The sequence below is a fragment of the Lolium rigidum genome, chromosome 4, assembly GCF_022539505.1.
Source record: "Lolium rigidum isolate FL_2022 chromosome 4, APGP_CSIRO_Lrig_0.1, whole genome shotgun sequence".
In the NCBI taxonomy this organism is placed as follows: domain Eukaryota; kingdom Viridiplantae; phylum Streptophyta; class Magnoliopsida; order Poales; family Poaceae; genus Lolium; species Lolium rigidum.
This window is the reverse complement of record NC_061511.1, coordinates 174,508,799-174,580,739: the sequence shown is the minus strand read 5'-3', so window position 1 is coordinate 174,580,739 and position 71,941 is coordinate 174,508,799. Positions and strand designations below refer to the sequence as shown.

Genomic DNA, 71,941 nt, shown 5'->3' with positions numbered 1-71,941 from the left:
ACTTGCAGTATGTCCACCCGGCGGCGTCCCCGACACGCTTCGCTTCACCGTCCTGCCACAGTCGGGGCACTTGATCAGTGGAATGTGTGGAGCACGGCGGCGGAGCGCGCTGCTGCACGAGCTGCCGGAGTTCATCGCTCCGACGACTCCGCTCCAGTGGCTAGGGTTTCTACGGCAAAGGAAAGGGGATTTTCGATTTTGGAGAGACGATGCGGATTTAGCTCGGCCCGCTCCTTAAGTCATTGATCATTTTGCACTTAACACCCCCCTCTTCCTGCCAATGTTAACTTGCCCATTCGATTTACCCGTGCGACACCACGTGGACAGATATGGGCTCGCTCGTCCTCGCGGTGACGATCTCTGCTGGTAAGTAACGTCTTTAATCACCGTAATTGCATACAATTAAGGCTGGCAATGGGTCCGGTTTGGTCGGGTCAACCTAAACTAGACCCATGCCCATCACCCTTATCGGGCACACCTGTGACCCACGACCCTACCTATGGGTAAGGAATGAGACCCATGCCCAAACCCATCGGGCAACCCATCGGGTACAAAAAATGGAGAGTTTGACTCAACCAAATATTTTTGGGCTGCCAGGACGAAGAGTGGTGTGTTTCCATTCATGGCTTTGTGACTGCAAGTAGTACTAATATGCACATGCTTGGTGTCTGGACACAAGAGCTTTGTGTGTAAACGATGTATACTGTCTACATGTATAATGTATGTGTATCATAGCCCACGTACCATACAAAAAAATCAATTGTTTTAATTAGTAATATTAATCGGGTGACCCATCGGCAACCCGTGGGCATAGACTGATATCCATGCCCGATCCATGACTAATCGGGTTGCCCATGGATCATTCCATGAGCGAACATCGAGACCCATACCCTATCCATTCGGGCCGGGTGCCCATGGGCACACGTACCCATTGGTCTAAATGCCGGCTAGACATACAGTCGATGTACAGTGATCACTTCGAACCCCGCCGGCAAATTTAAGGATGCCCCATGCATTTTACTCTTTCTCAACAGTTCTGTCTTCGAACAAAATAATCGTCACCAGTCTACAAAACCCTCAAATACAAAGAAAGAGCAGAAACCAACCGCCGCTATGTCGTCCTCCAACGACGCCCCCGTCAGCCCTCGATCCCAGGTACAGCCCCAAATTTCCCAAATCCCCTCTCGCGATTTTGACTGACGAATTCCCTCCCACTCTCCTTCCCCTGGTGCGTGCGCGCGCGCAGCTCGCTCTGAGCTGCTTCGAGGAGCTCCTCGACCTCGCGGTGGCGGACGTCGCGTCGGAGTGCCACCGCATCGCGCGCCTCGGCCTGGACCGCAGCGTCGACGCAGAGGAGGAGGAGCTCCGTGCCTGGGCCGCGCGCGCCGCCGCCGACCACCCCGGCGCCGAGGACGGAGGCGCCACCCGCGGGGCCGGGGGAGGAGGGGGGAACAAGGGCGCGCCCGACGTCTTCGGCCAGATGCACCCCGCCATCGCCGCCGATGTCGTCGACTGCATGAACTGCGGCCGCCCCGTCGTCGCCGGCCGCTTCGCCCCGCACCTCGAGAAGTGCATGGGCAAGGTACAACGCGCCATCTATTTTCAGGCATCTGCTATCAGAACTGCTGTCTCAAATCTCAAAATTGCCTGTTCCCCTTTACTGGATCTCAGTCTCAGTGCTTCCATTTGTGTGGCATCACAAGTGGTGGTTCTTGGCTTCTTTCATACAACTGCCTATGCCGTTTAATTGGTGTGGATAGGCTAGCGGGTATTGTTGATGTGAGTGGAGTGACACCTTCTTGAGGAAGTGTCCTCGTGAAGCCTCACTAGAAGTTACCAGTTAAATAACCTACTGTACTTTTGATGTATCTAGGTAATTAATTACTTCTATATACAGGTATCTTCATCTGCTAATTATGTATGGTGTACTAGCTAGTAGATGAATAACTCTAAAATTTGTTTGTTTTTGCATCATTAAAGCAACTTCAGTGGCACATTAGTTTCACAGAAGAAGAAATTAATGCTATATCTCAAACCAGGCACTTCAACTTTATATTCATTATTTACTAAATAATGTGAAGAATTTATGCACTAAAATATTTGATAGCTCTGTTAATCATTAATAACTTGTGGTAGTCTTCAGCACATGATGCTTACAATTTACAATAATTGTCTTTTGCGGAATTTCCACTATGAAAAAACCATTAGTCCCGCTGGATGAAATTTGGCAATGCCTTACTGTCTAGGACTAGGACTCAAGGCAGAGCTGGTTCCAGAATACTCAATATGTGTGGTAGAGGTAAAATCTAAAACGGTATGATTATGTTTCTCTTACATTGGTATGTATATTCAGTTGTTAAGAAGCATCTACCAATTAAGCCTTGTTTGCAAATGCACGTGTGATGTCAACTCGTCCACATCTATTATTCATGTTAGCTTAGGAACTTATTAGGTTTTGCACTCGGTTCGGCTCTTTGTGATTGTTCAGAGATTTGATTCATCAGGAAGTTCATATACACAATATAATGTTCTTCACTATAGTTCTGGCATTCTGGGGCGTCATCATGTTTTGCTGATGCAAAGTTAATTATTCTGAGATCTTTCATTTTTTGGTGCAAATGTAGAATTATTGATTTTTTACATCATGATGTTGTCTGAAACGACATTACGCATGTGATAAATTAGTCTCATGCTTAGTGAGTTGTCTCTGAAATCTGCACTCGCTGAATGTCCTGCTGGTCTTCAGGCCATATAAATTGCCAAATGATGTCAGCTCTGTGGGAGGATGCTGAATTTATGCTTGCACTAACAAACCTTGATTTCAGTAAGAACTGGAGCTGGGGCTTAGGTTTTATGACGCCATATGAATCTAAAGAAAATGCTACTCCCTCCCTCCATAAAAGGATGTCGAAGGTTTGTCCAAATTTGGATGTATCTATACACTAAAAGATGTCTAGATCCATCCGAATTTAGACAAACTTTTGACATTCTTTTATGGACAGAGGTAGTACTAGTTTAGAACAGCAGGCTAATTGAATTTGTGATGTTGGAAATGCTATGGCTGATTGGATGAAAGAGTTCATGAATCAGTGTTAACTGTAAACTGGTTGTATACTGAGGGGTCCTTTATCTTCCAACTTGTCCACCGGTGCATGACAAACGTCATATGGTGATATTTGTGATGTTCTTTACACTAACTGGATGCAAGTGATATGTGTTCTTCTCCTTTTAAATTTCTTCTCTACCTTTATATTGAATATAATCTGCGTCTTGACCATATCCAGCTCTTGACATTCTATAAAAACTTGATTGAAGTGTTGATTATTTTGCGAGAGATTCCTGGATAAATAGTATTTCTGTCACATTTGCTGGCTATCGTTATGTGTTTTCTACATGTAGTCGCTGGCTGGACTGAATATTTGTTGCATGAAGGGCAAATAATTTCTAAGATTTCCCTTCAGAGAATACAAAGTAGTAATACTCTGCAACATAGTACCACAAAAGGATGTGATTCACCTGACGCTTTCTGGTCATTTTCTCTTTCAGGGTCGCAAAGCTCGTCCAAAGACCACGAGGAGCACTACAGCCGGACGAAACAGAAGTAGTAATGGTAACAGAGCTTCTTCCTATTCCCCATACTCTTAACCTAGTAGCCAGAAACAGCGCCAGCTTTCCGAAAGGTGTAACTGATGGTGGCAGTGGTGCTGCAGGGGAGGAGCACAGTAACCATACATTCCAGGAGTCCTGACAGCAGCGCTATACTACTGCCATGTTTTCGGTGCTTGAACTCCATATGAAGGCTGGAACACACAGCCTTGTTTAATGTGGTTTGCATGGTAGCATCTGTTACATTGAGTCCCCTATATGTATATTAAGGCATAGATTGGATTTTTCGTTTTGCCGTCTAGCTCTCCTCCCAGTACAGTTCGATCCATCAAGTCCTTTGTTCTAGTGTGCTGCCTTGTGCCTGATGTGTGCCATGCCGCTATTTAAAAACTGGACGCCCTTTCCAGCTTACCACATTCTACATCTGCAATCGGCTAATGCGAGAGCGGCTCATGGAGGTCTCATCGGCCAACGGACTGCATCAACACGAGCAGAACTGGCTGATGTGATTCTTCCAATTGCTATATTTAGATTGTTAGTTAACTAGACGGAACATGATGATTTCTACACGGGTCAGAATGTTTATGGTGCACTTAATAAATTGTGGACGCGTATATGCATCGTTTGGTTATGTAGCCAGTAGGTGCAAATGTGTCCTTGTGTGCTCGATGAGTTGCGATTCTAATATACTCACTGCCCACTAAACCTATTAATCCGAACTGACAGATGCAACTCTGTCCCGAATGCAAATGTTGAACAATTGTATCTTTATGAGAAAAAAGGCAACTTTATTAAGTTGCAGTTATCTTGCTGACAAACAGAATCCCTCCATTCGGTTTTGTAGGTCATACTTCTATTTAAAAAGTCTGGGAAGTAGACTTTGGCCTTTAGTTTTTCTTGCAATGAACGAATTTTGCTTTGCCATAGCCAAAGCCAACCACGTTAGACTGACATGTGGGAGTAGCTACTGCAATAGGAAAGTATGAAGGGGAATTTGAAAAGAAGAGGTATATGTTATTCCAAGTTTATAAATACGTACAGCTTGTGAAATAAACTCATGTGACCATGGCATGCTGTGGCCAACTGCTCCAGCCTCCACACTCGCTGCAGCTTCCCTTGCCGCCCACAAGTCCGGCAAGGCTGTTCGTGGTCAGTTGTCCGTGAAGCGCCCGGTCCTCTCTGAGGCGGTCTTCTAGGCCCCACCACCAGCCGTTGAGGCTCCCCTCGTCGGCACCACGTGTGGCCTGCTGCCGACGGCCGCGGCGCCTCTCCTCGCTGGTGCGTGCTCCAAGCCCAAGCTGGCTGCGTCGGCGGCCACCTCGCCTCCCCAGTGCACGGGGTGCGTCGACGAGCTCGTCCCCGTGACGGCCATCCCGGTGCATATGGTGCAAGCAGCGCTCAACCACGATGCTCCGGCACTTGTGGTGCCTCCGCTTACTGTAGGCTCATCCCGGCCCCTGCCGGTAGAACCTCCGTCGTCACTTCTGTGCTTGGGCACTGTCGTTGAGCACGTTCCCGAGATGCCCACCTAGGAGCCTCCGGAGGGTTGCTACCATGTGTCTGCGTGTGCAGGCAAGGCTTCTTCTTCCAGCTGGCACGATGCGGATTTGTTGTGGGTTGCTTCCTTGAGCTCTGATGAGGAGGACGATGAAGAACTTGCGCCGTGGACGCCATTGACCATCGCTCCTGGCACCGATTTCGACGTTGGTCTTTGCAGCAAGGTTGGCTTGCCGCCTCCTGTCGGAGGGCCGCTGGCTGCCATGTCCAGCGCTGCTACTGTGCCGGCGAGGTCAGGGGTTGTGCGTTGAACACATGTGTTGCAGCTGCCACTGTTGGAGATGAGGAGGCCTGGGTGCAGGTGGGTCGGGGCGGCCGCCCCGGCCGCGTGCCAACGTCTTTGCTTCGAGAGGAAGGTCTCGCGTGTAGTCTCGCATTCAAGTGTTGGGCTCTGATACGTCCAATTTGCATCACTATTTTATATCATAATTTGCTGTTATTCATTGATATATTTCATATTGGGACACAATACTTATGTTATTTCATCTATTTTGCATGTTTCATGATTATTTGGAGATTGAGCACCGGAGCCGAGATTCTGCTGGAAAAAGCACCGTCGAGGATGCGATATTTCGGAAGATCGACCGTGGAAGGAAGTTTTACGAGAAAATCCTATTTTTCCGGATGACGGAGGAAGCCGGAAGGGGGAGCCGGCTGGACCCGGGGTGGGCCCACACCATAGGGTGGCGCGGCCCATGGCACAGCCGCGCCACCATGTGGTGTGGGGCCCCCTCGGCCTCTTTCGCCTCCTTTTCTTCGCGAAACCCTTCATCCCGAAGACCGAAGCCACGGAGGAATCCTCACGAAGGGTTACGGCCGCCTCGCGGGGTGGAGAACACCGAGAGAGAAAGAACTCTCCGGCGGGCGGGAATCCGCCGGGGAAATTCCCTCCGGAGGGGAAATCGACGCCATCGTCACCGCCATCGAGCTGGACATCATCTCCATCACCATCATCATCATCTCCACCATCACCACCGCCATCTCCACCGCTGGACATCGTCACCGCTGTAGCAATTTGGGTTTGATCTTGATTGTTTGATAGGGGAAACTCTCCCGATGCTGATTTCTACTTGTTGTTTATGCTATTGAGTGAAACCATTGAACCAAGGTCTATGTTCAGATTGTTATTCATCATCATATCACCTCTGATCATGTTCCATATGATGTCTCGTGAGTAGTTCGTTTAGTTCTTGAGGACATGGGTGAAGTCTAATTGTTAGTAGTGAACTATGGTTGAGTAATATTCAATGTTATGATATTTAAGTTGTGGTGTTATTCTTCTAGTGGTGTCGTGTGAACGTCGACTACACGACACTTCACCATTTATGGGCCTAGGGGAATGCATCTTGTACTCGCTTGCCAATTGCGGGGTTGCCGGAGTGACGAAACCTAAACCCCGTTGGTATATCGATGCATGAGGGATCGCAGGATCTCGAGTTTAAGGTCGTGGTTAGATTTATCTTAATTACTTTCTTGTAGTTGCGGATGCTTGCAAGGGGTATAATCACAAGTATGTATTAGTCCTAGGAAGGGCGGTACATTAGCACAGAGTTCACCCACACAACACTTATCAAAACAATGAAGATTAATCAGCTGTATGTAGCGAAAGCACTAGACTAAAATCCCGTGTGTCCTCGAGAACGTTTGGTCATTATAAGTAAACAAACCGGCTTGTCCTTTGTGCTAAAAAGGATTGGGCCACTCGCTGCAATTATTTCTCTCGCATTTTACTTACTCGTACTTTATTTATTTGTTACATCAAAACCCCCCGAATATTTGTCTGTGAGCATTTACAGTGAAACCTTCATCGAAACTGCTTGTCAACACCTTCTGCTCCTCGTTGGGATCGACATTCTTACTTATCGAAGATACTACGATACACCCCCTATACTTGTGGGTCATCAAGACTATTTTACGGCGCCGTTGCCGGGGAGTGAAGCGCTATTGGTAAGTGGAATTGGTAAGGAAAACCTTTCTTGTTTGTGCTGATTTTATTTCTGCCTCTCTGCTATAAGTCATTATGGAGAGATCTTCTCTTCAATTTCTATTTGGGAAATCTACTACTACGCAACGGTAGTGGATGAGGCGCCGAGTGAGGAAGTAATACCATATAAAATACCGACGAAAATTATTGAACATGTTATGGATAACCGCTATGAAGGGGATGGAAGCTGTCCATCCTGGTGATCATTTACTTGTTTTTGCATGAATTATGCGGGTTATTCAAATATGCAGGTATTGCTATGAATGAAGTTAGGAAGAAACTATTCTCTATATCGCTGTGCGGTAAGCGGCGCATTGGTATAAATTGCTTGAAGAATGGTGATTCTCTTGATTGGGAGGACATTGTGCCTTTATTCTATTCCAAATTTTATCCTCCAAGTGAAATTCACAAAGATCGGAACCGCATATATAATTTCTGGCCTCATGATGGAGAGAGTATTGCCCAAGCTTGGGGGAGATTGAAGTCTTTAATGCTCAAATGCCCCATTCATGAGCTTCCTGGTAATGTTATTATTGATAATTTCTATGCAAGACTTTCTTTTCAAGACAAGACCTTGCTGGATACCTCTTGTTCTGGATCATTTACACGCAACAAGGAAGAGTTTAAAAGGGACCTTCTTGATCGGATCCAATAAAATACTGAAGGTTGGGAGAACGACAAAGATAGAGAATCAGATATAATTTATGATTATAAATGCATTGAAGCTTTTATGAATACTGATAAATTTCGTAATATGAGTGTTATATATGGTCTTGATTCTCAAGTTGCTGCAAACCTTTATAAAGCTTTTGCCTCTCATTATGAATTGCCTAAGAAGAATTTTGATAAGTATCATGAACCGTACAAAGATAAAATTGATCCATCTATTAATAAATGTGTTGTAGTTGAAGCTGGCGATCGTGTTATTCCCGAAGCTTATATTGAAAAAACTCCTTTTCCTGCTAAAATGAAAGAGTACTCTGTTATAAATAGTGCGGTTCATAAAAGTGAAAAGAAACCTAGAGAACACTGAAGAACAAATAAAAGTTGAACCTGCTTGTTGCAATAGTTAAAGATCTTGTGACTGAAAATGTGGAGGATGGTCATATTATTTTCACGTGAAGATGCTTCTAATATTGTTTCACATCCTAATAAACCCAAACAAGCTAGTGTTCCTATGCTATCCGTTAAAATTGGTGATCATTGCTATTATGGTCTATGTGATATTGGTGCAAGTGTTAGTGCTATACCTTATGAGCTATACACGGAGATTATGCACGAAATTGATTCTTGTGAACTTGAAGATATTGATGTGGTTATTCAGCTGGCTAATAGAGAAACTATTTCTCCAATTGGTATTGTTCGAGATGTGGAAGTTCTATGTGGTAAGATTAAATATCCTGCTGACTTTTTGGTACTTGGTTACTGCTGCTAGTGATTATTGTCCTATCATTTTTGGTAGACCTTTTCTAAATACTTGTGGAGCTATTATAGATTGCAAGAAAGAGAAAATTTTGACTAAATTTGCTGGCGAATCCTATGAGTTTAACTTCTCTAAATTTACTAAAACTCCTTATAAAGCTGATTTGCCTAGTAATGATTTTAAAATGGAGCAGTGTGCATCTATTGTTCTTGTTCCTAACAATCCTTTGCAGCAACATTTGGAGGATAGCGAGAGTGAAGTTTTTAGGAAAGAAAGAGATGAGCTTGAGGAGATTTTTCTTCGCCAACCTATTCTCAAGCATGATTTACCGGTGGAAGACTTGGGTACAACACCGCCACCAAAGGAAGATCCTGTTTTTGATTTAAAGCCTTTGCTCGATAATCTTAAATATGCTCATATTGATGATAAGAAAATATATCCTGTTATTATTAGTTCTAAGCTTAAGAGTTTGAAGAAGAAAGATTATTGCAAATATTGAAGAAACACCGAGGTGCTATTGGCTATACTCTTGATGACTTGAAGGGGATTTCTCCCTCTATTTGCCAACACGCCATTAATATGGAAGATGATGCAAAGCCTATTGTTGAACCTCAGCGTCGTCTAATTCCCAAGATGAAGGATGTGGTAAGAAATGAGGTATTACGACTTCTTGAAGCTGGTATTATATATCCTATTGCTGATAGTAGATGGGTTAGTCATGTGCATTGTGTTCCTAAGAAAGGAGGAATAAGCTCGTTGTGCCTAATGATAATGATGAGCTTATACCTCAAAGAGTAGTTGTAGGTTATAGAATGTGCATTGATTTTCGAAAAGTTAATAAGGTTACTAAGAAAGATCATTATCCTTTACCATTTATTGATCAAATGTTAGAAAGATTGTCTAAAAATACTCATTTTTGTTTTCTTGATGGTTATTACGGGTTTTCACAAATTGCTTGTTAAAGCTAAAGATCAAGAGAAAACCACTTTTACTTGTCCCTATGGAACTTATGCTTATAGGCGTATGCCTTTTGGTTTATGTAATGCTCCTGCTACTTTTCAAAGATGCATGTCTGCTATTTTTCATGGCTTTTGTGAGAGTATTGTGGAAGTATTCATGGATGATTTTTCCGTTTACGGGAATTCTTTTGATAGTTGCTTGCGAAACCTTGATAAAGTCTTGCGGAGATGTGAAGAAACTAACCTTGTTCTTAATTGGGAGAAATGCCACTTTATGGTTAATGAAGGAATTGTATTGGGACATAAAATTTCCGAGAGAGGTATCGAAGTTGATAGAGCTAAAGTTGAAGCTATTGAGAAGATGCCCTATCCAAGGGATGTTAAAGGTATTCGTAGTGTTCTTGGACATGCTGGGTTTTATAGGAGATTTATTAAAGATTTCTCCAAGATTTCAAAGCCTCTTACTAATCTTCTTCAAAAAGATGTGCCTTTTGTTTTTGATTCGATTGTAAGGAAGCTTTTGAAACTCTAAAGAAAGCCTTAACAACTGCTCCTATAGTTGAACCTCCTGATTGGAATTTACCATTTGAAATTATGTGTGATGCTAGTGATTTTCTTTGTAGGTGTCTGTTCTTGGACAACGAGTAGATAAAAAATTAAATGTTATTCATTATGCTAGTAAAACTCTTGATGCTGCTCAAAGAAATTATGCTACTACTGAAAAAAAGAATTGTTAGTCGTAGTCTTTGCTTGTGATAAATTTAGATCTTATATTGTTGATTCAAAAGTTACAATTCATACTGATCATGCTGCAATTAGATACCTTATGACAAAGAAAGATGCTAAGCCGAGGCTTATTAGATGGGTACTTCTTTTGCAAGAATTTGATTTACATATTGTAGATAGGAAAGGAGCTGATAATCTCGTTGTCGATAATTTGTCTAGATTGGAAAATATTGCTTATGATCCTGTTCCTGTTAATGATAGTTTTCCAAATGAACAATTGGCTATAATAAAGGTGAGCTCGCGAGACAAGTCCTTGGTATGCTTGATTATGCTAACTTTATTGTTTCCAAGTACTTGCCTCCAACCTTTTCAGCTCAGCGAGAGGAGGAAATTCTTTTATGACTTGAGGCATTATTTCGGGATGACCCACACTTATATAAAGAAGGAGTGGATGGTATTATGCGAAGGTGTGTTCCCGAATATGAACAACAAGAGATATTGAGTAAATGTCATGGCGAGTGCTTATGGAGGACATCACGCCGGAGATAGAACCGCACAAAAGGTTCTACAATCAGGTTTTTATTGGCCAACTCTCTTCAAAGATGCAAGGAAGTTTATTTTATCTTGTGATGAATGTCAAAGGGTTGGTAATATCTCCAGACGCAATGAAATGCCTATGAACTATACTCTTGTTATTGAACCGTTTGATTGTTGGGGATTTGACTTCATGGGACCTTTTCCCTCTTCAGAAGGTAACACGCATATACTTGTTGCTTGTTGATTATGTTACTAAATGGGTGGAAGCCATACCTACAAAAAGTGCTGATGGTGAGACCTCTTTAAAAATGCTTTTAGATATTATTTTTCCTAGATTTGGAGTACCTAGATATATTATGACTGATGGAGGTTCTCATTTTATTCATGGAGGTTTTAGAAAGACTCTTGCTAGGTATGGTATTAATCATAGAATTGCTTCCGCTTATCACCCTCAAAGTAGTGGTCAAGTAGAATTATCAAATAGAGAAATTAAATCTATCTTGCAGAAAACCGTTAATAAATCTAGAAAGAATTGGGCTAGTAAATTGAAAGACGCACTATGGGCTTATAGAACTGCTTATAAAAACCCCATGGGAATGTCACCCTATAAAATGGTTTACGGAAAAGCTTGTCATTTACCTTTAGAACTAGAACACAAAGCTTATCGAGTCTGTTAGAGAATTAAATAAAGATCCTAAACTTGCTGGTGATAAGAGGTTGCTACAATTAAGTTCTCTAGATGAATGGAGAAGTGAAGCTTATGAAAATGCTAAACTCTTTAAAGAAAAAGTTAAAAAATGGCATGATAGAAGGATCATCAAAAGAGAGTTTAATATTGGGGATAAAGTCCTATTGTATCGGTCTCGTCTCGGATTCTTTGCGGGGAAATTACTCTCGAAATGGGAAGGACCATATGTTGTTGAGGAGGTGTATCGTTCAGGAGCAATTAAAATTAGCTCTCTCCAAGGCAATGCTACGCAAGTGGTGAATGGACAAAGACTCAAGCATTATATCTCGGGTGATTCTTATAATGTTGATGTTGATATTATTCGAGTGGAAACACCGGAGGCTTTCATCAAAGGACAAATTGATAGTCCGCCAGAATTCAACTTTGAATAGGTAACAGTACTGGTAATGAAAAGTTCGCGATTTACTTTCCGAACATTACTTTTGTTGTTTTTGGAAAATATGAAAAACTACGAGTTCGAAACAGAGTGGAAAGGGCGCACGAGGGCGTGCCACCATAGGCCGGCGCGGCCTGACCTGGGCCCGCGCCGACCTATGGTCTGGCCGCCTCGTTTCCCCTTTCCGACTCTGGTTCGACCTGGTACTTTCCGTTTGTTCTGAAAATTTTTATTATAAAATCCCCCGGACCCCTGGAGGTCCGTATATCGTTTTCTCGACGTGTTTTGTTTCGAGCTGTTTCACGTCGGGATCCGTTTTCAGTTTAGAGGCACCATGGTCTCCAAGAACAAGGGCAAGGAGCTTCCGGATGAAGATAATCAGGATCGTGAGTGGAAAGAAGAGGACAAGAGTGTCAAGGAAGAAGCAAAGGAGGATGAAGAGGAAGTCGAAGAAGTTCCGCAAGAGCACTCACGCACCACCATTGCAAGCATCGAAGTGGTGACAAACTCGCTCAACGCCAAGAAGAGCGCACGGATTAGGACCGGAGGAGGACTTCCACGCCATTACCTAGCTCCAAGGACATCTTCTTCAGGCATCCACCATCCTTTCCACAATCTAATCTACAATAATCAAATTGAAAGGACTCCCGAGGCAGCACTGCCTAGCAATTGGGATATAGATCGTTCTAACAATGCGGGAAAGACGGAGCCCGAAGGCGAAGGTTGGGGAAATAGCTCCAAGAGTTGGGACTCGTCGTCGGACGGACTTCTTAACCACGTCGAGCACAATTCGGAGATGATTCGCAACCTCATATACGGGATTGATGAGCTTCAGGAGCTTATTGAGAAGCTTGTCAGGAATTCATCACCACCATCGCCAAAGGAGTAATTCATCATCGGTATTGGCATCCCCTTGGTTTGTTCCAAGCTTGGGGGAGTGCCGCGGTATCACATCATCATTACCTTTTACTTTTTACTATCAAGTAGTGTCATATCATGAGTAGGGAAGTTATCGTATGAGATGGGTTGCAGTGTGGAAGTATCTCTCCTTTAGTTTGTCTATGTATCCCTTGGTGTGAGTTATCGTTATGGAATATTAATGAGAAGTCTTATCATTTACATATTGCACACCTTATTTTAGTTTGCAATTTCTACTATATGATTGATCTTGATTTTAGTATTGGTACCACTTTGGGAGCATTAAGTAAATCTATTTGGTTTTGGCGAACTTAGCAATGGTCAATAGCAACAACACTTTGATTTTAAGAAGAATAGAGGAAGTACATGTAGAAGATATTATTATCTTTCTTATCAGTTCTTAGCTTAGTATTCTAAAGTTAAAACTGTTTGTGCTTACAAGTAAGATGCATGATTGTTTCTATCACATGTATATTTGTTTGTTTCCCTCAACTCTTATGCTTGCTAATTAACCTTGCTAGCCAAAGACCTGTGCTGAGAGGGAATACTTCTCGTGCATCCAAACACTGAACCCAAACCTATGCCATTTGTGTCCACCATACCTACCTACTGCATGGTATTGTTTGCCATTCCAAGTAAATACTTCATGTGCTACCTTTAAACAATTCAAAACTTATTACTTCTTATTTGTGTCAATGTTTTATAGCTCATGAGGAAGTATGTGGTGTTTTATCTTTCGGTCTTGTTAGGCAGCCTCCACTAAAGGACTAGTGGCTTCATCCACTTATCCTATAATTTTGCAATAAGAGGCGGCAACGGGGTTCCCAGCCCCAATTAATCAACCTTCATTAATAATTCTCTTCACATGTTTTGCTTCGATTCATCGGTAAGCAACTTAATTTTGCAATAGACACTCCTCCATGGTATGAGATTGTTGGAAGGCACCCGAGGATTCGGTTAGCCATGGCTTGTGTAAGCAAAGGTTGGGGGAGTGTCATCCTTAAAATAAACTAAAGTACATGTGTAAACAAAAGAGAAGAGGGATGATCTACCTTCGTTGGTAGAGATAACGTCCTTCATGGGAGCCGCTCTTTGGAGGTCTGTTTGGCAAGGGGGTTAGAGTACCCGCTACCGATCGTTGACAACAACAAACACCTCTCAAAACCTTACTTTTATTCTCTTTATATGATTTCAAAACTGAAAAAGCTCTAGCACATGATTTAATCCCTGCTTCCTCTGCGAAGGGCCTGTCTTTTACTTTATGTTGAGTCGGTAAACCTATTTCCCTCCATCTCAAGCAAGCATTTGAGTTGTTGTGATCAAACCATTATATTGTGATTTGCTTCATCATGTTTTTATTCTTTCTTGCTTAGTACAAGTTTTACCTGAATGAATATAGCCTTGAAGTCATCAATGATTAATATGATTGAGTATGCAAGTTTACCATAAGCTTTTAATATGAGAGCGCTGCTCAATAGATGAATATAATCTGTTAAATGTTCTCTGACCAAGAACAAAGTTTGCCATCACCAATTATGATCTCTTATGCACCTTTATTTGTGATTACCTTATACTTGTTTCAAGATTGAGTTATATGAGGAAGTTGTTTACTATAATGTCTTGTGTGAATGAATATGATGCTTCTTGTCCGTATTCTATTTATCGACTCTTCACTCCATAAACATGTGGTCCTGTTTACGAGTTCGGTTTCGCTTGGGGACAAGCGAAGTCTAAGCTTGGGGGAGTTGATACGTCCAATTTGCATCACTATTTTATATCATAATTTGTTGTTATTCATTGATATATTTCATATTGGGACACAATACTTATGTTATTTCATCTATTTTGCATGTTTCATGATTATTTGGAGATTGAGCACCGGAGCCGAGATTCTGCTGGAAAAAGCACCGTCGGGATGCGATATTTCGGAAGATCGAGCTGTGGAAGGAAGTTTTACGGAAAATCCTATTTTTCCGGATGACGGAGGAAGCCGGAAGGGGAGCCAGTTGGACCCGGGGTGGGCCCACACCATAGGGTGGCGCGGCCCATGGCACGGCCGCGCCACCATGTGGTGTGGGGCCCCCTCGGCCTCTTTCGCCTCCTTTTCTTCGCGAAACCCTTCGTCCCGAAGACCGAAGCCACGGAGGAATCCTCACGAAGGGTTACGGCCGCCTCTGCGGGGCGGAGAACACCGGAGAGAAAAGAACTCTCCGGCGGGCGGGAATCCGCCGGGGAAATTCCCTCCCGGAGGGGAAATCGACGCCATCGTCACCGCCATCGAGCTGGACATCATCTCCATCACCATCATCATCATCTCCACCATCATCACCGCCATCTCCACCGCTGGACATCGTCACCGCTGTAGCAATTTGGGTTTGATCTTGATTGTTTGATAGGGGAAACTCTCCCGATGCTGATTTCTACTTGTTGTTTATGCTATTGAGTGAAACCATTGAACCAAGGTCTATGTTCAGATTGTTATTCATCATCATATCACCTCTGATCATGTTCCATATGATGTCTCGTGAGTAGTTCGTTTAGTTCTTGAGGACATGGGTGAAGTCTAATTGTTAGTAGTGAACTATGGTTGAGTAATATTCAATGTTATGATATTTAAGTTGTGGTGTTATTCTTCTAGTGGTGTCGTGTGAACGTCGACTACACGACACTTCACCATTTATGGGCCTAGGGGAATGCATCTTGTACTCGTTTGCCAATTGCGGGGTTGCCGGAGTGACGAAACCTAAACCCCCGTTGGTATATCGATGCGGGAGGGATCGCGGGATCTCGAGTTTAAGGTCTGTGGTTAGATTTATCTTAATTACTTTCTTGTAGTTGCGGATGCTTGCAAGGGGTATAATCACAAGTATGTATTAGTCCTAGGAAGGGCGGTACATTAGCACAGGTTCACCCACACAACACTTATCAAAACAATGAAGATTAATCGAGTCGTATGTAGCGAAAGCACTAGACTAAAATCCCGTGTGTCCTCGAGAACGTTTGGTCATTATAAGTAAACAAACCGGCTTGTCCTTTGTGCTAAAAAGGATTGGGCCACTCGCTGCAATTATTTCTCTCGCATTTTACTTACTCGTACTTTATTTATTTGTTACATCAAAACCCCCCAAATATTTGTCTGTGAGCATTTACAGTGAAACCTTCATCGAAACTTCTTATCAACACCTTCTGCTCCTCGTTGGGATCGACATTCTTACTTATCGAAGATACTACGATACACCCCCTATACTTGTGGGTCATCAGGCTCGAGGGAGGTGTTTTAGGTGCCTCGAACGTGACCACCAAGTCAACACCTGTCGTGGGTTGTTTAGATGCATCCGTTATCATCGTCCGAGGCACCGAGAGCGTTTCTATCGTGCTCGCTTTCCTGCCGCTCCTGGTGAAGAGGTGGTCAGTTGTGTTGGTTCTCCGGTCGCTTCTGCTCCTTGCCAGCGGAGCCGCTCTCCGTCTGCTCAGTTTCTTCGTCCCTCGTCGCCTCGAAGTTGGGCTGAGGTCATGGGCCTCTCGGTTGTGGCGGTGCCACCAAGACCCTCTCCTACGAGTTGCGAGCAGACCAAGGTCAACGCCACTATGGACTCTCTCTTTCAGTCCCAGGTTGCCTTGATGCGCATGGAGCTCCTTCAGTTGGTTGACATTCGTGTCGAGGAGGCGGCTCGCCCTCTTCGTGAAGAGGTGACTGCTCTTAAGCTGTTGTTGGCGCGTGTTAGTGGTTCTTCGGAGCCGGATGAGCTTGACTCCTCTAAGCAGAAGTCGTATGTGGTTGAGGAAGAGCACCTATATGGTTGTTTCTCTCCTCATGGTCCATCGTCGCTGCCTAATGAGTCGGCGGCCCCTGAGCATGAGGGCATGGACTTGGTCGCGACTCAAGTGCTTGACCTTGGGAAGTGCTCTAATGTCGACACGATAGTCTCTGTCTTGCCTGAGTCCGACAGGCAGCTGGTTGCTAAGTTAGGAGTGTTGACACATGTGCCCATATGTTTCTCTCCTGTTGTGTCTGCTGACTTTGAGAGTGAGGACATATGCGAGTTCTTGGCTCCGGTGTTGTAGATCATGCCAGAGCTACAACAGTTGTGTGGGTGATGCTTCCGTCGGTGTTGTGCTCTTTTGGGACCTTGGAGGTGGCCACGACATCCTCACCACCGTAGTTGGAGCCTTGCCAGTCCCTCGCCTCTTTGGACTGTGGAGCAATGTTGGATCCTAGCTGAGAGGCTCTTTTTGCAAAGGAACTTTGTGGCTTGCTTGCTAGTTTGGAGGCGGTTAGCCTGATTATGACAATGAAATTGTCTGTGTCTTGACGGGTAAGGCCTCGGAGGATATGATCAAGAAGGTGGAGAAGTCTCTTAGGAAAGTTTCTATTAGAAGGATAAGAAGGAGCCCTAACAAAAGAAGTTTCAGAAGCTGATTAATTGTTGGACTCTTTTTTGGGTTGTCATGTTCTTTTAGTGGGTCTTCTTTGCAACGTTGTGCTCATGGGTTGTCGGTTTTAGTTGGTTTAGAGGTTACTTTTTTTGGTGTTGTTCTCTCGTAGGTGGGCTCTTGGCAGTGTTGTTGTAAGTTTTTGCTCGATTTTCTCCTAAAAACTAAACACTTTCTTCTTAATTAATAGAATAGTTGAGGCAAAGTTTTTGCCTCCGTTAAAAGAAAAAACTCATAAAACAGCAGTTCTCACTAGTGGAAAACAGGCCTTTTGATCCGGGTGGTTAGGGCCTTTTGTCGCGGGCGGCCAGCCGCGACAAGCAAGGCGCGATAAAAGGGAGGCCTTTTATCCCGGGTCACTTACGACCCGCGACATAAGGTCCACCACGTGGCAGCCGCCGGCGCGCAGGGCACAGAGCCCTTTGTCGCGGGCGGTATTACCACCCGCGACAAAAGGCCCTCTACGTGGCGCGCGCACAACGCTTCGCTTTAGGGTTTGAGGGGTGCAGCACCCCTCCCCCGCCACCGACCGCCTGTTATATCATTTTTTTCGTTCGAAAATAAAAGTTGCATATATTTGTACGCTACTAGAAATTGTACACGTTCATTCAATATATATATATAGATCGATCAAACAAATGTTGGAAGCAAAAGTCGATTCCTCTTTACATGTAGCCCTTACATATATATATACATTTAGCTCACGATCGACAAGCGGTACTAACGACCGTCTATTTGGAGGTAGAGCATCTATTTGGACTAAACAAGCCTTTGTTGTTTAGTACATCTTTAATCAAAAGTCCCGCCAGCTTCCTCCGCGATTCCTAGTGCGTGTTCCTTTGGTTGGAGTCCGTCCCGCATGAAGTCGACCTATATACGAAAATGAGATGAGTATGACTATATCGGTCTTGATAACGAAATATTGATGATAATAAATAAAGTTGTGAATGTTATTGCTTACGTTGAATTTATTATTGTTCCGCTTCTCGATGGTTAACATGCGAATGGACTCGCAAACGTAGTATCCACATAGATTCGTCCCTTGTGGCTGCTGGGGGCACGGTACGGGAGTAAATGTTAGCTTCTCGCCCAGGTTTCGTTCTTACGATGTCTCTTGAAAGCGGTCCAAGCCCTGCCGGGCAAAAGAATGATTGAATGAGTGGATAATTAATTGATATCTCACGAATGATAAAGCGCGGCGATGAAGGAAATTACACTTGGAGCAACTTCGCAAGTCCTGGAACCCGTCCACGCCTCTACTCGGTGGGTCTTTTACCTCAACTATTCCCTTATCGAGGTTGAATGTCTAGTAGAATCCGAGTGGAAGCTGCACATGTTATGCATATACGTCGGGAATTACACTTAACATCGAGTAAGAAAAATTGAATGTGCATAAAGATCATTAAGACTCTCACTCGTAGTTGTAAGGAAACAATATTGAATCACAGAAATATTGCTCCCCCAAAAACCTTAGTAGGTTTCCCCGTTTCTTGGGCATTAAACTTTACCGTTTGAACATGTACTTTATCCGGGTCAATAAACCCAATATTGATAATATTATTACTTTTGCATTCACCGATCTTCGATCGCATAAGAGAACACATAAGATATAATGAGTATATATATGCAATGAAAACGAACATGAACTGAATGAAAATGAACTTATATGTAGTTAACAACTTACAAGCAATAGCAACTCATGAGAGATTTGTCGAGGGCATCTAGATTGAATAACTGCGCGAGTTCATTCATCTCAATATGGATCTCCTCCTTTCGGTAGTAATATTCCCATGGTATACTCGCCACGATGAACCTTATGTTCTCCTTGCATGCATCAAGGTACCACCGATGCAAATTCCGCATATGTGTTGGCGGTTTAGCAGTACCGTTCTGTGCTGACCAAGTCGGCCCCGTAGACAAATTTAGGAGCTATATCAGCGGTGGGTACTGCAGCATCCGCCGCAGACAGCAATTCCTCCACGGTAACGTCACGAGCAGCCGCTAGCTTTGCAGACTTCTTCCATATCGAAACCACCATGTTCCTGGTACAGACTTGGGAACATTAAGCACTTTGAGTGCTTGGGATCGATTGTTTGGGCTGAGCACCGAGGAGGGGAACTTCCTTTCTCTTTTTTGCCTTTTGTCGTTTGCTTGGCCTTGAGGGGTGCACTTGTTGAAGTTGACTTATTCTCGGTTGCACTTCTAGGCGATGATTTGCTCGTGCCGGCAATGTCCTTCTCCTTAGCCTTTTCAGCCTTCTTTGTGTCAATTACCTTCGCAAGAGTGCGTGTATAGTCATCCTTCTTCTCGTGTAAGTCATACTGCGATGGTGTGTTCGGAAAACTAGTAGCATATGCTATTTGCTTCTCTCGTGTATGGCTGCGCGGCTGGAGGTTTTGGCTTATGAAAAAAATCATAATTGATTTTCTTAACAATGGCATCATTTTCCTCCGGGGTACGATCGTAAGGACGAGGGGGAGGAACCTTTGGTACTTTTGGGAGGGGCGACCTCTTGGGGACAGGACTCTTGAAACGCTTCCGGCTGGGTGCATTCCGAGTCTTTTTGGGCGGAGGCGGCGGCACTGGAGATGGAGATGGACTACCGATGTCGTGGTCGACGTCGTACCCACGGGGTGATGGTGGCGACATGTGATCAGTAGGAGGAGGTGATGGTGGCCTGCGATCACCTGGAGGAGGTGATGGTGACCTGCTGGGACGACCGGTACTAGGTGCTACCCAGCCTGGCAGCCTGATGTTCTTCTTTTCCCAGAGAATGATTTCTCCCAGCACCTCTCTGAGTGTAAGCCCCCATCACCTCCGAGGGATATCGAGCTCCAATGTCTCCCACGACGGGACAACCGAATCCACCCCGACACGAGCATAGCCAGCTGGAATCGGATTGCCATGCCATGTTGCCGGCTCACCTTCGAGTCCAAATGCCGGTAAGACATAGCCGACCGCCACCTTAACGAAACCTTCCCGAACACCTCATGGAGATCACAAGGTGTTTGCTCCTTGATTCCATCCAAGGGGTCGCCGGGACCGGCATCTATCATCATCCGTGTAGGAGGGGCCTCCGAGTCGGCCATGCTGTCTGTCTCGTCGCTGAGATATTTCAGCGGTATTATCCGCGGGCGCTGTCCTTTTAGTTCATTTATCTCCCGCTGCCGTCGCTGAAGCTCCCGCTGCTCGCTGGTCAAGTCGGCGTTGGAACTCGGCCATCCGGTCATTCCGCACCTCCGGCTGGCGTTGTTTAGCTCTCGCTCGGCTTCTATAAGTCTCCGCGTCGGCCGGAAACCCAAGCGACCACGGAACACTAGGGCCGAAGCCTCTTGTTCGTCCTCCTTCTCGGGATTACCGAGGACAAGCGTCGGCAAGTCTTTCTCTCTATCGGGAGCAAACTTTAGTTTTCCCGCCTTTATATCTGTCGTCACTTCAATCCATTTTTGCCTGGGTACCCTAACCCCGGTGTCACTTTCAACAATGTTCCCTGTCTTCATGTCATACTCACGGCCATGCGCGAGGAACCAATTTCGAGCCCTTGTGTCCCATCCTTCTCGCGTGGGTTCCGGAGTGATCCCGTTCAGCTCCATCTCAGCCTCTTGTGCATCCCACTTAGGCATGGCTCTTCCGTAGCCCCCTCGCCCCGTATGATGGTGATATTTCTTCTCGCTTGCATTCTTCTTGTTTTTCGTTGACGGAGTTCACAGACCTCCTCTGATTCTTTGTACCTCACAAATTCTTCCCAGTTATGCTCCTGCTTCGCTAGGTAGTTCTCGAATAATGGAGGCTTCTTGTCTTTCTTATAATTTTTCCATAACCGGTTCTTATACGTCCGGAAAAGTTCCCCCATCTTCTTAAGAGCCCATTTCTTCACTAGCGCCCGCCGCTTAGCATTCTCGGACTCCGATCCCAAATCCGGCAAAGTGAAATGTGCCATGAGGTCTCCGAAAAGTGTGTCTTTGTACCTATCGGCAACCTGATTTTCGGACACATTCTTGGTCTTGTTCCATTCTCCGACGATGATCGGGATACGATCTCTAACCACAACTCCGCACTGATTTTTGAACTTCACTCCGACAATCTCGGGTACCACCGGTTGGCCTTCCGGTGATATAGCTTCAATTGTGAAGTGGTCTTTTTGGTCAACTTCTTTGCCGGGCCTCGTTTCTCTATCTTATCTTCGGAGGCCTAAGAGAATACATATATATAGAATTGCATTAATGCCTCTATACTAATGTCTCAATACATATGTACATATAGAATTCCATTAATACCTCGTCATGATCGGAGCCGTCGGCTTCTCCGTCACCGGAGCCGTCGTCGGCTTCTCCGTCACCGGAGCCGTCGGCTTCTCCATGACCGGAGCCGTCGGCTTCTCCATGACCGGAGCCGCGGGCTTCTCCATCACCGGAGCCGCGGTCTTCTCGGTCGGCTTCGTACCATCGCGGATTATGTCCGCGAACATGTCTTCTCGTTCCAAGTCCCGTTCGAATGGATCCATTGTTTCTGCAAAAGAATTAAATCGATAAGTACATGTTCTAACCCTAACCCTAATCAAACACAAACCAAACCCTAACCCTAATCAAACACAAACCAAACCCTAACCCTAATCGGCGACACGTGTTAGCGAGAGGGAGAGGGTGTCGGCGACGCGTGTTTGCGAGAGGGAGAGTGTGTCGGCGACGCGTGTTTGCGAGAGGGAGAGGGTGTCGGCGACGCGTGTTTGCGAGAGGGAGAGTGTGTCGGCGACGCGTGTTTGCGATAGGGAGATGGTGTCGGCGACGCGTGTTTGCGAGAGGGAGAGGAGTGTCGGCGACGCGTGTTTGCGAGAGAGGGAGAGAGGGTGTCGGCGACGCGTGTTTGCGAGAGAGAGAGGGTGTCGGCGACGCGTGTTTGCGAGAGAGAGAGAGAGAGGGTGTCGGTGGACGCGTGTTAGCGAGAGAGAGGGTGTCGGCGACGCTAGCTAGTTTGCGAGAGAGGGTGTCGGTGGAGGAGGGAACGCCGGCGAACAAAATACATATACTAACTAAGTACATACATATACTAAATTACAAACTAAATTACAAACTAAATCCATACATATACTAACTAACTAAATACATAAAAATAAGAATTAACTAAACTAACTAACTAACTTAATACATATAGTAACTAACACTATAACTAATTAAAACTATACTAACTAAACCTAAAACTAATTAACTCAACCTAAAACTAATTAAAACTAAACCTAAAACTAAACCTAAAACTAAACCTAAAACTAATTAACTAAACCTAAAACTAATTAAAACTAAACCTAAAACTAAACCTAAAACTAATTAACTAAACCTAAAACTAATTAAAACTAAACCTAAAACTAAACCTAAAACTAAACCAAAAACTAATTAACTAAACCTAAAACTACTAAAACTAACTAAAATTACATAAAACAAATTAACTAAAAACTAAAAAATTAAAAAAAATGGAACGGGCCGGCGGCGTCTGCAGGCCAATGGCACGGCGGCGGCGGCGTGGCGCGGCGGTGTGCTACCTGAGAGGTCGAGCGGCGCGGCGGCGTCGGAGGAGGTCGACGCGGCGCGGCGGCGCGGCAGAGGAGGAGGTCGAGGCGGCGCGGCGTCGGAAGAGGTCGAGGCGGCGCACAGCAGAGGAGGAGCGCGGCGGCGCGGCAGAGGAGGTCGAGGCGGCGCGTCGGAGGACGAGGGAACGGCGGCGGCGGCGAATTTGGGCAGCCTGGCGGCGCAAATTCGGCTAAGTGTTGGCCTCCAGGAGTCGCGGGTGGCGGCTCCGCCCGCGGCTCCGCGTCTTATACCCACCCCCCTTTTGTCGCGGGTGGGGGCTTGACCCGCGACAAAAGACCCCCCTTTTGTCGCGGGTCAAGTCCCCACCCGCGACAAAAGGCCTTTGGGGCTGATCCGCGGCACAGCCCATCCAACGGCTCGGCCGTTTGAATCCAACGGCCTAGAGCCGTTGGATGGGCTGTGCCACGGATCAGCCCATCCGCAGGCCTTTTCACCCTTTATTTTTTGTATTTTAAATTAAAAAAACTAATATTTCAATAACTTTTGAATGGTAACACAAATACAAATGTTTTATATATGAATATTGATCGGAAAAAGGTAATGAACATGAATATGACATCCATATACCTATTTGCATCTCGCGTCATATGAAACGTTGATAGTCGGGTATGTTTCACCCCCGTGCACCGCCGCCGTGCCACACGTGTCGCGTCCCGTGCCACTCGTGTCGCGTCCCCGTGCCACGTGTCGCCACCTCTTCCACGTGCCTCGCCCCGCCGACGCCGGCGTGCGACGTGTAGCCACCGCCGACACGTGCCTCGCCCCGCCGACGCCGGCGTGCGACGTGTAGCCACCGCCGACACGTGCCTCACCCCGCCGACGCCGGCGTGCGACGTGTAGCCACCGCCGACACGTGCCATGCCCCGCGTGCACTATATAGAGCGACGAGTGCGGGCGCAACCACACGTCGCCACCGCCTCCGCTCATTCATCTCCGGGATGCCTCCATGTCGTCGAGGGGCGTCCGGTTTCCGTGGCGTTCGAGTGCATCCGAGCGGTAGGTTCACCGCCGAGATACGCGCCGGTGGCTTCCGCCTCACCCTCGGCACGTACAACACGCCGGAAGAGGCGGCGCGCGCTTACGACGCGGCGGCGTGGCGCTTTCGGCGGCCGGGGCACGACATGAACTTCCCGGATGTTGAATCGCTAGAGGAGGCGGAGTTCCTCGCGCCACCGCCGTGCCTCGTCACCGACGAGGACCGTCGCCGGCATCGCCGGGTGCAGCGCAGGATCGCCATCGCCGAGCGCGACGAGCGCGTTGATGCGCCGGTGGAGGGCGCGGTCCCCCGACGCGTTCTTTGCTAACCTTAGGGCACAACGCAGGTCCAACAGGGCGGCACCGTCGGGCCGTCGCCGCCTTCGAGCTCGAGAACTCGAATACAACTTGGACCGAAAACGACCCTCGGTGGGATGACCTTTGGACGGAGACAACCTCCGACGACGAGTAGAGACTAGACTAGTAATTTATCTATTTTATTGTAATTTCAATAAAGTCGTTGTCGGTTCTATTAGTTTAAATTTAGTTTATAAAGTCGTTGTCGGTTGTTTTTGTTCAATAAAGTGGTTGACACGAAATTTATTACGATTGAACTGAAATTAAAGTACGAGCTCAACTGAAAAATAAGATACATGGCCGGATTCGAATGTTGGAGCCATTCAATCATAGTCGTGCCTAGTCCTATACACGTCGCCACCGTAGTCATCAAAGTCGCCGACGTCATCGTCGCTAGCATCGGGGTCGCGGTTGTCGAACCTCGGCGGATGACCACGCGTGGGCTGGGATTGAGGGTAGCGCAGGCGGGTGCCACGATAGGCCGGGACGCTCCGGAGAGTCCGGCCGCGCCACCACATCCGACGGCCGGCCTCGTTGAAGTTCGAAGGAGGAGGGCCGTCCTCCTCGTACACGGCAACCGCCCTCTCACGCCGATTGATGAAGAAGCTGTCCCAAGTCGGGCTGTAGTCGGGATGCCACCGGGGATTCCTCCGCTGCTCGGGCGTGAGCTCGAAATAGTAGTGGTTCGTGATGGCCATCTCGCGTGGCACACCTACGAGGGATAGGAGGGACCGGTACGCCTCCGACGCTCGGCAACCGGCCGGTCGGGACGCGGTAGCCGGGCGGGCAGGGGTAGTTCGAGGCGCAAGCGCCTCCGCCTCCCGGGGTGTTAGACATACGATGGAAGCCATGGGAGAGAGTGATGAGGTTTGCGGATATGAGAGTCCAAGCCTACATATATATAGTGGAAAAATGGCGGGAATGCGGGAAGAAAATAGGCGGGAACGAAGTGGCGCGCGAAACTTTCATCCGGGTGGAGGCTCAAACCGCGACAAAAGACGCGGGGAGGCTTATCTAGGAGGGCCTTTTGTCACGGTTGGTGGCTGCAACCGCGACTAAAGATGTCGGCGAGGATAATAAGGATGTGTCGGTAACCTTTTGTCACGGTTGGTGGCTGCAACCGCGACTAAAGGCTGTCGGCGGGATAAGGATGTGTCGGTAACCTTTTGTCACGGTTGGTGGCCGCAACCGCGACTAAAGGTGTCGGCAGGATAAGGACGCGTGGGTGGACGCACCGCTCGATGAGATAAAGCATGTAGCGCACGACGGCTGTCGAAGGAATAAGACAAAGTACAAGCGGTGCCGTGCCTATAAAAGGAGCATCGATACGCCTTGCCAAGCAGATCAACAAGCCAAGCACGGTTTAATCTTCATTATTACATAAATGTAGAGATTGTCTTGGGAACTATATATGAAGAATACATTATTACATCGCCATCTAGTGTTGTGATCTTCTACGCCGTAGCCATGGAGAATCTTCATCATTTAGCAAGATGCTTGGGTCAATTTTCACCGTGAAGGGCGGAATTTCTTTAAACTTATTATAATCTTCCGACATGTCTGTCTTGTCATCCACTCCCACGATGTTTCTTTTCCCCGAAAGAACTATGTGGCGCTTTGGCTCCTCGATTGATGTATTCTTTTGTTGATTTCTTTTTCTTGATTTGCTAGACATGTCCTTCACGTAGAAAACTTGAGCCACCTCGCTGGCTAGGACAAAAGGCTCGTCCGAGTACGCAAGATTGTTGGGATCCACTGTTATCATACCGTACTTATCGTCAATATGTATAGCGCTGAGCTTCACCCATTTGCACCGAAACAAAGGGACCTTAAAAGTGGGACCATAGTCAAGTTCCCATATCTCCTCTATGTATCCATAATATGTGGTGGTCTGCCCATTCTCGTCTCGTTGCATCGAAGCGGACACCGCTGTTTTGGTTGGTGCTCTTTTTATCTTGGTCGATCGTGTAAAATGTATTCCCATTTATCTCGTACCCTTGGAATGTACATATGTTTGAACATGGTAACCTGGCCAACAAGTACAGTCTGCTCCACCGCAGATGGGTCATTAATGAGATGTCTTTGCAACCAACTGCCGAAGGTATTCATGTGTTGACGTGTAATCAAGGACTCGGGCTGGCCCGGGTTTATTTCTCGTAAAACATTCTTATGTTTCTCGATGTACGGAGCCACCAAGCTGGAATTGTATAGAACTGTGTAGTGCGCTTGATTGAAAGAAATCTTGTCCCTCCACACCGTTGTTTTCCTTCCTAGTGTGCCTTTTCCGGTCAGCCTCCCCTCATACCGAGATTCGAGAACACCAATCGGCTTAAGGTCGGGAAGAAAGTCAACACAAAACTCAATGACCTCCTCGGTTCCGTAGCCCTTTGAGATACTTCCTTCCGGCCTAGCTCGGTTATGAACATATTTCTTTAAGACTCCCATGAACCTCTCGAAGGGGAACATATTGTGTAGAAATACAGGACCGAGAATTCTAATCTCTTCAACTAGGTGAACGAGGAGGTGCGTCATAATATTGAAGAAGGATGGTGGGAACAACAACTCGAAGCCGACAAGACATTGGACCACATCTTCCTGTAATCTCGACAAAGTTTCGGATCCATTACCTTCGAGAAATTGCGTTCAGGAATGCACATATCTTCACAATGGCTAGTCGAACATTTTCTCGGTAGAAGTCCCCTCAATGCAATCGGAAGCAATTGTGTCATAAGCACGTGACGAGTCATGGGACTTCGGGTTCTGGAATTTTTTCTCCTTCATATTTACTATCCCCTTTATATTCGACGAGAAACCGGACGGAACCTTGATACTCGAATAGGGCTTCAAAAAGATCTCCTTCTCTTGTTTGGTAAGAGCATAGGCGGCGGGCCCTACAAACCGCCCTGGATGATTGCCGTTTCGTCCTTTATGAAGTTCCTGGTCCTCCCGTGCTTCGTTGTATCTTTTGTCTTTCCATACACGCCCGGAAAACCTAGAATATTCACACAAAGATTCTTGGTCGGGTGCATCACGTCGATTGCGGAGCGGACTTCCGGGACTTTCCAATATTCTAGCTCCCGGAAAATAGATTTCTTCTTCCACATGGGCGCGTGTCCGTCATCGTCTTTCGGAACAGGTCGATCGCCTGGACCCTTTCCAAAGATAACATTTAAATCCTTGACCATGTCAAATATATCAGCACCACTACGGGGACAGAGCTTCGGACGGCGGTCCGCCTCGCCATCGAAATGCTTGCCTTTTTTCCTTAAGGGATGCTTGCGCGGAAGGAAACGACGATTGAACGGGTACACAACTTTTACGCTTTTTCCCAAATATTTACTTTCAGTCTCATCTAAACGAGTGTGTGCATGCATTGTATCCTTTGTTCGTACTGTCCCGAAATGTTACTGAGAGCAGGCCAATCATTGATGGTTACGAATAGCAACGCTCGTAGGTCAAATTCTTGCTCCGTGTGCTCATCCCACACACGTACACCTGGTTTGGCCCACAACTCCAAAAGTTCATCGACTAATGGTCTTAGGTACACATCAATGTCGTTGCTCGGTTGCTTTGGGCCTTGGATAAGCACCGGCATCATAATGAACTTCCGCTTCATGCACAACCAAGGAGGAAGGTTGTAGATACATAGAGTCACGGGCCGGGTGTTGTGACTGCAGCTCTGCTCCCCAAAAGGATTCATGCCATCCGTACTTAGACCAAAGTATAAGTTCCCTGCCTCACACGCAAAATCCGGAAACTCTCTCCCGATGTTTCTCCACCGCCGACCATCGGCGGGGTGCCTCAACATCGCGTCTTTCTTACGTTCTTCCATGTGCCATCGCAACAACTTGGCATGCTCTTTGTTTACGAACAAACGTTTCAACCGTGGTATTATTGGAGCATACCACATCACCTTCGCGAGGAACCCTCTTCCTGGGTGGCTCGCCCTCAACATCACCAGGGTCATCTTTTCCGATCTTATACCGCAATGCACCACATATCGGGCATTTATTCAAATTCTCGTACTTCTCACCGCGGTAGAGGATACAGTCATTAATGCATGCATGTATCTTACGCACATCTAATCCTAGAGGGCGAGACAAGCTTCTTTGCTTCATATGTACTTGACGGGCAATTCATTATTTCTTGGAAACAGACTTCTTTAATATTATCATCAATTTCTCAAATCCCGAGTCAGTCACACCGACCTCTGCCTTCCATTTCAAGCAATTCCAATATGCTACCCAGACTTTCTATGCCCATCTTCACAACCTCGGGTACAACAATTTGTGGTGGTCCTCTAACATCTTGTCGAACCGCAACCTCTCCTTATCCGTGCCACGAGTCTCTTCTTGCATCGAAATGGCCCGACGAAGATCATCATCAACGGGATCATCCGATGCTCGTTCTTCACCTCCTTCTTCTTCATTGTCGTCCATTGCGGTATCAAAGCATTCGGAGAACATAGATCGGTGCTTGGTCATCATTATCTTCTTCCTCATCGCCGTCTTCCATCATAACCCCTTCTTCTCCGTGCTTGGTCCAAACATTATAGCTGGACATGAATCCAAACCGAAGCGGGTGGCTCTTAATGTCTCTTGAGCAAGAGTAATCCTTCTCGTTCTTACATTTTAGACATGGACAGCACATAAAACCTTGCTTCGACTTGTTGGCCTCGGCCACAAGCGAGGAAAGAATTCACGCCCTCTCCGAAAGCGGGGGCACATCGGTTCACGTACATCCATGGATGACTCATCCGCATCATAAGTACAATTATATATGTATCGGATGCAATCACCTTGCTAAAATTAGTATTGTACGGACTATGCATATATATATATAGTCGAGAAAATAGTTGCTAACCTTTTAGGATCAAAAAAAGGAGAAATCTTATCAAATAAAACCAAGTGGCATCCCTCTCACAAGCATTCCATCAAACACCTCTTGTGCACATGTAGAAAAAATGAGCTAGCATACACCTCCACCTTCACCACCAAGGAAAAAATGAGGTGGGGGGGGGGGGGTGGCTGGCTGCTTCTATATATATAGGGGGGGGGACATTTTGTCGCGGGCCGTATTACGACCCGCGACAAAGGGTGAGCCACGTCGCTCCTAACCCTTTTGTCGCGGGTCGTAATACGGCCCGCGACAAAAGGCCGCGACAAAAGCCTCCGCGCGCTCCACATGGTTTCGGGGCGACGTGGCCAGGCCATTTGTCGCGGGTGCAGGCGCGCCCGCGACAAAAGGCTCCCACGGAAGCCCTGTTTTCCACTAGTGTGATCTGTTCCGGCGGCTCTACTCATTGAAATCTGTTCTTTTTGTTTATCGAGTTGCCGACTCAATTTGGATTCGAAATTATCCTTATAAATTCCCTACGATAAATCGAAGTTGTCTGTTTATTATCAAAACTTTGATTTTGACGACTATTTGGTCGTCCTTTTGGGCGTTCGCAAAATCTAATTATTGCGTGGGCACTGTCTTGTCTTACGCGGTGCTCACCTTTCACGTCCGTCCGATCAACGATCACACGGCTCACTCGCTGCGGGGCAGGTAGGACCACGTGACACGCACGCACAATCCCCTTCATCTCTCACGGGCACACACACAGGACACAGGAGACGGGAGGGATGGCTGCCGACGGCCCCCACGCGATCCGCCGTGCCCTGGAGAAGGCATGCGCCAGCCCCGGCCGCCGCGCCCTGCGCCCCTGCCCTCCGCCTTCTTCCCGGCCTCCGACGCCGAGCCCGCCGCCTTGATCAGTGGGTGGTTCTCGCCTCCCTCTGCCTCCATGCCCACCCTTGAAGACATCGACGTCGTCGCCGCCGCCGAAGACCTCCTTCCGCGTTCGGGTCGACCTCGGTCCCTGGCCCGCCCTCGTATGGTGCTGGTGTCTAACCTCCGGCGCGGTATGGTTCGTGCTCCAGAAAGTCGTCGTGGGCGCCATCTTCGCCCTTCCGTCGCGGGCGCAGCCGCAGATTAGACAGTAAGCATTTTTTTTTGCTTCAACAGGATGCATTTTCACGATTAAAATGTGCAAGGGATTGCTCATACGGATGTAGTATTGTACTCATAGGATGTATTTTTGTGCTCTGAAGTTATGGTTAGATTATTAGACAATAGGGATTTCTGATATTTTTTCGCATCAACAAGATGGAGTTTAAAGATTAAAATTTGCGAAATGGATGTAGTCGTTTCTACCAGGATGTAGTTATTGCCCAAATTTTACACCCTGATTATGCTCGCATGAATATAACTTCAAGAATTTTGTACTTGCACATGCACTCATGCGTCTCACGACTCAGTTTTTTGCCCTACCAGTACCAGACTGTTCGCTCTAAGCCTCTAATACATGATGCAGAATCCATGGTTGCTTCGCACGTCTGTGGGGCAACGGTACCGGCGGGTGTGGGAGCCTGGGAAGCAGAGCTGGTTATCGGCTGCAAGGCTTCACAAGGGTTCTGCTAGGTGGATCTCAGTCTGTTGTCCTTATTTTCGTTCAGGTAGGGTTCCCGATTGATTTTCGCAGTTCGGTTTGCTTCGATGGCAGTGAGTCCCCTGCGGCCTCCTATGTGTGTTTTTCGCTGGGAGATTTTGCATCTATAGAACACTAAAATCTCGATATAATCGGATGTTTCTATCATTTGATCTAGGTTGATTTTGGAAGGGAATCTGAAATTGTAGCTTGAGCGATTCGTTAGTACAACTACAGAGGGACAAGTTCGTCCACAGATCAAGGTGAGAGGACTTTCTATTTGGGCCATATTAATATCTGTCTGTGTTTAGGTTACGTTTTGGTCAGTTCAGCGTGTTTGTGTTCATGAGTACAACTATTGAGGGACAGGGATGTAACTAGACTTGTGTGTGTTCTTAAGCATGTATCATGGTATTAATCATCGTGGCTAACTGGCTATGCTTTTATGTACATTTTTTTTGGCACACAAGATGTAGCTTTTTAAATATTTTTTGGAAACTGCAATTTTAAGGATGTAGCTTCTGTAGGATGAAACTTTAATATTCAGGGGTGACTTTGGGATGCACAAAAAATGTTCTATATGAAATTCATTAGGTTATGATGTAACTTATTCTGGAAACTGCAATTTCATGGATGAAACTTTAATATTCAGGGTGTAGTTTACAGCGTTCGGGATCCAAAATAATTTAGTTCATGAAATTCACTAGTTTACGGTGTAACCAACTAACCATTATTAAGTCTTTCCCTCTTATGATGTACTTTTTAATATTCAAGATGTAATAATTTTTATGCAAACTGTATCTTTCATTGCATAATTTATGTTGTAATTCACAACATTGTTTATTGGCATTTTGGATTAAAAATACTATGTAAATAGTATGAAAAATTCTAGTTATTAGGATGTAGTTTTAATATACATACAAACTAATGTGCAAAATTCTACTTTCTAGGATGTAAATAGTTTGCAAAATTCTAATTATTAGGATGCAATTATACATGCAAACTGTTTCTACCAGTATGTACTTATCTAAACATGATGTAGTTTTTGACTTCTCATTCATGATGTAGTTCTTTTTTCAGTTTTAAAAGGATGTAGTTTCATTTTCTTATTTATTTTCATGCCAGAATATGTCATCATGTAGTTCTGATGGATGTAATATCTTAGTTCTGATAGATGTTCTTATAGTTCACCATGGATAAACATGTTCATGGTTTCTTCATAGTCTATTTTGGTACTTCTATTTTTGCACTGGAGTAAGTTCTTAATGTTACATATACTGGAGGCAATTCTTTTTCTTTCTACTTCAAAAGTTAATAAGATCTAGCCACTGGGGCACAAATCGTAAGAACTTACTTTTATAGGATGTACTTTGTGCAAAAACTTGATAAAATCATTTTTGTCTATGGGGATACCTCTGTGTGACCTGCGTATCTCTCGAACGATATTGTTTTAATCGTTTCGTTTGTATGCTCCTCTACGAACATAGTTACATGCCATTTAACCGCTTTTCCTCAACCCTGAGATGGCCCTGGAGTCCGTCTTCTTAGTTATGATGCGGCTCCTTTGCCTTACAGCTGGCGCTTCCTGCTTATTTATATCCTCATTCTTGCCACTCTTGTTTCAAACAAAGATGTATTTCTCCTTTTGCTTGTCCAAGGTATAATTCCAGGAGGTGCTGGTCTTAATGGAAAACCCATATGTTTTGCATATTTGTTGTAGTGTAATTTTGCTGCTTCCCAGAAATCAAAAATCATGCCAGGGTAGTGGGTCTTGGGTGGATTCTGATTGCTTTGTGTAGACTGAACCTCGTCATCGCTAGCAGATTCTTCACTAGAAAGTATTTGGCTTGTCCCATCCCCTGTGTCAGCAGATGGAAGGGTGCTGCTGTTTGGATGACTAGTAGTGGGCTTATTTTCACTGTCAACATCACCAGGCTCATTGTGGTTCATCCAATGGCACTTCATCTTATTGTATCTGGCCTGTAACTGCTGCTCCAAGTTCTTGCATTTCCACATCTGGTTCTCCTTGTTGATTTGGCATTTCCACATCTGGTTCTCCTTGTTCATTTCGCATTTCCACATCTGTTTCTGCGGGTTGATTCAGGTTTAAAACTACAACTCTAACAAGACCATACATATCTGCAATAAAAGAAGTTCTTATGTCAGTAAACATTTTTTTTTGCTACATTCACAATGCATACATGTTTGTTATACAACATCACATCTAACTGAATTATTTCTCTCTTTATGTAGTTTTACATAAAGACACACAGCACAAGGTATAAAGACACACAGCACAAGGTATAAAGGGCACAAGACTTGTACTTTGTCACCTACAAAACATCTGCGTAATATCGTTGTGGTAGCTGTGACAATGTTTCCGCTTAAAAAACCCGAAACAATGTTTGTATTTAGACTTCCAATTTTGCCACAGGAGCAAGATAATGAACAAGTTTCTTACATTCCTTGTCTCTGCTGTACTTTTCAAGTTGAATTTTTTTCTTCGTGCCCTTAAATTACATCCCAGATAATATGCATATTACCAATGCTGTGTTGGTACTAGGATGTACATCATCTTTATGGACCTGTTTCGCAGGAAAAATGTGTCAGCAACTAACCTGTATCAGTTCATTACCCAGCTACCTGTAGTTGTTCAATTCAGGGTGAAAACTACATTTTCTTTCAAGAATACCTGGAGTTTCTGCTTCAGGCTTAGTTGTAGGGACAGGGGATGTAGACTGTAAGCTGTTTCCGACGGTTCAAACTTCAAACTAAGTTGATCTCTGGAGGGAGAATATAATTTGCATGCTAGTAGTACTATTTTAGATCTAGGAGTCACATGGATGCATAAGAAGTTACAGGGAGGAGTGGGAGATTATTCAGTACCTGCTGGGGAGAGGAGGAGAAGCAGAAGCTCCTAATCGATCTTCCTTTATGAGCAGTTATTTTCTACTATGTTAATCTGGTGTTTTTTATGTAAGAAACTGCAGCCACCAGGTGTAGGCAATGGAGTTTTTCATGTGTGGCCTCTGCAAAAGCAGCGGGGTGGGGACAGGGGCTAGAGACGTACGGAGTAGCGGTTTTGGAGGACCTGGGTGCGCGGGTGTCTTTTTTTCTTCAAGCCAATTTAGACTCCCGTGCTATGCGACCAGCGTGCCAAAATCCAGAAAGGGAAAGGTCCAGGGCACCTTTTCCGTTTCAGGTGCTTGTCTGATTCCGACAGGGGGAGCACTGCGGAGAGCAAAACAGTGCCCGCGCACTCCCTAGCCACGTCCTTGGGCGTTTATAGCACAGGCGGATGTTTTCCCGCCTAATCTGACATTTTGGCGCCAATATTTTGCTCACGCACGTCAATCATGGGAGAGAAAGACCCCCTTTCCCCATCCTCATCCAGTCGCCTTCCTGAATCCTGCCCCATCCCCGCCAATCGCCATAGCCAACGCCGCACAACCTCTATCCTATCTCTACCCTAAAAATCAGAATCCGCCGCCACCGCCATTCTCCTCGCTCCCTTCCTCACAGCAGGTGCCACGCGAGGTAATTGTCCTGCAGTTTTTCTATTCATAGCTGGGTAGGAATGTAGAATCTTGTTCTCGCTCACAAGGTAGATCTTCCCACTTGTATTCTGCGAGTCTGTCTGGTCTAGCTTCTTCTATCAGTGCACACCAATGACACTTTCTTTGTTAGCTAAGCTATTACTTCTGCTTAATCAACCACGAATTAGGCCATTACAAAGACGAGTTAGTGGCTCCTTTAACCAAACATTAGTGATACCCACGATTTCCTTCGAAAAAGATCTTAAATAATCTCATTATTGTTATTATTATTATTGAATTGACACACTAGCTACCTAAACAAGTTTGAAATGATGGAAAGAGCTAGTCAATATATTTTAACGAATAAATCACAGAAGTTATACTATAGGCAATGTCTTTCCATGGTTTGTAATCCCGGATCTGTGTTGATTAGCGGCAAAAAATTACTCGTCAAGATTTCTTGTATTCTGTTAGGTTGTTAGATAATGAAGTACTCTTGTGCTGTTCGAAAAAATGCCCTGCTTCATGATCCACACAATTTAGAGATCATTAAAATCATGAAAACAAGTAAAACCTTTATACCGAAGCAATATGCATAGTCTTGATATCAGTTCTTAGGGCCTCTGGCTTTTGTCTTGTATTAAAAGTGTGAAGTGTTGAATGTGTCTACGCATCACAGGTGTTTGTGGTAAGGAATCTGAGGTGGGGTTGCTATGAATCCAGCTGATGAGGATGCCATGGAGTTTATACGCCTTGATTCTAAAGATTTTGAGGGTTTGACGGCAAAAAAGTTTGCTCGTATGGTTAACGACCGTTTGCTCGTCCGTTCCAATGTAGACTTGCACACATTCCAACTACATTGGGATGAGTTTCCTGGCATACACGTCAGAGGCATGCGGAGATGGATGAAGTATGCAGTGAACCACAATGTTAAAGTGCTCGACGTGATACTTGATGATTATGATAAGACTCATTTGCCTCCTTGCATTTTCACCTGCCACTCACTTCAGGAGCTGAATTTACAGTGGGGAGCTCCTGGCAATGATCTCGAACATATTGGACGTGTAATACCAGATGAAATCTACCTCCCGTCTCTCAAAAAGTTGACTCTGCGTGATGTGGAATTCGAGCAGTCATCTTTGAACAAGTTCATTGCTCACAGCCCTTACCTTGAAGACATACATTTGATAGATTCATTATGCTATCTTAACCTCATAGAGTCCAAGGTGTTAAAAAAGCTGACCATTGATGGCTCCATTGATATCCCACCGTGTTTTACAATATCTGCCCCACATCTGATTAGCTTTGAGTGCATGCGTTATGAACTTAAAAATATTTCTTGGAGAGACCAGCCCACTCTAGAGAGTGCACAGATAGATGCTCGTGGGACTACGTTTGATGGTGGATGTAAGTTTACAGAAATTCTTGTGCATGCCAAGAAGCTTGCCTTATTTGGTTTAGACATAAAGGTATGTTTCCATAGAAACAAGCCAGTTGTTCTATATGTTACTGTTCTAGTTTGTTTTGCTCAAACATCAACCCTGTCAATTCTTAATGAAAACTGGATGGATAGAACTACCATATTTTGTTTGGAAAATAGTTCTGAACAAAAGGATATTTGCAAATGGATGGCAAGCAAGCTTCAGCATCATATGGACTGCTAATTTCCTTCCTTGATGCAATTGATATTTTCGAAAAACAAAAATGTATTTGACCAAGTCTTCGAGGTGATTTGAGACCAGTAGCTGTTAGTTTTCCTTCTTAAAGGTTGTCTGTGTGTTACTGAGTGTTGCTTTCCTTTACTTTGTTAAAGTGCAGTCATGTGTCTGAATCAGAAGCTGTTAGTTTTACTTCTGGAGGTTCTTTGCAAGTTATGCTTGTTGGTGTTTAATGCTAGTGTATTATGATTAGTATGACAGCCTACTATCCATGGGATCAGGATACTACTCCTTATTACTTATAGTACTGCAGATATTGTATGTTGTTCTGAACTTCAGTAAGTAATTGTTGAAGTTGCATAATATGCGTGTTTCGTGATTTAACTTGGCATATCCATCAGAATAGAGTAGTACACTAAAAAAGGCATTTGGAGTAATCTAGCTGTCAAAAGGTCTTCTGCTTGATATGGAGATGTGAAACACTTGCGGACTTGCTGTGTGTATGCTTATGGAAAAAAGATATGCATGCTAAGTTCAAGGTGCAGCTATTCTACAAGCATAGGGCTCGTTGCTACTTATTTAAAACATGATGGTTTTTTTTTTCCTGTAGATGGTTCACGTAGTGCTTGGAAATGCCAAAATATCTTTGTCCTACCGATTATTTTATAATCTGCTAACCCTCTCAATGCAAGGTTATGTTGGAAAAGGAGCTGCCAACATGTTCAGTGTTTCAGAGCCTTGTAACTCTTGAGATTGGCAAATGGTATTTGACTGAGGACTTGTTCGTTGTGCTCCGCTTCCTCCAGCTTTCACCAAGACTAGAAAAGCTCAAGTTGATTCAAAAATCGGTATGTCATACGATGCATAGAATTATTGCATTAGCTTAATAAGAGTCACTAATAGTCACCTTTTTTATATTTATTCCTTGTTTGTCTCTAGGTTCACAAGGCTGGAGAAGGAGCAGAAACAAAGAATCGGCCAGTTGATGGAATGACCTTTCAATGTCCACTCCTTGAAAGTGTCACGATACAATGCTCCGAGGGTGATGAAGGGATCGACAAGCTAGGGAACGTTCTGGTGGCAAACGGGGTCAGCCTGGACAAAATCAGTGTTACCATTCTAGTGACTAACAAGTACAGGAAGGATGAAATACATGTTACTCTCTATGAATATATCAAGAAAAGGGCCCTACAGGAGAAGATAAGTGCCAGTGAAGGACAGGTGAAGAAGGCAAGACGCTGAGCATAGTCGAGAAGATGGCAAATGAAAGTCTAGAGTGGGACAATGATTCTGAGAGTGATGGATATGACAGTCCTGAAGACTTCTAAGGAGGATTGCATTCACAGATCACAACCATCAACTATGATGATTGTGAGAGGTCTGAAGGGTGCATTACTGTCCTGTGGTGAACTCCATCTTTAGTGTTTCCTTTTGTTCTGAGACTCATGACTTCTGGATGGGAGAAACAGGTTGCACGTTTATATGCTTCAATGATTCAATCCTTTGCAGTTCTACTAGTCTAACTTATCTTTAAATATATTTCGAATTGTTTCACATCTTGTTGGCAGTTAGTATAATGTGCCAACACCCAGTCATCCCGAGCGATAATTACATTCTGTTTGGCAGTCGGTTGTTGTATTAGTGGTCTGACAGTGAGCATCTCTGGGATAAATTTCTTCATTGTGTGGCTTGGGCTACGCTTAGTTTTAGCGCACCACATGGTTTAAGCCTTTAAGGGACGCATCTTAGAACTGAAGAGTCCGTGTTGGCTGGGTTTAATGCAATGAAGCTGAAACAGTTCCAGACCACCAAGTGCTTATCAGCTCATGCACGAGCCATTAGCACCAACATAAGCTTTAGCTGGGAATTATTTCAGTTTGTCATGTCATTAATAGAATGTTACAAGAAAATGGTGAGCCGTGCAACGCAGTGCCCACACACCCCACTGGGGCACTGACCCAGTCCACTCCACTACTCAAGGATCTAGGGTAGCAAACATCTTGTCTGTCTTAAGCACTAAACTGTTAGAGCAAACATCAGAGTTCCCGTTTCAGCAAAGAATAAGTCAGAGTTCCAGACTCAAGTTTCTTATATATAGCCAAATGCGTCAAGTGGAACTTCCGAAAGAAACTCAACCACATTACTGTAGATGCTGAGCATCAAATCAGCAAAACTTGGAGAAGGAAATTTAGTGTGAACTAATCAGCATACAGTACAGGAAGAGGAACTGCGTCATTGTTGGCAAAAACTTCATAAAAATGGAGCGGTCTACCACAATGAATGATCACCGTTCTCTAATCTGGGTCAGGGCAGGCTTGGACTGAAGTGCAGCTTGTGATGAGGGTGGCGGTGACGACACCGCGTCTGCTGCAGCATGGCGGCGGGAGCTTCACGGGCCCGATTTGGGCCCGGCCGGACCAATGGCGAGGTGCTCGAGGCTATCGGTGGTGGTGGCCTACGTGCTGCATCGGTGGGGATTGTGCCCCTGCTGTCACATCCAGTCTACACACGTCTCACGGTGGAGGAGGTCCTCCACGTGGCTATGCTTCTGCCGCCCTCCAGGTCCTTTGTCTGACTCGTGTGCTTCTACTGCTACGCCCAGTCGGATACCGCCTATGGCTGTGGAGATAGTTCTCTCTCGCTTGGTTGTGATACCCCCGTCCCTTGTTTACGGCTGTCTATTCTCGGTCCAGCCGGCCTTGCATCGTTTGCCACGGTGAGACGATGATGGTGACTATAAGACTGTGGTGGCGCATGTTGGTAGGCGCAAAGTTCTAGTGGAGTCCTACAGATTGTTCGAGGATGTGTTTTTTTTGGGTTGGGAGAAATCCTTGTCGCCTCGGTTGGTTGTGATGCGGTGACGTGTGCGGGCGCCGCTACTCCTTCTTGAAGGGCGTCGGGTGTACCCCTTCCTCACTACCCTCCATGTATCGGGAGAAATCGTAGGACCAGATCCCGACGGCAGCGTCGTCATCGTCATATTCCTTCTTGTAGGTAGCATAGGAGCATGGTGGGACTTCTCCAAAGGATGCATCGGTTGCGGGTCACCATCATTTTTATCGATCTAGCGTTGTTGGCCTTAGTTTGTTTTGCTTCCTCTTGTTTCTTTCTCTTGGACGTGTTTGTGTTGTTTGTCCTAGCAGGATTCTCGCAGTTATGTGTGGTTGCTATATTAATATAGCAGGACCAAAGCTTCGTTTCAAGGAATTTGTTGAAAGGTGTTGAACAATCCTCTGGTGTAACATTCAGAATTCAGAACCAATGGTCAAAATGTAATATCCTGCCCTCATAGAATAGTTTGTGTTGTGTCACAACAACCGGTGATATACCTCTTGCTGCATAACCAATTCAACATAGCTCTTCCATATGGTTATTAAGGTCCAAACTAAAAAAAACTTTCACTGATGCTTTCATAGGAAACGCACGTCATCGCGTGCCTCATATATGTGCCGACAACGCCCAAACGAACCCGATAGTTGGGGCCACATGTTAGTGTTCAATTCCCACCTCCTCTCTCTCTCTCTCTCTCTCTCTCTCTCTCTCTCTCTCTCTCTCTCTCTCTCTCTCTCTCTCATTTTCCTCACCAACCACACCACTCGTCTTCCTCGCATACGTCCCGACCGTCATCGCGTGGTAGTCACGGACGCTCCATCCAGTCGCCTGCACGGCGGCACGCTCGACGTATCCCACTGATGTCGCCAGCCTGCTGCCCTCGAGGTTGCCTCCTTCCTCGAGGCGGCGTGATTTCGTGTGCGGTCCAACTTCCCCACCGGATTTCGGGCGTGGCTCGGCCTTCCTCGACAAAGGACCCTTCCTCCCCAACGGTGGTGACGACTGGCGTGAAGATCTGGACAGGTCGAGGATGGTGTTCTCGCTGACAATGCCGCGGCGGCCGCTAAAGGCGGGTGAGATGGACGTGTTCGCCATCCGTGCCAACGCTGGTGTTCTGCAAGGCACACACTCGCTCTCGGTGGCTATGTGGCGGCGGCTACAGGCGGATTATGTTGGCGCGTATTAGCCACGGATGACGCTGTCATTCTCTTCTTCTTTTTTCTATATTAGGAGTTGATTTGGAGATAAACTGTGTGAGTATTTGAAAAAATTTAGCCGACATGTATGGCTGACGACCCTAATACTTTACCAGCATGTGTGCTGCCGGGCTAGCACACGAGGATCAACGGTAAAGACGCTCCCAGAAATTTGAGACATGTTCGCTCATTCCCCCCCCCCCCCCCTCTCCTCTCTCAGCTAGCTACAGTACCTGAACCCTTCTTTCTTCTCGCCGGGCCGCTCCTCCTCCCTCTCCGCCGGGCTAGCCGGCTGGAGTTGGAGAGGAGATGGCGCCGGAGTGTATAGCAGTAGTAGTAGGTTTAGATCTTGGTCCCTAGTGGCGTATGGCGTGCATTTCGGGAGTGAGGTGGCGGATCCCATCGGCTGGATCTGGCGCCGCGTTGTCTTCCTCTCGACCTCATGGAGCTCCGGCGGTCGGAGACAGGGGTGTGGCGGCGGGGGGAGATGAAGATCTCCATAAATAAAGCCGTCTCTCGCGGATCTGGTAGCTACCGATACAGCGGTGACCTCCTCCTCTCTGCTCATCATGGCGGTGAGGGAAAAGAGGTTTGGTCACCTGCTCGTCGCCGGCTACCGCGTTTGCAGCAAGGAAGCTCGTTGGCTTCTTCTCGGAGGCTTCACACGGCGCCACTGTCGCCGTATCTTCTGGCTGGAAGGCAGCCCCTCCATCGGAGGTTTACCACGGCGCCACTGTCGCCGTTCTCCATGGCCGAAAGGCGGCCCCTCCATCCTCGTGTGACGGCGACTGCCCGTCCTCAAGGCATCAACAACCTCCGTCAAGCGCTCATGCCGATTCGGAGGCTCTACTGCTTCGTCGGAGTTAACTCCCACCTCTGCGCCCCAAGTGGTCTCGTCCCCGGCGGCGTAGAGGCTGACTCCGGCGAGCTCTGTCGCGGTGAAGAAGGAGTTGGACCTGATCGCGTTTCTGTGTTTTATTTGAGGGTCCTCAGTGTAATTTGCAAGGGCTAGGTTGTAATTTTCTTGTTTTTCCTCGGGCCTGTTTGTAAAATGTACTCCACCGCATATGAAATGAAGCCCTAGGTCCTTCGGGACCTTTTCCTGTTAAAAAAAAAAAACAGAAATTTGAGACATGTATCATGTGCAGTCGAGCACTCCGGACATGCATGATAGACGAGGTGACCGTGCATGATAGACGAGGTGACCGTCAGTGGTGACCCCTTAAACAGATAACATTTTTTTTCTTTTTTGAGAAACACGGTACAAACGCAGACGCTCACATACACGCGTATACACTCACCCCTATGAACGCACACACGCGCACCCTACCCCTATGAGCACCTCCGAAAGACTGAATGAATATTCCGCCTTTATGAAACACACGAGATGTCAAACCCGGGTTTGAACTCGCAGTGGGTGCAGGTACAACCGTACAACCACCCTCCTAACCACCCAACTTCAGGTTGGTTCTCGGATAACATGTACTCCCTTCAGTACACTAATGTAAGATGTTTTAGATCTTTAAAATAGATTAAATACAAACAAAATTAAGCGAACCTACACACTAAAAATAGATTAGATACGAACAAAAGTGAGTGAAGCTATAATAAGATGACTAAAACATCATGCATTTATGTACGTACGGAGGGAGTATATTGCTGTCGGTGGTTAGCTAGTCTACCGTGTTGTTGGAATAAGAGCTGGTTCTCCATTGTGTTTTATCCCCTTGTGATCTGCATCTGTCTGCAAATTCCCAACAGAACGTGCATGTGCACAGCATCAAACGTACGCCACCGGAGACTAGATATACAGTATCATAATTCTGCAAAATGGATAAGACGCCTGATCCAAAATCGATCCAGGGCGCGCAGCATCGATTCGATCGATGCACATGCAGGTTACTCTCTTTTCAAAAAATATAACCCATCGAGCAGCCTAACTAGAGGAGGACGCTCGATCGATCTCCTTTGCATAGTTGCATGCATGGGATTAACCCAAAAGAGGAAGCAAGTACTCGATGGAATCCAATCCTTCACGTGAGGCATGTGGGAAGCAAGTTACGGCCATGCTTCCTTGCCTGCGTGCAGGCTGCTGATGCTGCTGCCCTGCAGCCTGCAGGCTACGTATCTAGCAACTACGCCCCAACTAGGTTGGCTGAAAAGCTTGCTGCTGTATCGATCCATTTGTGGACATTTCTCCCTATATGCGTTCAAACCATGGTACTATGCACGTTTGTTTTGTATTATTCCTCCCTACGCTTTCGGAACATGGTACTCCTATATGTTTGGGCGTGTGTGGTAGGTTGTACGTGTTCCTGGAAGACGACATGTATGATTGCCTAGGGCTTGATTCCAACAATGGGATTTCTCGTATTCCTCGTATTCGGCGGGCCAAAGTTTGATTATTTGAAAACCCAGCTCGTATCGAAATATTGCACAACACGATGTTTAAAGCAGGCCAAAATTTGTTCTGAGAGGAACGGCTGATTCAACCTTTTTCTAGGGACAGCCCTGCCGAGCGCCGCGCGCTTATTGTTTTATACCCATTGGGAAGCGCGGGAGATGAGGCGTACCCGTTTACTCTGCACTCCACTCCCCTCACCGCCCAACCGGCACTCTCACCTCAATCGGTTTCTCCATGGCCACCGCTCCCCCTCCTCCCCCTCCGCCCGACGGCCGCCCCCAACATCAGGAAGATGTCCGCTCAAAAAGTGTGGGTGGCGCGTCCGCTCAACGTGCTAGCGACCGACAGAAGCAACCTCGCAGCCGTACCAGAGGCCTCGTCCCCTATATGTTCAAGGCCACGCTCGAAGAGGGCGGCAATGACGGCGGCCACCTCTAACGGATTTGGCCGGGGGATTGTCATCGACGCCGGTCCGTGGACGAGATAGCGTCACGGTGGGCAAGGCACTTGCGTTCGCAGGTCCTACCCTCGCCGATTTGGCTGGGGTTTTTTTCAACCCCTCCGACAGCCGCAACGAACGGACCCTCGTCTTCTTCCCGAGCTTCGTTCGGTGGCCCGGAGTCTCGGAGCGTTCCTCCGCCAACGAGAGCGACCGATTTCTCAAAGGTACGCCCACAATCTTGTATATTTAGGTAGCGGTTACGGTTTGGTCGAAATTGGTAACCTTCGTTGAGTGTGCTATGTCCGGCGGCCGACGATACGACGTTAGGGCTAAAATTCATGCGCTACTAGGGTAGCTTATCGAGGTGCTGCATGCGCATTGTAGATTTCCCAATTTGCGCAGTGCATTGGTCGGGGTGTGAAATTATTGCACACCCTAATTTGGGAAATTGGGACAAAACTTGCAATGTTCTGGACAATGCTACTGTAGATTTGGGTAATGTTGTGACAAGATTGAGCAAGACAATGCCAAAGCTGTTGATCATGCTTTGGATGATGATCAACACATTGAAAGTGCCAAATTTGTTCATCATGGTGTTGATCATGCTCTGGATGATAATCAACACACTGATAGTGCCAAAGTTGTTGATGATGGTTTTGGTCATGCTATGGATGATGATCAACACATTAACAGTGCCAAACATTAACAGTGCCAAACATTAACAGTGCCAAAGCTCTTGATCATGCTATGGATCAAGATCAGGACATTGACAGCTTGAAGTCCTTGATCATGCCACTTACACGAACTTGCTCATCTGATTAGGTCGTCAAGCTAGAGTGTGATAGGGTGGGCAAGGGGTGGTTCCCTCCACCCGGCTACCAGGGCAATATTGCCCTGAACCGCTGGACGAGCGCTCTGAAGCCGGAGGTGCCAGGCAGGGTGGAGGCTCTATTGATCCCACGTCCCACCGTGGGCTGCCAGCCTAAGCTGGGGCACTTCACCAGATCGTGATGCCGCGGAGGTTCTACGTGCAGCTCAGCACGGACGACCTCCACATGCTCGTCGTGCCGCCATGATTCCAGGATGCGCTTCGGGAGTGGATCAAGATCCCACTACCACGCAGTGTGCCCTTGTCTGGTGCTGCTTCTGCGGCGAGTGGGTGCAAGTCACCTACCATGGTGGCCAGATGGTCTTCGGCAGGAACTGGGCGCAGACGGTCTACAAGTACAATCTCCATTACGGCGACATCGTCGAGTTCAAGCTCCAAACCTTCGTCTTGAAGATGATAATCTACAAGGCCGACTGCTCCACTGCCAGGATCTACACCTGCCCTGATCACGGCTAGGCGGCGGCGACCCTCCTTTTATCTGTATGTTTGTTAATTATATCCATATGTAGTTGTAGTGGTACTTCTGAACCTATGCGTACAAGACAACGACTTAGTGTTTGATCAAGGGTTCTACGGGCTTGTATCGTCCTAGAACATCCTTGCTTTTGATCAGGGCGTGTTTGTCATGTGTTGGTAAACCTCTTAACTTGCCTCTTGATCATCTAGTTCATGATGGAGCTAGACCTTGTATCTGTTGTACATCTTTCCAGCCTCTTTCATCTCTCAAAGACTCGCATAGTAGAATCATTTTGTACCTTACGAGAGTGGTATTAGTAGTGATCAATGGCGTACCTCGCAGAAAATCGTTGGAGGGGCGTAGCTATAAAATAACATGAAAATTTTCTTTAAAACGAGAAAAATAAGGTAGACTTTATAGTATTTTCAGAAACTTATATAATTAGATTAATTTATCCACAAACTACGTTTCTAGCAGCAATATATGCGTAAACTACTCCAAAATATCAATATCCAAATGACTACGCAAAAGATTTGATTGAGCATCAGTGGGCATTGGCTGGCCATGAGGACATCGCGTAGTCATCAATATCACATCATTTTCATGCATACTTTGAAATATTTGGATGTATCAAATAAGTATTTTGAATCTATTTATTTTGCTGTTTGAACACTCACATTCGTGTTCGCGGGCCAAATGTGTCGGCCCGCTGGGAGCACCCCCAGACGCAAACGGACACGCCGTAAAAAAACGATCATTTTCGTGTTCGTGGGCCAATGCAAACAGACACGCGCGACCACTTTAAACGTTCGATTGTGTCGCCCCGTTGAAGATACCTTGAGGAACTGCTCATGGAGAACTCTCTGTCTCGATCGCTCAACAGGCTAACATTTCATATTCTGTCTCTCCATATATAGCTGAGGAACTTCGCTAGCTTTCTCCCCATTACTAACAGGAAGCAAAAAGATAACGAAAAAAACGGAACACTACAAGATCGGTTTTCTCTCGACTACATTGACTACACATTGCTTTGTCATCTAGCGTGGTCACACGAGCCCACAATCATGCTTGAGATTTAGCGGATGACCAAAATAAACATTGCATGTGGGGGGCTTCGCTGGAGCCTGGAGGTCTAGACCAGATATAAAGCAAGAAGAGAACTCGCGTGTCTGTCTCGGTCGTTCAACGGGCTAACACTGCATATTCTTTTGATGGACTGATGGACAGCGGGGCTGGAGTAGTAGGGATACTAGTAAATTTGCAATTTAGCTGGGGGGCATGGCCCGGTTTGGTTTCCATGAAGATCCGTCTGTGGTAGTGATGGTTGGTTAATTAATGTTGGTAATCCATAGTATGGTTCTCCCTAGGATCAACAACGTACTTGTGGAGGCATGACGTGTCGATGTAGTCAGAGCCCCCTCCGATCTTGTTGTCCCATGCCGAAAGTTTCGAGGTGTCGTATTCAACCGTGTCTTGCACGTAGGAAGCATAACCGTCGTGACCACCGTCGGTGGCAACCGAATGGTGGTATTTCAGTGCGCCATTGTGGTAGGCTCTTGTGCCCGGCTTCGTGAACAACGACGTTGGGCTAGTTGTGGTAAGCCACCGACAGTGATTAGATGAAAGGTACATCACCATGTGAATAAAAGTTGAGACTAAAACTAAGCTATATGCAACTAAACAGTTGCGAGCTTGCGTCTCCAATGGGCCAAAAAAGATTTCACGGTCTAACAAACAAAGTCTACAAAGTCACGTTTCAGACGAGGGATGCCCCTCAGGAGCCCGAAAATGGGTCCAACCTACCAAACATGGCTTTTGTGTTTTTCTACAGATTTGGTGGAGATTCGTCGATAGTTTTCCTTTCCATGGTCTACTTCTTTTTATGGTTTCAGCTGATTTCTTTTGCCTCTAGAATTGATTGATTTCCTAGAGAAATCTATTTTCTCGCAGCAGTTGCATTTTTAATCTGCAACGATTGCACATAAGTGTGCAAAGAATATCTATGTACAGTAATGTGCAATTATTATGTTATCTGTTCTCATTTTTACTTCTTTTTTTGAGTTTTCAAGGTTTTTTTGGTACGTTGCATGAAGGTGGCAACATATGAAAAAACCTTTTTTTTCCTCACAGGAACACCTGCTTTTCTCTCCTTTTGAGGTATCCTAAAGTTATATAAAAAAAAACACCCCCCCCCCCCCCCCCCCCCCCCCATTGCAAAACAAAGCTCGGTAATTTAACATAAATTTTATACTAAATTATTATTAAATCATCAACGCTATTATAGATCAGAGGAAGTAACAAGAATGAGTGTAGCATACAAATATTTTGTGAATACTTAAATTTTGCACAAAAATATTCTGCCACTGTTTTTTTATCAATGCATGCATGCACAACTGACCAGACTCTCATCAATGCATCCGTGCATGCTCAACTGAACAGACCCGTCATTTTTCTGGTTCCTTGGTCTCAAAGGAAGAAGGCACAGAAGCGTAGCTACGGTGGGAGTATAGAGTATTGCAACAGCTACCTAGCTCCTACGTAGGTAGGTTGGCGGAATACACTGACCACGCTACAGAGCCCGCTTCCGTTCAAGCGTGGCATCATCGTCACGAGACCAGCCAGTGTAGCTAGCTGCAGCAGTGAACATCTCTCCGCAACTTGATGCTTGCAGTTAATCCCATGCATGCCACTACAGCAAGCAGGCAACAAACAGCAGTCATTTATAATTTCTCTAGAGTAGCTACCTAGGTTGCAAGTTGTACAACAGTATCACTAGCTAGCTCGTACTAGAGCCAAATTTGCATGTATCTAGAGGAAAAAGACTATATACAACCATCCCAATATGTTGTGCATAGAGGGCCTGTACACATGTTTCTTATTATTCCGTTTCATAAAATAAGGCTTATATTTGATCCAGTATCTTACTAAGTTTGATATACAAGAAAACATCAAAAAATATTTTTAATAAATTTACTATGAATAGATTTATGATGGATCTATTGTTGTTGATTTTGTGGAACAAAGGGAAAAAGCTATCAACACCTGTACTCGAATGGGGCCTCACGGAGGTTAAGCAGTTGCCGGCAACCAAAACCAGCATGAAGAGGGCCATCTTGGCCAAAGATTTCAGCTCTTCAACAGCCGCTGAGATGATGCCCCAAAATTCTGTTCTTGAACTCCGAAGCAACCATAGAACAACAGTAGCCCTGCCCTCTCTATTCCCAATCACAAAGGGAAAAAACTATCAACACCTGCGCTCAAGGACTAGAGAAAAAGTAGAGAAAGCCGGTATGCTAGAGCAGCAGAGGCACGCCAGCACCACTTCAGATAAATCGACCCACCATCAAACCCGGAAAAATATCTAGTGATACCACACCTTAAATGATACCATGATACCACTCTTCAAAATTTGAATTGTAAGTGTCAAAAAATTTGAAAACAAATTTGTGGCTGTTCACAAGATGGAATGAGTCCGATCTGACTGCCGCCTAGGAAAAATTTAATGCGTGAAGAAGGAGAGTCGAATTTTGCAAACATCTTGACGTTCAGAGACGTGACAATATGTGATAACTATACTGTCTATAGTGGAGACAGTATAGTTTTTAGTAACTTTTTATACATATCCTACATGCTAGCATTGATAATTGTTGCACTCTTTTTGAACACATGTTCGTGGCTGTGATGATTCCTAAAAATTCTTCAGAATAGAGTATTGTCATGTTATTACATGACTAGTTGTATGTACACAATGAATTTGTATAAAGACACGCTATGTTGTAGTTTGGAAATTGTTGGAAATTAGCTAATTCTAGCCATGTCATTGTTATTTCATTTGAACTCTCGATCACCGCCGTCTTTTTAAACTATCCAAAAATTCCCAATCGCAACCGGGCGAAAACCTTGCACTTCACCTCGCCCCGCCTCTCTCGCTTGGATGCACACTTGCACAAGCTAGAAGTGGTGGCGCCTCATCGACAAGCCACATGCGGCGGCATTGCCATGGGATATGAAGACATGGGCGATGTTTGGCGAAATAGTCGCATGCCACTGCATTTCCCCCGATTCCAGGAGCTCACCACGTCCCAATTCGATCTCCTCACTAGTATAAAAAGGGGCTTCCATCCCAACCCATTAGTCCCCAAAGATTTTGGCCCGGGACTAATGGGATCTTTAGTCCCAGTTCGGCAGGGGAACCGGGACTAAAGCTCTGGGACCAACGGGACGGCCGGACCTTTAGTCCCGGTTGGTCTGGCCAACCGCGACTAAAGGTGCTCAGGTCTGGCCCGAGAACTTTTAGTCGTGGTTGGCCAAACCAACCGGGACTAAATGCCCAACACTATAAATACTGCTTGCAGCACACTTTGCTTGTGTGTGAGCCACTTGCTGTTTCACTTCTATTCACAAGGGGTGGTGGGTTTGACTTTTATCCTCTTATGCACAAGAGGTGTTCGATGAAATGCCCGAGAGCATGATGCCACTTGTGTTCACATAAAATAAACATGATATGAAGTGTCCGAGCCACACTTAAGCTTTCTCATTTATTTTTCCTACTGGATCGCGGTTAGCAACTTGAACCTTTCATGTGTCATTGATAAATATGCATGTGTAGTTCATAGTTTAATTTCTATTATTTCTAGCTAGTTAGTTTAACAAATGCATGATGGTTAATTATATACTTTATATAATAATAATACAGATGAATCAGCAATTGATGTACGGTAACCAACTCTGTGACGAGTTCATTACATGCGAAACGTGCTACTCTGGTACAAGGATTTCATAAAAAAATAAGGTCGGCAAAGAATATATTTATGCGGAATTTAGAGACGAGCATCACTTCAAATATTACTTTATACTTTATACAAGTTCATATGAGTGAATTGTTCCAGTTGTTCAATCTGCGCGAGCTTGATAAATCTCTTCCGAGTTGCTACGTTCTGTAAGTGATTTATTTCTATAATTAAATCTCTACCTCATCTCGTTCATTGCCTGCACTATATTATCCTAACTATATTCTTGTGTACGCTATATGCAGAATGAAGCTTGGGGAATGCAAAAAAAAATATCCATGATGTTGGGTTCATTGACCCACATATCATTAATGGACATGTGTTACAAAATCACCCCCAAGACGTGGAGAGTGACCTATACATGTTTCTAAAAAAACAGGAACTCAAAAGTGACATTCTATTTCCTTACCATTTTGGGTGAGTGTTTGAGTCTTGTACACATTCTTTTTCGGTTACTCCATGTTATGTGTAATCGATGAGTTATGCATGACCGTGCATGTAACGTGTCCGCAGGTTTCACTGGATTCTTCTCATAATTAAATTTGACCACTCCAGAGTTGAAATCATGGACTCTCTGAATATGGACCCAAAGCATTGGTCCGGCATAAGAGCAATGTTGCAAAAGTAATTATGTTCAATCATTTGCGCACTATATCGGTCTCTTTCGTTCATTTGATGATACCAAGTAATTAATAACTCCCTTGCTCATTTTCTTTGCCCTTCAAGGTTTGGAAACAGTTCATAAAGAATGTAACCGGTGAATTCAAAGAGTTGCTAACATTTAGAAGGTTAGCTAACGTTCCAAGTCAGCCAAAGAGGACCATTCTATGTGGATACTATGTTTGTGAGTTCATCCGGACACACACCTCTGAGCGGAGGGCTGTGGATATCAACTTGCGGATGAGTGACTTGCGAGAGAAGCTTAATCGAGAAGCTCGCTTCCGACCAATTCAAGAGGAATTAGCAGGATTTCTGATGAGGGGCGTCCTCGATCCTCATGGACAACACTATTACGAGGACGAATAACTTCTAATACCGTAAATTTAATTATGGTTGTATATGGAAACTTGTTTGAAATTGTATATATAGTCACAAGAGATTGAATATGATGGTTGTATAACGATGAAGAACTTCTAATCCTCTTGAAGTCTTCGTGTTTGAAATTTCAAACTTGTTTGAAATTGTATATATATTCATATGCATCAACGTGTAACGTGTATATAATAGCGTAGAATATGTGTACTGAAACCTCTTTAAAATTAAAATAAAATATAAAAGAATTGGAAACACAACAAAATAAAACCAGATTTAGGGTTTAAACCCTAAACCTGCAGAGCCCATTAGTCCCGGTTAGTCGGACCAACCGGAACTAAAGGTACTCCGCCCCGACGCGCGTCTGCAGCCCACGTGGATGGTCTTTTAGTCCCGGTTCGTAAGCAACCGGGACTAGGGGGCTTTAGTCTCGATTATTTAGTCCCGGTTGCACATCCGGGACTAAAGCCCCTTATGAACCGGGACTAAAGACCATTTTTCTACTAGTGCCTCCTGATTCTCGTGGGATCCTTCACGGACAGCGGCGAGAGCTCAATCTTGGGCTACTCTGGCATTAGTGCATTACCATGTCTACTTGCAGACCATCTGTGAGAGGCCGAGCGAGTGCGTCTAGCCTCTCAAAAGCTCGAACCGCTCACGCGGCATCACCCGACCTCCTCCCACATCTAGGGTAGTCGACGTGACCGAGCCCATGACACCTCATGCAACGGGGAGAAGAAAATCCTAACGATGTGGGACACCGGATATGAAGGACAAGCTCACCACATCGCCCACACCATCCACACCCTAAGGCCTCGTCTCCGCCGTCGGTGATGTCGCGGCCAGCCTTGTCATCTTCGTCAGCGGTGAAGTCCATATTATGCTTATAGTTGTTCGAGAATTTTTTAGTTGCCTTGCAGTGTGCCTAGGTTTCGAAAAATTTCTGGTCCACCACTCAGTATATAGAGTACCGTTTTATAACCAAATGATAAAAGCCGATAGTCATTCGGGAAATTCAATTCGGCTCCCAGGTGCGTATGCTCCCTCTACCAACAAAACATATTTTGAAGTGTGGAAAAATTTTGACAAAAAATTCTACATGTACATCTCCATAATATATGTGTATGCATCAAGTTTCACGAAAAAATAATATTTTTTGTGGCCTATATAAAAAAGAGAAAACTTATCCTGTGAAAAGCATTGTTTTCAGCACTGAATTTTGTCTTTTTTACACACATCACATGATAAGTTCATTTTTTATGAAACGACTTTGTGAGCGCGTAGCACATGAAGATGTACGTGGGAATTTTTTGTTTCAATTTTTTTGAAATTTAAAATATGTGTAAGATGCATTTCAAAAATATAGGGAGCATATGCTCCCATGTTCTAAAACATCACTCCCAGAGGTAGATGCATTTCAAAATATAGGAAGCATATGTATGCTAGTTTGAAAGTTGACAAGTAGTACTACGTATATTCATACTACTAGTATTACTTTTTTTTGCGGGTATACTACTACTTGATGTGACGACCCACGCAACTGTGGACGGCTGGGCCCAACGGCTTTGTTGGTAACGAAGGAATGGATTGTTTCGAGTTATGTGAATGGTTTCCGTGGACCTAGCAAAAAGCTCACAGAGGTGCTGATGCGACAGAAGCATCGGGAACTAGCAAAAGATGTGTGTAGTTGACGAAGAAAAAGGACAGACGTAGGGATAGAAACGTTCAGGGTAGCCGCGTTGCATGCAACAGCACACTCCTACTTGCATACTTTTGCACACAGACTTGGTCGCTCTTCTCTATTGTATGTAATTGAATTTTCTAACAGGGATGTCTCCCGTAATATATCCACCTAGTACTTTGGTCTTTGGAGGAAACAACTTGGTTTCTCTCCGAAGACTTTTAACAAGGACGTTTATGGAGCGTCAAACCAAAAGGGTCCATTGTGAAAACAGGCGTCTCTCTCCCTCGCGTCGCCCCTCCAGGCGACGGGGGGGGGGACCCTAGACCGCGCCACCGCCGCCTCCCCCCTCCCTCTCCTCTCCCCTCGTCGCCCCGGAGGCGGCCGCCGACAAGGCCGTGCGACGCCGGTGATGGGGGTGGCGGGGATCTCTCTCCTCCGCCCCCCACCCCCCCGTGCGATGCTGTAGGGAGGAAGACGGCAGCGCGGGGGTGGCCTCCGCCGCTGGTGAGGTCGGCCCGATTCCCTCCGTCCCCCTCTCCGGCGCGGCCTCGCCGGCGCTGGGAAGTGGTAGCCGGGGGATTGGTGCCCTCCGACGACCGGGTTGGGGCCAGGATTCCAGGGCGGCGGCCTTGGGCGCAGGGTGGGGCACCGCCGGCCTGGCGGCGGGCGGCGCGTGCCGATGCTGCGGTCGGCTCTCTTCGGCCGTGCAGGCGGTGAAGGGGGCGGCGGGTGTGGGCATGGTACGGAGGTCGCCCCGATGGGCCTCTGGTATCAGATCTGAAGACGGAGGCTCCTCCTCCCTGCGGTGCTCGTCGCAACTCCCTGGTCTCGGACTCCTCCGGTGGCTGGGGGTGTGGTTGGTGTGGGCTCTGGACCGGGGGAAACCCTTGGCCGACGGTGGCGGCCGCGGCATCGACGACGCTGACGGCGCCGTTCTCCTTCTTGAAGGCGACATCGAGGTGATATCCCCTCCCTCCCTGCCCTATTTATCTCGGGTGAAAGCCTAAAGCTTTGGTTTGGATGGTGGCGGCGCCCGGGTGGTGCCGTTCCCTCGTTGGAGGCGCCGTTTTGAGATAGTGGGTTTGGGTGGATGAGCCCGACGGTGGTTGGTATGCATCGTCTTCACCTTCTCCTGGCATCTTGGTCCGGTTTAGTGGTTTGTGCTGCGGGTGGCGATGTTGTTCGTGGGTGGCGGCGCGGCGAGGCGAGGCGAGTGCTCGGAGTCTTTCTCCCCGGCGGTAACTTCCAATATCCATGTGTGCTTAGGGAGAGCGATCTACCTCCGACAGGTACGGTGCCCTCCGATCCGGGGCGGGAAAGCAGGGAGCTTTCTTTGGAGGTGGAAACGGATGGTGCCTGGGCTTTGCTTGGCCTCTGGAGGTTGACGATGGTGCGAGTCCCTCAATGGCGGCCTTCTTCACCAGCTTCGACGCCTCTCTCACTACAAGAAAACCTTCCAACAATGACGTTTTCATAGTGACTTTGGTGGAAAACGTCATGAGCCGTTGGAGGGGGGGCAAAAACCCTAAAAAATAATGACGTTCTGGTGAAAAACGTCGTTACCTGTTTAATCCAAAACGTCACTAGTAATACTAGATTCTGGACAACCAATCAGATGGCTCGGACACACCTCCCACGGATTGCCTCATGGAAGACGATCTGAACCATTCAAACCTTTATCCAACGACATTATCTTCGTGGTGAAGCCTTTTGAGTTTTGGTTCCAAAAATTTTGGCGGGCGAGCGTGGGTACCTCAGCGCCAGGAATTTTTTGGCGGGCGAGCTCCCACGGGCCCACACGCGGCTGCAGCAAGGCAACCCGTATCCATCCATTAATCCTCCCGAGAAACCCTAGACGTCTCCTCATCCATTCCTCCCCCTTCCAGCCGCCGCAGCCGCATCGCCCCCTTCCGCAGCAGCTCCTCCCGCCTCTGCCCCAACGTCCTCCTCCAGCAGGTGCTCCGGCCTCCGACCTCAACCTCCCGCTCGTGTACCCGCGTCACCAGCTCCCTCACGCCACGAGGCCCCTATCCGGTGAGTCCTCATCGTGTTCTCCGCCGCCAATTCTTTCTTTTCTTGTGCTGCTGGATTTCTTCTCCGCCGGTTTCTAATGTCCAGGGCGTGCGGGTGTCGCAGAAGGAGAACCTGGGCAGCACCCGGCATGGGATGGGGCTCAAGGCGCCGCCGCGCAGCAATGTTCTCTCGGCGATCAACAACGGCGGGGTCAACGGCTCGCCGGCGCCCTCGGAGGTCGGCTCCGAGGCAGGGGCGGTGGCGCCCGCGGTCGAGTTCAGCGGGAGGGACGACGTGGAGCGCCTGCACGCCGAGAAGATGAAGGGCAAGTCCAAGAACGACTACATGGTAAGTTCTTCTTCCCCTTTCTGTTGCGGTCAGAAACCCACCGGCGAGTATCGACGGGCAACACAGTAGAGCCGGGAGGCTCCCATGATTGCGGCTGACCCTGGTCCCTCGGGCGACGGCCCGCAATGCCTTCTGGTACACGCGTCCTGGTGATTACGAGGGCGTGCCACCAGACCTATACCTGGTCAGGAAGGTGATGGATTGCTTCGACTAGTTTCCTGCATGGCAAACACGTAAATATTAAATACGAGCCCCGATCGGCTCTTAAGTTGTTCTGTGGATCGGCTCAAAAAGAGCCGATTGCCCCATGGTTCATGTTAGATTTATAAGGACATGGGGATCATGCTTTATCAAAATCAAGCTAAGCTAATCTACGATAGTTTAGGGCTTTCACCGTATAATCGGAACATCCTATGCGTAATTGAGCCTAGCAGATACGTAAGATGATGGAAAACCAACCCTAAAGAGGCCTAAAAACCAACATGAAGTTGATCCCCGGAACAATCCCTCTAGAGATTAGTAAACCACACCTTACGCACTACCGGATCCTTCAACTCGTTTATAAGGCCTAACCATACGGATATCAAACCAATCCTTGAAGAACAAGGATCAACTATAACGGATTAGATCTACTCAATAACGAACAAGCAAGGTGCTGCCCTTACACCTAAAATAGGTGTAAGGGCAGCTAGATATCGAGGGGAAGAGTAGGTAAGCAAATGCATCGTGAAAGCATTGTGATCAACCCCAAAACACCTAAGATAAGGGTGTTGCTCGCCATCAAAAAGGCTTCAGCACGAGTAACACCAAGAACGAATAAACTGATACTGCCTAGATCGCAAGATGCGATCTAGGCAGCATGTTGCTTACCCGGGAGAAGCCCTCGAAACAAGGGGTGGCGATGCGCCTAGGTTGATTTGTTGTGAACGTGTTCGTCCTCCTTTCTCAATAACCCTAGATACATATTTATACTCCGTAGACTTTCTAACTTGGGAATAAACCCAACCGTGTACGAGCTAAACTCTATCTCTTAAATCTAACCGACATGTATCCTACTATATTTACAGATACACGGGCAATCTTGCCCAAACTTCTTGTACAAGGCCGATTCAGGAATATCTTCCATGCATATCTTCTAAGCCCATTCAATCACGGCCCATCTCCAGACTTGGTTAAATTCTGGTGGTAACACATGCCCCCCTGGTTTTGGCAATGATAATTTCAAAACCACTCTGCTTTTCCTCGAAGGGTCACGTCGTGGCAGAGCAGAACCGTCGCAGAACCTTTCATCATGAGGCCTTGCCTTCTCAGCTTCTCTGCGTGACTTGATAGATTCGACACCATGTCCTCGAAAACCGTCGCGGCATTAAATCTCCACTATATCCCCTTTTATTTAACCATGTCGAGTAACTCGCTTCTTCATCCCCTTCCTCAGTACTAGACACCGAAAAGCCCTCCTCCACCATGGACTCATCCTCCTCCTCTGCTGCATCGGCTCTCTCCTTCCAATCCTCTTCCTCAAGCGAGCCGATGCCAGAGCACAACCAATGGGAGGAGCCGGAGTGGGACTTCGACTTCGTTCCCAATGGCCCACCCGAGGCCCTCGTCGGGTCAGATGGTGATTTACCCCTGACTGATGGGGAGGACGACCTCCGGTTCCTCATCGACGGGGAACTGGTGGCGGAGAGTGAGGATGACCTCCTCTCTTGGGGTAGCTTCGCCCCCTCCGACGAAGAGGAAGAAGGGGAGGATGAAGAGGACGACGCCTCCTCCGACGAGGAGGAAGAGGAGGGCGACACTTCCTCCGACGAGCCGCCGGCGAAGCGCTTCCGCGGCTGGGCCTGGTCGGATGACGACGAGGACGATGATGACGAGGAGGAAGAAGCCCCCGTCGAGGGCTACGGCAGTAGCGACGAGGAGCTCGCCAGCAGCAGCACCGGCGGCGGCTACAATGGCGACGATGAGGACATCGACGGTCCCTAGAGTAGGGGCCACTTAGTATAGGACTAGTAGTAGCAATCTGTCCTCCTTTTGTTCCTCCGCTCCTGAGCAATCGGCTCCTCCTTGTAAAAAATCCCCTTTTGAAATCAATGAAGAAGGATTCCATGCTTAATTCTTCCGATTATCATTGTTCGAGAAGCCGATAGCAAAACATCGGTCTTTGCCCAAAACGCCAACAAGGCCAGCCCCACAATCGAATGTAAAACTGAATGGTGACCTGAAATAAAAGTTGTTCCTCTATAGTCGATGACTCCGCATCGGCTCTTTCAGCTCTAAAGTCGATGGTCAGCACATCGGCTATGCTTTTGTTTAGATTTATATCGGCCGATTTCATACATCGGCCCCCATATTCCACTGCTCAAGTTGATGTAAAAAAAATTTACTGGCCGATCTAAAATCGGCCCCCATATCTCACTGCCCATCATCCCACATGCTTGGGAAATACTTCTTGAGATGCTGGCCATTGACGGCCACTGGGAACTTCACACTATCCAACTGTTCGAGCATGTATGCATTGCCCTTTAGGACCTGGTCAACCCTGTACGGCCCGTGCCAATTTGGAGACCATTTGCCATATGCCTTGTCCTTAGTCCCCAACGGCAGTACAGCTTCCCATACCAGATCACCAACGTGGAACTCCTTTGGCTTCACCTTTTTATTATATGCACGAGCTACCTTGGCCTTGTTCTCCTTAATTTTCTCCAGTGACCAAAGTCTGAGTTCTGCCAAATCCTCAACGCTATCACTCATCAGGGCTGCATACTCTTCAGTTGTCAAGTCATTCTGAAACGTGACGCGTCTCGACCCGGCCGTGATCTCCCAAGGTAACACGGCTTCTTGTCCATAGACCAGATGATACGGCGAGGTCTTTACTGCTCCATGACATGACATGCGATAAGCCCATAAAGCCTCCGACAATACCTCATGCCAACGCCTAGGGTACTCGTCGATCTTCCTCTTAATCAACTTGATAAGGCTTTTGTTGGACGCTTCAGCCTGCCCATTCGCCTGAGCGTAGTATGGAGACGATCGGATCAACTTAATTCCCATGTCATCGCAGAACTTTCTGAATTCTTTAGAGATGAAGACCGAACCTCCATCGGTCGTGATAGTCTGGGGAATCCCGAACCTATGAATGACATGCTCTTTCACAAAGTTGATAACATCCTCTGATTTTACTGACTTCATAGGGACGGCTTCCACCCACTTAGTAAAATAATCTGTAATGGCCAAGATCAATTCATGGCCTTTGCTCGATGCAGGATGGATTTTGCCGATCATGTCCATGCCCCATCCTCGAAATGGCCAAGGCTTGATGATGGGGTTCATTGCTGATGCGGGTACCATCTGAATGCTCCCAAACCTCTGACATGCTTGACACCCTTTGTAATAATTGAAACAGTCCTCAAGCATGGTGGGCCAATAAAACCCTGATCGCCTGATCAACCACTTCATCTTATGAGCCGATTGATGAGTTCCACAGGCGCCTTCATGTACCTCGTGTAAGAGCCGATTTGCCTCGGCTGTTCCCAAACATTTGAGAAGTAACCCTTCCAAGGTCCTGTAGAACATGTCATCTCCGATAAGGACATACTTCATAGCCTTGTACCTTATCCGTTTAGGTGCCCCCCGAGCCGGATCTTTCAAGTAATTGAAGATATCGGCTCTCCAATCGTCTGGCTCCATGAAATGTGCCTGGACATCGGCTCCTTACACCGTCTCCTTATAGCCTGATGCCATCTGTGCAAGATCGTTCGCCTCCGTATTCTGCGACCTCGGGACCCAGTTGAAGTTTATGTACCTAAATTGTGTCATCAGCTCGCGGCAATGCATCCATAACGGGAAGAGTGACTCGCTCTCACACTTGTATTCATCCGTGAGCTGGGAGATCACCAACTTTGAGTCTCCAAAGAGTTCCACTGCTTCTGCTCCGGCTTCAATTAGCAACTCCATCCCCTTACGTACTGCTTCATACTCAGCAACATTATTGGTGCAAGGGGTAGATAGCCTAATGGAGAAGGTGTAGGTTTCCCTCTGGGGTGACACCAGTAGGATGCCGATGCCGCAACCATCATCGCAAACTGACCCATCGAAGAACATGGCCCATGCACGTATAGACAGTGCTGCTATATTGGTGTTGATCCGTTCAGCGATTAGATCGGCCAAGGCCTGTCCTTTGACTGCCTTCGCAGGTTGATACCGGAGATCCAATTCCGATAACACGAACATCCATTTACCTAGTCGGCCTTTCAAAACAGGAGCCAACAACATGTGCTTGATGACGTCTGATTTGCAGATGATGATGATTTCTGCCGACAGAGAGATGTGGCGAAGCTTGGTGCAGGTAAAAAATAGGAAGAGGCACAACTTCTCGATCTCCGGGTACATCGTCTCTGCATCCAACATCGTTCTGCTGAGGTAGAAAGCAACTCTCTCCATGCCATCATAGATTTGCACGACCACTGAGACGATAGAAGTATCGGCTACTGACAGGTATATATAAAATGGCCTGTCTTGCTGGGGCGGAACCAACAGGGGCGGCTTCGTTAGATACTCTTTAATCTCATCAAACACTCGCTGTTGCTCTGCCCCCCAGTGGAACTCCTCATCAGGTTTGATTGTTACCAATCCCATAAACGGCTCAATTCGTCCTGACAGATTAGAGATGAACCTTCTGACGAAATTGATTTTTCCGATGAGACTTTGGAGTTCCTTCTTGGTCGTCGGTGGCTTCATTGTTCGCACTGCCTCTTGACTTTTCAGGCCGATCTCAATTCCACGTTCATGAACTAGGAAGCCCAGGAATTGACCGGCCGTCACACCAAAAGCACACTTCTTTGGATTCATTCTAAGCCCGAACTTTCTAGTTCGGTCCAAGATACGTCGCAAATCCTCCAGGTGTCCTTCCACTGAGACAGACTTGACCACCACGTCATCGATGTAGATCTCTACCAACTTGCCGATCAGATCATGAAAGATATAATTCATGGCTCGTTGGTACGTTGCACCGGCATTCTTCAGCCCAAATGTCATGACCACATATTCGAACAAGCCAAGGCTGTCTTATGTATATCTTCTGGAGCCATGAAAATCTGGTTGTAACCGGCGTTGCCATCCATGAAGCTTAAAACCTTATGACCAGCCGCTGCATTGATCAACGTCTCAGCTACCGGCATAGGGTACTCATCCTTCGGAGTGGCTCGTTGAGATCGTGAAAATCTATGGCGACGCGCCATCGGCCGTCTTTCTTCTCCACGAGTACGATGCTAGATATCCACTCAGCATACCTCGCATGGCCTGATGAACCCGGCGCTCAACATCTTCTCAATCTCCTTCTTGACTTCTTCTAGAATTTCGGCCTTCATCTCGCCGTGCTCGTTCGTTGGAACGGCCGAAATCCTTTCTTGAGAGGCAGCCGATGTTCAATGATGCTCCTGTCTAGCCCGGGCATCTCCGTATAATCCCGAGCAAAACAATCTGGGTATTCTTTCAAAAAAGCTATCATCAGGCTCCTCAGATGCGGATCTAACTTTTTGCTGATAAATGTTGGTCGTGGCTTATCCCCAGGACCAATGTCGATTTCTTCTAGCTCATCAGCTGACGTAAACCCATATCCTAGCTTTCCGTCACCTGCTAGATCGATGTTGAACACAGGCAGAACGTATGGCGAGGACAATTTTGGCCGATCGCTGGAATCGGCCTCCATGTTGATTGAATTGCTCAATGAAGGTTTACAACTTGTATGTGCTCCCTTACAGGAGGAAGCCTCCCTACCACGACTACGTGACATGTTTGAAGTGAGATCCTTGCTTTTTATTTTTTGGGGCCGATCGCAGGGATCGGCCTTGCCACGTGTGTCGATGGATGTTGCTCTTGCTACTCTATTAGGCCGGTGGATAAGACCAGCCTCACCCCGTTTTTGTCACCTCGATGCGATCACAGCCGTCCAAACTGATTCCGGAGAGCGGCTCTTGGTCTTCCGAGTCCCGGATGTTCATGCCGGCTATCGAGACGTCGATCGAGTCATCTCGCATGCACGACTTCTACGTCGTCTCCATCCCACTGTATCGAGCATTGGTGCATTGTAGATGGAATAGAGCAGTTAGCGTGAATCCAATCCCTTCCTAACAGGGCAGCGTAGGTGCTCTTGCTGTCGACGATGAAGAATGTCGTTGGGACTGTCTTTCGGCCTATGGTTAGGTCCACGTTCAGGACACCTTGCGTCCCTGATGCTTGGCCATTGAAATCATTTAGTGTGACGTTGGTCTTGATCAGATCGGCACTGGAGCGTCCTAAACGCCGTAGCATGGAGTATGGCATTATATTTACCGCCGCCCCTGTATCAACCAACATCCTGCCGACGGGCTTCCCATTGATATAACCTTTGAGGTACAGGGCCTTCATGTGTTTGTAGCCCTTTTCCCGTGGCTTCTCAAAGATGACTGGCCGTGGACCGCAGTCAAACTGTGCTATCGGCACTTCTTCCGTCCCTGGGGCACGAAAATCTGATGGGAGGAAGAACACCATGTTTGTGCCAGCCGATGTATCTGCGTCGGCTTTCGTCTACTTGGGACGCCAAACTTTCTTTGGCGGACGAGTCTCTTCGTCCAAAGTCTGTTGAATTTTCACGGCCAGATCGGGCCGCGCTTTCCTCAACGTGTGCAAGTATCGCGCTTCGGCTTGCTCCAAGCTGCGTAGGCGCTGAACCCTACGCTTCTGGGAATGGCTGAGTCCATCGGGGCACCACCTTGGCCGGTGGTACCTATCCTCTTCTTCATCTTCTGACTCTTCAAAGTCTTCATCTTGAGAGGACTCAGCACGCTTGTTCTGTGGCGGGAGAGGTCCTAGACGCTTGAAAACTGAAACTTCCCCTGCATCTTTCTTCCGGCGTCTACACTCCGGGCAGTTTTCGATTGTAGGCCATCGGCTCATCCCTGAGTCCCAGCAGTGTTTAAAGAAGGGACAGTCCCAGTGTTTATCCATATGTTCATGTTCCCTTGACCTCTCCTTAGCGTGGTGCTCACGCCCTTCGTCGTCTCTGTCATGCCGACGGTACCTTCCTTTATCCTCATCGGACCGATTGTATCTTTCGTCGTTTCTGTCATACTGCCGACGTCGGTCATACTGATACTCATATTTGTTGAGGAGATGCGTGGAAAGCGGCTTTTGGTATCGTACGCTTCTCACTTGTTCCTTGGTGAGGTACCGCTTATCATCGTATCGGGGCCGGTCGCTTGGATCAGCCTCCTCCTTTTCCTTGTTGCGGGAGTGACTGCTTTCCTCTTTATTCTTGCCATGGTGGCGCACAGGCCCTGCCATGTTGACATTGCACGAGAAATCCAGTCGACGCCTCGCGGAGTGATTAGGTTCCACCATGTTGACGCTGGGGAACGGATGTGTGTCCACTTTCATGGCAAGCTGTCCGAAAAGCAATCGGCCTTGCTCGATCGCCATTTGGATCTGCTGACGAAACACCTTGCAATCATTGGTGGTATGGGTGAACGAATGGTGCCATTTGCAGTACGGCCTCCCATTCATTTCTTGTGCTGTAGGGGTTTTATGGCCTTCGGGTAACTTCAGATGTTTCTCCTTAAGCAATAGATCGAAAATCTGCTCAGCTTTGCTCAAATCGAAGTCAAACCTTTTCGGAGGCCCTTGTGGTTTTATCCACTTGCAGGACACGGGATGTGCCCCCCGAGCCCATTCAGCTACAGCCACCTCCAGGTCCGGTGCAGGATCTTCAGTTTCTTCTATCTCAACCAGACCCACCGGACGCTTGAACTTGTCTTGGTACAATTCGGGGTGCCGCTGCTCATAGGATGTGAGTTTACGCACCATGTGCGACAATGAACTGTACTTTGCTTGGGAAGTCGGATCTTTGATTGGCGTTGCGAGGCCCAGATCTTGCCGGTTCGATCGCTTCCTTCTCGGATAAACGAACCGAATAACATCGGTTCCTGACGATCCTGAAACGTTGGATGTATTCGGATACTCGTTTCTCCCCGCTTCTGCCGCACTGTGTCAGATCGGCAACGCCGGCCTCGGTAGCTTCTGAGTGATATTGCACGTGAAACTGCTCCTCCATTTGCTTCCACGTCCGGACTGAGTTTGGTGGCAACGACGTGTACCATCCAAAGGCTGAACCCATGAGAGATTGTGCGAAAAACCTCACACGTAACTGGTCTGACGCTGAAATCATGCCCAGCTGCGCCAAATATCGGCTTATGTGCTCTATTGAGCTAGATCCTTCTGCTCCATTGAATTTTGAGAACTCAGGGAGCCGATACTTGGGTGGCAGTGGGATCAGGTCGTACTCGTCAGGGTACGGCTTGGAATAGCCGATTGTTTTCCTCTTCGGCAAGATGCCGAACTGGTCTCTCAAGATGGTGCTGATCTGCTCCATGGTATTAGCTGTAGGGACCGAGCCTTCATGACTCGTTCCAGTAGCATATTTGGCCAGCCATGCTTGTTTATCAGCATCTACTCCAGAAACCCCTGTTGGTGCGATCTGCCTGTGCGCGCCCGGGCATTGCGATCCGGCACGTATGTGCACACGTACCCATGCGGGATCTCCTTAGGCGGCTCATATAGGAACTGGCAATCGCTAGGATCGCCTCCAACCTTGTAGACGACGTACGCCGGTGCACCCGGCGGCTCTGGTGCTGCAAGCGCGAATGGCAGCGGTGGCCTGATCTGGAGCGGTACTTCTCCCTGGTGAGTCCCTAGGGTAGGTCCTGACGGGGAGTATTGATGCTTCATGATTTCCTGCACCACACGGACCGCGACGCGCTCGAGAGTATTCACCAGGCTCTCAGAATAGCGGTGTAGAGAATGAGCTGCCATGTAGTTGATTTCCTGGCGCAGAGCTCTGGTACGTTCCTCCGAAGGGGTAGACAAGTCTACTCCGTCAAGAACGCCTTCAGGGGAGATCCCTTTCCACCTTACGCCATGGGAACGGGTCCTCACGAAGGAGCCGATGAGATCGGCTTCCAAGATGGCTTTCATCTCATCATACTTCTTCTTCTGCTCTTCCGGCAGATCTGCGTACGTGACTGGTTCGCCGACCGCCTCCTCCGCAGCTTTTGACATGGTTGCTGCAGATGTGGATGTTTTCGTTGTTGTCGTTGTTGCAGAGTGTCCCACCAGGCGTGCCAGAATGTGTTGCGGTCAGAAACCCACCGGCGAGTATCGACGGGCAACACAGTAGAGCCGGGAGGCTCCCAGGATTGCGGCTGACCCTGGTCCCTCGGGCGACGGCCCGCAATGCCTTCTGGTACACGCGTCCTGGTGATTACGAGCACCCAGGGACATGCCAGGAGTACCCAGGGAACTTGCCGAGCACCACCTAAACTTGGATCCACTAGCGAGACCAATCAAACAACCTTTGCGACGTTTTTCGGAACCAAACCGCAAAGCTATGCTATCAGAAATTGATCGACTCAGAGAAGCTGGTTTCATCAAAGAGATATCCACCGAGGCCACCTGGGTAGCTAACCCAGTGATGGTGCCAAAGAAAAACACGAAAGTCCTTCGCATGTGTGTCGACTTTACGTGTCTCAATAAACATTGTCCAAAGGATCACTTTCCCCTCCCAAGGATCGATCAGATTATCGACTCCACGGCAGGATGTGAACGTCTTTCCTTTTTGGACGCATACTCTGGTTATAACCAGATCAGATTAAAAGAAGACGACGAAGCCAAAACAGCGTTCATCACACTGTATGGCGTATTTTGTTATAAAACAATGCCCTTCGGGTTGAAAAACACGGGAGCAACGTATCAGAGGATGATGCAGAAGTGTTTGGCAACACAGATTGGAAAAAATGTGCAAGTATACATTGATGATGTAGTCATAACGTCAAAAAAGGGAACGATGTTGATCGAAGATCTCAAGGAAACTTTTGATAACCTCGACAAATTCTGCCTCAAGCTAAACCCGACGAAATGCTCTTTTGGCGTCCCAGCAGGAGAACTTCTTGGGTTCTTAGTTTCAGCAAGAGGGATTGAAGCAAACCCCGACAAAATACAAGCCATCGTAACGATGAGGAAGCCAACCAAGTTAAAAGAAATACAGCAATTAACTGGGCGAGTCGCAGCTTTGAGTAGATTCGTCGCCAGGCTGGGAGAAAAAGCACTACCGTTCTATGCTTTGATAAAGCAAGGGGAGAAATTCCAGTGGAACGAAGAAGCCGATAGAGCTTTCGAGGATCTGAAACGCAAAATCTCGACACCACCAGTCTTGGTGGCGCCGAAGGAAAAGGAACCTCTCCTGCTGTACATCGCAGCCACACCACAAGTGGTTAGCACGGTGCTAGTTGTCGAAAGAGAAGAAGAAGGAAAACTCCATGGAGTGCAAAGGCCGGTATATTTCATTAGTGAAGTTTTATCGCCGTCCAAACAGCGGTACCCAGCAGTACCGAAACTAGCATATGGAGTGATTACAACAGCAAGAAAGTTGCGCCACTATTTTTCGGCACACCCGATAATAGTAGTCAATGAATCACCTCTCTCAAATATACTGAACAATCCAGAAGCTACAGGGCGTGTCTCCATTTGGGGAATAGAACTTTCCCCTCGGACATCACGTATGAAAAAAGAAAGGCAATCAAGTCGCAAGTTTTGCCAGATTTCATCGCAGAATGGATGGAGCTGCAAAACACGGGACCCCCAGATTTGTCGAGAACGTGGACAATGAACTTCGACGGATCCAAGAGAGTAGAAGGAGCTGGCGCAGGAGTGATACTCATATCACCTGAAGGCGACAAGTTAAAATATGTCCTACGGATGACGTTCCCAAACGCATCCAACAATGAAGCAGAATATGAAGCCCTTATACACGGGATGAAGATGGCGAAAGCTTGCGGTGCAACTCGACTAAAAATCTTTGGCGACTCACAATTGGTGGCTCAGCAAGTTATGAACCAATGTGATGCGATCAATGATAGCATGATAGCATACAAGGAGGTGTACAATGAGCTTGAGAAACTGTTTGATGGATGCGAGGTAAATCATATCGATAGATCGAGCAATGATGAAGCCGACGTCCTTGCAAACATCGGGTCACAATGCCTCCCAATCCCGCCAGGCGTATTTTGGGAAGAAATAGCGGAGAGATCAACGAAGCCGAAGAAGATGCAGAAAAAAGAAAAGGAAGAAAAAACTTCGGCGTCTCTCAAAGAAACCGTGGAGGACGAAGAGGACCAAGAACTTGTGATGATGATAGAAGTCCCTTGGATGCAAGCGTACATATCGTATATCCTCAGGAAGGAAATACCCGACGATCCAGTTGCGGCAAGGCGAGTTATTCGACGATCCAAAGCTTTCCACGGTGGTCAAAGGGGAGTTATATAAGCGAAGTATTTCATGCGTCTTGCAAAGGTGTGTCACACCCGAAGAAGGAAGAATAATCCTAAAGGATGTGCATGAGGGAATATGTGGTCACCACGCAAGCAGTCGAGCTATTGCAGCCAAAGTCTTTCGGGCAGGATTCTACTTGGTTGACAGCAATCGAGGACGCAAAAGAGATAGTACGAACTTGCGACGCGTGCCGGAGATTTGCCGCAAAACCGCACTCTCCGGCGGCGAGAACTAATGCCAATACCATTGTCATGGCCCTTTGCCCGGTGGGGACTCGACATGGTAGGCAAGTTGCACAAAGCTTCGCCAGGAGGATACGAGTACCTGCTGGTTGCTGTCGACAAATTCACCAAGTGGGTAGAAGCGTAGCCAATAAATTCACCAGATGCACAATCAGCAATAAAGTTCGTGAAGGGCATCGTTTTTCGATTTGGAGTACCTCACAGCGTCGTCACAGACAATGGCAGCAACTTTACGTCGAAGGAGTTCAAGGCGTACTGTGCAGAAGTGGGCATCAAATTGCACTTCGCATCAGTTGCACACCCCCAAACTAATGGTCAAGTCAAGAAAGCCAATGGCATCATCTGCAATGGCATTAAAAAACGTCTGCTAGGACCGCTTGAAAAGGCTCGACACACCTGGCCAGAAGAACTACCAAGTGTTTTGTGGAGCATCCGAACAACACCAAACACGGCGACACAAGAAACCCCGTTCTTCCTCGTCCACGGAGCTGAAGCCGTACTACCAATTGAAATAGAGCACGATTCTCCAAGAGTAACAGAGTATGACGAAGAAACATCACGAAAAGTTCGGGAGAATGATATGGATGCACTCGATGAAGCTCGAGATGAAGTACTATCACGGGTTACCAAATACCAGCAAGACTTGAAGAACTACCACAGTCGACGATTGCGGCCGAGATCTTTCCAGGTCGGTGATTTGGTCCTACGGCTCAACCAGACAAAGTACGGAGAAGCTCGAGTCACCATGGTTGGGGCCTTACATCGTCACGGAAGTCATCGACGGAGGAGCGTACAGGATCAAGGACAAGAAGACAGGGGTTCCCGAGAAAAACCCCTGGAACGTGGCGCAGCTCAGGCGGTTCTACGCCTAGAGCTGAAATATAGTCCTTCTCTGTAAAAATACAATGTACTGAAACGCCCGCGAGTTTTCAGACACACTCTTTTCCTTTTCGGGGCACCGAGTGGGGCCGAAAAGGTTTTTAATGAGGCGGGCTCGCGGTGCTGCAATATAATAAAGATAGTGGAGATATACTTCTTATTCTTTGACACGCTCGGGAGCTCAACGCCTTTAAGTCTCAAAATACGTACAATATAGATTTACCGAAATATTTCGCCTTGGTACACTAATACCTCGCCAAATATAAAAATCGGAAGCCAACAACTATAAATATAGTGTACACGTCAAAAATCTTATTGCTTTGGTCCAAGAACCTCGCAACAAAAATATAGAACTTCGATATTAAAATACTCGAAGACTTGCAATCCATCAATGAAAAAACAAGGATGTCTTATTACAACAGAAGGAAAAATCTTCAAGATGGAAAAAACAGTACAAAATCTAGCCAGAAGGCTCGGGGGCTCCAACAATATAGAGCACTTCGCAATATACAACCAATTTCTTCGGAAATAAAAAAGAAATCAAAAAAGATAGAGACACAAGGTTTTGCAATATGGCACAAATCAGTCAAAGCCTAAAATACTATCTACGGACAAGCCTCTGGTTGTTTTGTGTTCAGCATAGGACCCCTTGACGAAGAATTCTGAGTCCATCCGAAGAAGCTCATCTATCATCGACTCGGCCACGGGAGCTACCATCTCATCGATTGTGTCAATATCATTTTTTCGCCGCGTTTTCTTGGCCAGGCAATCAGCAACAATCTTCGTCAGGTCTAATTTTGGATGACAAATATTTATCATAATCATGGCGAACCTTGCTCCAGCGGTCAATTGAGCTCGCACAAAATTATGAATGCGGGGAGCGTCTCTGAATATCTCCAGCAATTCAGGAAGAGTTTTGGGAACCTCATTTCGAGGAAACAAAGTCTTGTAAACAAGGGTCAATGTTGTCGTGCAAAAATTGAGAAATTCGCGCACTTGGCAAGCACGATCTTGGAACCTGACAATTTGCTTGGGTTCGTTCGGGGTGGCCCGAATAAACAGCCATGGTTAAGGGAAAGATTGACAAGAAGATTTGTTCTCTCGTTCACTCTTCGATCTTCGGCGGCAGCATCAAGAACCGAGCCTATTAAGTGACAAGGCAAGAAATTTGAAGGAGGGCACAGCAAAATAAATAGGAGGCATTGTGAGGTTGGAAAAACATACCTAACATATCCGTGATAGCTTCCAACATTAGCTCGAGCATGCTATTTTCTCGGGTAGTGGCTCCCTCTGCTTCCAATACAGCAGTATCCTTGGCAGCCATAGCCTCTTTGGCTTGTTGGAGAGCAAATTTTTCTTGTTCGGACGCTTTCCGAGATTGTTCCATCATTGCCAGAGTTTGTTTCTTCATGGATTGAAGTTGTTGTCGAAGTTCTTGCAAATCTTCCGACAAATGTTTGCTTGAAGAACCTTCGAGGGGATTATCATCGACTAGTATTTTCTTCGAGAAGGAAGACGCAGGTGAAGCATCGGCAGAGCAAGGGTTGGTCGAATAATTATCAAATATTAACTGGAAAAGAAAGTCCCAGGATCAATGATAAGTACCAAGAGGAATTTCATTAATTTCTAGAAAATTTACACGGACATTACAAAAGAAGTTCTCCAAAGGGACTAACAGGGTAATTGTCGCCAAGGCTAAAATGGCGACAACAGCAAAAGGAATAGAGAAAGCAAAGGAAAGAAAAAGCAAAGGCATTCAACTAGACCTCCGGCCTTGATGAGCTAGGAGTTGAAGATGGCTTGATCCCGAGATAGGCCAGGATTTTCTTCGTGTTGGGCTTGGCTGCCTTGATCAACGACCTCCATCTTGATTGCTCTATCTCGCTCGGTGTCGCCTACCTTCATCCGATCAACAGTTTGTTGACTGTCAGCGACCAAGGCAATAGTGTTCTCAACAGCAACCTTCATGTTCTCTTGGCGCATCTTCAGTCCAAGATCCTCCGGTGGATTGAAGTCCTTGGCAAGGGCAAGGAAAGTCTTAGGCTCCTTTTTCTTCGGGAAGAAGTAGGGGAACAACTTCGACAATCCTGCGTCAGCATTCACCATGCCTTCACGAATTTCTTGGCCGTGAAACTCCAGATAAGACAGTCGTCAAGCAGAGGATCATTGGTGGGATTCTCAAGGTCAAAATCTTGGCTTGTTTGACCTGCCATAGAAATTATATGTTAGTTGACAGCAAGTAAAAACAAAAGAAAGCAAGTCTTATGAAAAATAGAAGGGATCAACAAAGCTACCGAGGAAGCGACGATTTTGTGTGTTCAAGCGCTTGAGGATTCCCTTTTCACGGGCGTCTTGTGCAGCTTTTTGCTCATTTAGAGCATCTTCAAGTTTCTTCTGCAGTTCTTCGACACTAGCAGCTTTTGCTTTGGCCTCATCAGCTTCCACTTTTGCTTGGCTAGCATCAAGTTCGGCTTTCTGGCCAGCCGTTTCACTTTGCTCCAATTTCTGAGCAAGAGTGTCGGCAAGCCTGTTGGCCTCTGCAAGTTTCTCTGCCAAAATAGAAAAGAACAATCAAAATTGCGACAAAAATAGGAGCAAGAAGATTAGAAACAATGACAGCAAAAAGTTGTTACCTTCAGTTCTGCTGGCGTATTCACGGTACCCAATGAATTGGGACCCAATGCGAACAAGCTCTTTGATCGTGGGCTGTCAAAGAAGAATAGAGAAAGAACATATCGGTACGAGAAAAATATGAAGGCACAAAAAGAAGTAAACAGAAGAAATATAGATACTAGCAGGAAAAGTCAAAAACTTACATCATCCAAAAGCTCCTGAGCAGAGCTACCCAATTGAGGGGCAGGCTCGATGATCGTTTCAACCCTTGTCCTTTTTGGTGAAGGAGCAAGGGGGCTTGAAGGAGGAGTGGTGGTGACGACGTTTTGTTGAGGAGGCGAGGATTCTTCTCCTTCAACTAGCGTCTCCGACACAAGTAAAGTATGTGACGCGCTCGTCCGAGGAGCCACGTCACGAGTTGGTACTTCTTCCTCATCATCACTGCGATTAAAGATCGACAGCATAAAAAGCAAAATGAGACAAAAAAAAACTTCAACTACAGAAATAAGGGGAAATCAAGGTGACTTACGAGCTGACGAGGGATGCGAGATATGGATCATAAGTTGCCTTCTGACGTGAAGGATCAACTTCTTCGGCTTTGGAAGTGCCGGAATCTTCGACGTTACTCCTCTTCCTTTTGCCTTTTGGAGAAACAGCGGGAGGAGGAGATAGTGCCGACGCAGTGCCTTCGGAAGATCCCGCAGATTTTCGAGAATCCACGGGTTCATTCACAAAAGACGGAGCTTCTTGATTGTCATCAGTGACAATGGCCCTTTCTTCGACTTCTCCACCTTCAGGAAGAGGAGGAAGCGAGACAAGGTCTGGATGATTCTGTGCAAAATAAAACAGGGAGAGATGTCAGGAAAGAAGTTACAAAAAAGATAGCAAAGCAACAACAAGACAATAGATAAAGATTACCTCGGGAAGTGGATTGGCGGCGCTGAATGGTGTCACACGGCAAGAAGAAGGGACAGCATCTCTTTTGCTGAGAGATGAAATTTTTCAGACAAGTTTTTCTAAATCCTTGACCTCCAAATTCACCGACAGCCGATCTACGTCCTTGTCGCCGGCATATTTCCAGAGAGGATATTTGCGAGCTTGAAGCGGTTGCACTCTAGTCCTAAGAAAGTATGCAGTGATTTGGATACCCGATAATTCTTGGCCGCGAGTATTTTGCAACTCGTGGATACGAGCCATCAAGGTTTCTGTCGACGCCCTTTGTTCTTCGGTGGCCTCCACGTCCCAGGAGCGGCGGCGAAAGATTTTTTCAGCGCCATCAAAAGGAGGAATGTTGTCCTCCGCACATCCATGGTTCTCCTCCTGAATGTACAACCACTTCTTGCGCCATCCTTGAACTGAGTCAGGAAGCTTGACGTCGAAGTAGTCAACGGTGGGCCGAACAGAAATTACAACGCCGCCTATATTATAGGCGACATTGGGCGAGCCATTACGGCGGCAGAAGAAAATGCGCTTCCATAGCGCCCAGTTAGGCTGGACGCCAAGGAAGGCCTCGCAAAGAGTGATGAAAATGGAGATGTGAAGAATGGAGTTTGGCGTGAGGTGGTGGAGTTGCAGACCGTAGATAAAAAGCAGTCCACGAAGAAAAAGATGAATGGGGGCAGACAGACCGCGGATGAGGTGATCGACAAAACTTACCCGATACCCCATTGGAGGGGTTGGGTAGCTCTCCTCACTGGGGAAGCATAGTGCCTTGGGTTTCTTGCTGATCCCCAGCTTCTTCAGCATGTTGATGTCTTGAGTGGAAATTTTCGATCTTTCCCACTCCGCCGCCCCAAGATCCGCGGCCATGGAGGATTCCGGCGTGCTGTGCCTTGTCAATCGACTTGGTGGCATCAACAATGGCGCAGGGTTTGCAGTTTGGAGGCGAGGAGCTTAAGAGGCTGCGGATCGCAGGAGGAAATTTGCAGATGAGAGAAGGAGGACGGCGTGAGCGGAAGTGTTCAAGGAGGAAGAAGACGATCTTATATAGGGGTGCGGTGAAACGAAGAACCGTTGGATAAGGAAAATGTGTGACAGATGATAGCCACGTGGCAACAAGGGTAAAAAATTAACTCAACGTTGGGGAAGTTACGGTGCGTGCGCCAGAAAAAGCGGAGGACGTGTGTCCCCCACTTGCACGACGTGTCAAGATAGTGGATCAATTGGGCCCGCATGGCAGCGAGAAAAGACTTGTCGCAAATTTTTGACTAGCAATCGTGGCTATCGTCAGCAATAATGTCACCTTGGCAGAAGAAAATATCGACTCAACAGCTGCATCAAAAGGCGACATGCAAAAGTATTGGAGAGCCTTTGATCAAATACAAGTTTTTGAACAAATGCTCGGGGGCTACTTTGGAAAAATGAAGAGATCAAGAAAGACAAAATAGAAATGGTGTGAGCCTATGATCAAATACAAATATTTGTTCATAGCCTCGGGGGCTACTCCCATCGGGAGCGCTGTTCGCGCACCCGAGAAATTATAAAACTTCGGAAGAGAAAGAAAATATAGCGGCATATAGCGTGGAGCCTACAACCAAGCACAAGTCCTTGGCTGTAGCCTCGGGGGCTACTCCCATCGGGAACGCTGTTCGCGTGCCCGATGAAATTATAAAAAAGAAAGAAAGTCAGAATGAAAAGAAGAAACATAGAAAAGCAAAAGAGTATATTTCGAGTTATAAATAACTCTGCATATACTCCCATCGGGAGAGCAATATAAGTCATCTTTGACTCAATAAAATGTGCCATTCCATCAGCCGAATAAGCACTCGACAATATATTCTCGAACGCCGAAGTTGCGATCAATTTCTGAATGCCGCAAAACTTTGCGAAGGTAAGACCCCGGATCTATTCACGTGAGGCGTGGCGCCGTCTCCGACGTCGGTTTGCTACTTTTATCCGTATCAACGGATACGAA

At 46.8% G+C, this 71,941-nt stretch overlaps 2 protein-coding genes and 1 long non-coding RNA gene across 4 annotated transcripts; all 3 read left to right on the top strand.

Annotated features, from left to right (window-relative positions):
• Positions 1-1,100: 1,100 nt before the first annotated feature.
• On the top strand, positions 1,101-3,898 carry LOC124646420 (SAGA-associated factor 11-like). Of its 2 annotated transcripts, none has more exons than XM_047186535.1 (4): positions 1,101-1,155; positions 1,247-1,582; positions 3,547-3,610; positions 3,711-3,898. In XM_047186535.1, the coding sequence occupies exons 1-4, from the start codon at positions 1,114-1,116 to the stop codon at positions 3,746-3,748; spliced, it is 480 nt and encodes a 159-aa protein (XP_047042491.1). In that variant the 5' UTR covers positions 1,101-1,113; the 3' UTR covers positions 3,749-3,898. The 2 variants fall into 2 exon arrangements, with proteins under 2 accessions (XP_047042491.1, XP_047042490.1); XM_047186534.1 differs by having other exon boundaries at positions 3,700-3,898.
• Positions 3,899-30,005: 26,107 nt separating this feature from the next.
• On the top strand, positions 30,006-33,114 carry LOC124646419. Its single transcript, XR_006986331.1, has 4 exons — positions 30,006-30,165; positions 30,541-30,682; positions 30,833-30,917; positions 32,908-33,114. It is a non-coding gene; the product is annotated as an uncharacterized LOC124646419 (long non-coding RNA).
• A 1,789-nt stretch (positions 33,115-34,903) lies between these two features.
• LOC124647820 (putative F-box/LRR-repeat protein At3g42770) lies at positions 34,904-37,090 on the top strand. Its single transcript, XM_047187687.1, has 3 exons — positions 34,904-35,659; positions 36,541-36,696; positions 36,797-37,090. The coding sequence occupies exons 1-3, from the start codon at positions 34,904-34,906 to the stop codon at positions 37,088-37,090; spliced, it is 1,206 nt and encodes a 401-aa protein (XP_047043643.1).
• Positions 37,091-71,941: the final 34,851 nt, after the last annotated feature.

Bases quoted from the DNA above. Each gene is read 5' to 3' on its own strand.
- LOC124646420 (XM_047186534.1), top strand. From the start codon at position 1,114: ATGTCGTCCTCCAACGACGCCCCCGTCAGCCCTCGATCCCAG. The intron at 1,156-1,246 runs GTACAGCCCCAA...GCGCGCGCGCAG, and splicing joins CCGTCAGCCCTCGATCCCAG to CTCGCTCTGAGCTGCTTCGA. The intron at 3,611-3,699 runs GTAACAGAGCTT...TGATGGTGGCAG, and splicing joins ACGAAACAGAAGTAGTAATG to TGGTGCTGCAGGGGAGGAGC.
- LOC124647820 (XM_047187687.1), top strand. From the start codon at position 34,904: ATGAATCCAGCTGATGAGGATGCCATGGAGTTTATACGCCTTGATTCT. The intron at 35,660-36,540 runs GTATGTTTCCAT...TCTCAATGCAAG, and splicing joins TATTTGGTTTAGACATAAAG to GTTATGTTGGAAAAGGAGCT. The intron at 36,697-36,796 runs GTATGTCATACG...TAGGTTCACAAG, and splicing joins TCAAGTTGATTCAAAAATCG to GCTGGAGAAGGAGCAGAAAC.